Here is a 72,089-nt window from a genome sequence, read left to right as displayed (position 1 = left end):
ATTTTTCTCAGCATATTCCTGGGTAACAAATCGGTATTTGAACCATTGTTCTGCCCAATATCTTCGAATCCATTGGATTCGGGTCTTGCGCTGATTGTAATCCTCTTCAGGATCTGTCTTGTACAGTTCTGAGAGGTCATCTGGCAGATCTCTGGATGTTTCTCCACGACGCTTTCTGCCACCCTTCCTTACTGATTTCTCTGAAGCCATAAACTTTAACTTGAAAGGCTTCAACACGTTCAAAGGCTTCAAAGGTTTTCGCTTGCTGGACCAACAGGAACTGGCTTCGGGAGAATTTATGTGATGCTGTAAGAATTCTGCAAATGAATGGAGACTATGAGAACCAAAGGATTCTCCCACGGACATGTACCTGTGACAGCATTAAGGTGCGAGGGAAGGGGAAGAGGTCATATGCATTCTCAGAAGATTTTGAAGATAAATCAGTTTTGAAGACATTGACCTCATTGTGCGAAGACATTCACTCATAGATAAGGAGTTGGTTCCACATTTGTACGAATCCACAGATCAGTACAAGTGAGGAATCTAACTACTTTGTGAAGCACAAGTGAATATACTAGGCATGTTATGAGATGCAGTATGAGAGAGATCTAACTTGTGTGAATAGAAACTGCTTGTGGTAGAAAGTGACAAAGCCATAGGATCAACGGTGCTGTAAAAAGGAAGTTTTATTTACCACACTAAGAACTGCTAGACGGAGTGGAAGATGAGGCCGAGCAGTTCGATCTTCCGTGCCCTAACTTGGCGACGGAGGACACCTACGGCGACGGCGGAGAGGACGATGTCCGCGGTCAGCGTGAAGACGGCGTCGGAGAGGTTGCGGCAGCAAAACGCTTCGTCGCCGGCGTCGTCGAGGGCTAGCAGTGGCGCTAGGGTTTGTGCGAGAGTGAGAGAAGAGATACGACCACTTTGAAGTGTGTATTTATAGGTACAAGGGCGGCACTGCGTTATTACACAGGTGCCCCTGGCGATTCGCATCTGAGGAACACGTGGCCATTATGCGGAATTTTGGGGTTTGTTCCACGTCCCATGCATGCCTGGATTGTCGGGTGGTCGTTCCTACTTCTCCGGATTTCATGTGGAGGAATGAGCATTGAAAACGGACTTAATGGTTGTCTCTGTATCTTCTGCTGACAAGGACGCAGAGAAGACATTCGACAGTTTCAATAGAATGCATATGATTTGGAGAGATAGAATTTGAGATAGAAAGCATAGAGAGGTTAGGGTCCGATCACATTCACTTAGTTCAAAAGATTCAACACGAAGACATAGCTATAATTGAATGTTGTAGAGGACAGAACACTAGAATATATATATATATATATATATCTATATAATCAACATAGTGAAGATAATCATGAAGCTATGTTGAGATTGAAGCCAAACCAAATGTGAAGATATAGTAAATGTAACGCCATGAGTGAAACACTTCAAAATAGAACATTTGGTGGTGGCGTTACCCACCGTATAGGAAGTATTAGACCCAGACACGGCGCACAATTATCGTGGCGCTCCGAAGTCAAATTCCACATTAATGTATTCATACTTAGAATGTATGTCTTCATTGATTGAAGATATACTTTACTTCGTGTGTTGCACCTCTAAGTCATCAATATGCATAAGGGTTAGGATGTGTGCCTGATCACAGGACATTTGAGGATTCCAGGATATTTAGCTCACACCGTAACTTGCAAAATCTCTTCTCATCCAAGGGCTTGGTGAAGATATCTGCCAGTTGCTCTTCAGTGTTGACGTGTATGATATCAATGTCTTCCTTCACAACATGATCTCTGAGAAAGTGATGACGAATTTCAATGTGCTTTGTCTTCGAGTGCTGAACTGGGTTGTTGGCAATCTTGATGGCGCTTTCGTTGTCGCAGTAAAGTGGCACTTGCTTCAGATGAATGCCATAGTCCTTGAGTGTTTGCTTCATCCACAAAAGCTGAGCGCAGCAAGATCCAGCAGCAATGTATTCAGATTCAGCAGTGGAGAGAGATACATAGTTCTGCTTCTTTGAAGACCAACATACAAGTGATCGTCCCAGAAAGTGACATGTGCCTGATGTAGACTTGCGATCAACTTTGTCACCAGCATAATCAGCATCCGAGAATCCAACTAGATCAAACTCTGAGCCCTTTGGATACCATAATCCTAGAGTTGGGGTGTGAGCCAAATATCAAAGAATTCGCTTCACAGCTAAGTGATGCGACTCCTTTGGTGCCGCTTGAAATCGAGCACACATGTAAACACTAAGCATAATATCTGGCCTAGATGCACATAGATAAAGTAAAGAACCAATCATGGAGTGGTATACCTTTTGATCGAACTCTTTACCATTGTCGTCGGGACCCAGATGATGTTTGGCTGGCATTGGTGTTGTGAAGCCTTTGCAGTCTTGCATACCAAACTTCTTCATGCAATCTTTGAGATACTTCTCTTGAGATATGAAGATGCCGTTGCGTTGCTGTCGTATTTGAAGACCGAGGAAGAACTTCAGCTCCCCCATCATGGACATCTGATATTGCTCTTGCATCATATATCCAAACTCTTCACTGTACTTCTGATTGGTGCAGCCGAAGATAATGTCATCCACATATATTTGGCACACAAACAGTTCACCATCATATGTCTTCGTGAAGAGAGTGGGGTCTAGGGAACCAGGTATGAAGCCTTTGCTCTTCAGGAAGTATTTGAGTGTGTCATACCAGGCCCGAGGGGCTTGTTTGAGGCCATACAGTGCCTTGTTGAGCTTGTATACCATGTCAGGATGTTTTGGATCTTCAAAGCCAGGCGGTTGTGCAACATACACTTCTTCTTCAATCTTGCCATTGAGAAAAGCACTCTTCACATCCATTTGATATAGAAGTATGTTATGATGATTTGCATAGGCCAGCAGTATGCGTATGGCTTCAAGTCTAGCCACAGGAGCAAATGTTTCATCGAAGTCAATGCCTTCCACTTGAGTATATCCTTGAGCAACGAGACAAGCTTTGTTTCTGACAACTTGACCATGCTCATCTTGCTTGTTGCGGTATATCCATTTGGTGCCTATTATATTGTGCTTCCGTGGATCAGGACGCTTAACCCGTTCCCATACATTATTCAGCTCAAACTGTTGAAGCTCTTCTTGCATAGCTTGAATCCATTCAGGTTCCATGAAGGCTTCTTCAACTTTCTTGGGTTCTGTTATTGAGACGAATGCGAAGTGCCCACAGAAATTTGCTAGCTGAGTTGCCCTTGAAAGAGTGAGTGGACCAGGTGCATTGATGCTATCAATTATTCTTTCAATCTGCACTTCATTGGCAACGCGAGGATGTACAGGGCGAAGACTTTGCTCTTGCTGTTCATTGTCGTTGTTGGAAGGAATGTCTTCAGGCTGAGCATTGTCTTCATGTTGATCAGGTGCTGAAATGATAAGTTCTTCAGGATGAGCTTCAGAAGGTATAATTTCTCCAGTTCCCATTAGCTTGATTGATTCACTGGATGGAACTTCATCTAGCACATTTGGCAGTTGCTCTCTTTGTGAACCATTGGTCTCATCGAACCGCACATCCACTATTTCAACCACTTTGTAATGAAAGAGATTGAAGACTCTGTAGGAGTGTGAATCCTTTCCATATCCAAGCATAAAACCGTCATGTGCTTTTGGTGCAAACTTTGAGGTGTGATGTGGGTCCTTGATCCAGCACCTTGCACCAAATACTCTGAAGTAACTGACATTTGGCTTCTTGCCAGTAAGGAGCTCACAAGATGTCTTGTTCAGAAGCTTGTGAAGATAAACACAATTGATTGTATGGCATGCAGTATCAATGGCTTCAGGCCAGAATTTTCTTGGGGTATTGTATTCATCTAGCATCGTTCTGGCCATCTCAATTAGTGTTCTGTTCTTGCGTTCGACGACGCCATTCTGCTGTGGCGTGTACGGGGCTGAGAATTCATGTGTGATGCCCGAGGTATCAAGATATGTATCAAGACCAGTGTTCTTGAATTCAGTGCCATTGTCACTTCTGATGTGCTTTATCTTGGCGCCAAAATTGTTCATAGCTCGACTGGCGAAGCGTCTGAAGACATCCTGCACTTCAGTCTTGTAAAGGATTATGTGCACCCAAGTATATCTAGAATAATCATCAACAATAACGAAGCCATAGAGACAAGCAGTAGTAGTAAGAGTTGAGTAATGAGTGGGACCGAAAAGATCCATGTGAAGCAGTTCGAAGGGTCGAGTAGTGGTCATGATTGTCTTCGAGGGATGTTTGGCCCTCGTCATCTTCCCTGCTTCACAGGCACCGCATAAGTGATCTTTATTGAACTTGACGCCCTCGATGCCTACGACATGCTTCTTCTTCGCAAGGGTGTGGAGGTACCTCATGCCAGCATGCCCAAGCCTCCGATGCCAGAGCCAACATTCTGAAGCCTTTGCTAGAAGACACACTGCAAGCTGTGGCCCTGCTGAGAAATCTACCACGTACAAATCATCTTTTCGATACCCTTGAAACACTAGAGACTTGTCAGATTCCATTAGTACAAGGCAACGATATTTTCCAAATATTACGATCATGTTCAAATCGCAAAGCATTGAGACAGACATTAAGTTGAAGCCAAGGGATTCAACAAGCATGACTTTATCCATGTGTTGATCCCTTGAGATTGCAACTCTACCTAGACCCAATACCTTACTTTTACCAGTGTCAGCAAATGTGATGTGACTCTTGTCGGATGGACGTAAGGTTGAGTCCATAAGAAGACTTCTTTTGCTAGTCATGTGATTTGTACACCCACTATCAATAATCCATTCTGAAGACGCTGGTGTCGTACCCTACAGTGCAGTTAGGGGGATAGGCTTCACCAAGAGCATTGTGAAGCAAAAACATTTGACGAACCAGTGGGTTATGAAAGCTTAGGTCCAGATTAGGACTAATAGGGAGAGTAGCAAGCGATTCAGGTATGAAGTACATAGTAAGACCATTAGGGCATTTGATCTTGCGCCCTACAAGATGTTTAAGGTCCCCAGCAATAGCGTCAGACGATTTTGGTTTTCTGCTGGAGACCTTTCCCTGCAAAAGAGAGTTAAGCTTTCTTAGCCACCCACATCTTCAAGGGTGGCTTAGAAGCAATAAGTCTAAGTGCAGCATCTGAGAATTTTGGCTTTGGAGCCCTAGCAAACAGTTTTGCAGGCGGACAATAGTACTCATAAGAATAAGCAGAATAGTTCTTGGTCTTATGAACATGGCAGTTTGATGAACCGCTCTCATATTCATATGCCTGAGTATGGTTTCCCTGCAAAACATTTGCGTTAGTGCGACTCAGGTGAGTCCTCTGTCTGTATGGAGCCTTTGGTCTGAGGTTTGTCTTCTTCACGTGAGGTGTCATGATGACATTCACAGGAAGATTCTCCAGACACCTTTTCGGAACCCAGATCTTGTTCATAGGCGGTCCATTCCTGTAGTTAGTACCAATGTACCTGGCAAACACTTCACCATTCTGATTTTTAAACAGTATATAGTTTGCATCAAAGGATTCATCAATGATAATGGGGTTAGCACAAGTGAAGCCAGATAGATTGGATGGATTTGCTGAAGGTTCCTTTGCAGCAACCCACATGGTTTTGGGGTACTGCTCAGGTTTCCAGTACGAGCCATCAGCATTCATTTTCCTTACGAACCCAACACCCTCTTTCCTCGGGTTTCGGTTCAGAATATGCTTTTTGAGGACATCACATAGTGTCTGATGCCCTTTAAGACTTTTGTACATCCTTGTTTCAAGCAATGTCTTCAACCTAGCATTCTCATCAGCAATAGCGGTGGTATCCTCAGCAGAGGGGTTAGTTACCACATCAACAATTGAAGATATCACAACAGCAGTAGCAGTAGAACATTCAGCAACAGAAGTAGCATTATCACGCTCAATGCATTTAAGACATGGTGGTTCAAATCCTTCCTGAGCGGCACTGATCTGTTTGGCGTGAAGTGACTCGTTTTCCTTTTGAAGATCTTCATGAACCGCTCTCAATTTCTCAAGATCTTGCTTCCTTTGAAGATAATCATAGTAAAGCCTTTCATGAGTTGTTGAGAGAGCTTCATGACGACTTTCAAGTTCCTAACGTGAAGATTTTTTATGTCTTCAATTAAGGACTGAGATCGAGTCATTTCAGCGTCTAACAGGCCATCGCTTTTGTCTAACAGTTTTTGAATATGTTCCATAGCTTTCTGTTGTTCAGTTGCAATTTTAGCAAGTGTTTTGTAGCTGGGTTTTGGAACCACAATCAGAGTCATCTTCACTGGATGTTTGATAGTGAGTAGTGCGTGTGTTTACCTTGGCACCGCGTGCCATGAAGCAGTAGGTAGAACGGAGTAGTCCTTGTCATTTGCATCGAGGTTCGGTGTCGGTGTCATTGAATCATTGTCTTCAGTGTTGAAGATGGACTTGGCAACGTATGCTGTAGCCAGACTTGCGACGCCTGAATCGGACTCCTCCTCAGACTCCACCTCCGCCTCCTCAGAAGCAGACTCCTCCTCTGAATCCATTTCCTTGCCAACAAACGCACGTGCCTTGCCAGATGAGCTCTTCTTGTGTGATGAAGACTTTGAGGAAGACTTGGAAGAAGACTTTGAGTATTTCTTCTTCTTCTTGTCGTCAGAGTCATATTCCTTGCTCTTCTTCTTCTTTTTGTTCTCATTGTCCCACTGTGGACACTCAGAGATGAAGTGGCCAGTTTCTTGCACTTGTGACATGTTTTCTTCTTGTAGTCATGAGCAGAAGCTTCATCATTCCTTGAGCTTGATCGGGAAGACTTTCTGAAGCCTTTCTTCTTGGTGAATTTTTGGAACTTCTTCACAAGCATAGCAAGTTCCCTTCCAATGTCTTCAGGATCATCAGAACTGCTGTCAGATTCTTCTTCAGATGAGGAGACAGCTTTTGCCTTCAAGGCACGAGTTCGCCCATAGTTTGGACCGTAGATATCTCTTTTCTCAGAAAGCTGAAACTCATGTGTGTTGAGCCTCTCAAGTATGTCAGACGGATCGAGTGTCTTGAAATCAGGACGTTCTTGAATCATCAGGGCTAAGATGTCAAACGAACTATCAAGTGATCTCAGTAGTGTCTTGACGACTTCATGTTTGGTGATCTCAGTAGCGCCGAGGGCTTGAAGCTCATTTGTGATGTCAGTGAGTCGGTCAAATGTGTGCTGGACATTCTCATTGTCATTTCGCTTGAAGCGGTTGAAGAGGTTGCGAAGGACACTGATTCTCTGATCTCTCTGGGTTGAGACGCCTTCATTGACCTTGGAGAGCCAGTCCCAGACCAGCTTTATGTCTTCAAAGCACTCACACGGCCATACTGTCCTTTGGTCAGATGACCACAGATGATGTTCTTGGCAGTAGAGTCCAGTTGAACGAATTTCTTGACATCAGCAGCAGTGACACCTTCTCCAGCCTTGGGAACGCCGTTCGACGACATACCATAGGTCGACGTCAATGGCTTCAAGATGCATGCGCATCTTATTCTTCTAGTAGGGATATTCAGTTCCATCGAAGACGGGGCACGCAGCGCAGAGACTTTAATTATCCCTGCAGTCGACATAGCTAAAACTCCAGGTGGTTAAACCGAATCACACAGAACAAGGGAGCACCTTGCTCTGATACCAATTGAAAGTGCGTTATATCGACTAGAGGGGGGGGTGAATAGGCGATTTTTATGAAAGTCTTCAAAACGTGGAAGTTATGAAGACAAACGATAGAAATAAACCTATTACCCTGCAGCGGAAGGTAGACTACACTAGGCAAGCCATAGTCAAGTATTCAATAGAGTGAAAGCACAATGACTAATAGCAGCAATGTAGTAAGGATCAGGTAGGAAGATATTGTGAAGCCACACAGAACACGCAGTCACTCAGTGAAGACAAAAGATAGTGTGAACATACAATGACTTCACAAGGAGTAACAGTAAGTAAAGGGAAGGGAAGATGAAACCAGTGACTCGCTGAAGACAATGATTTGTTGGACCAGTTCCAGTTGCTGTGACAACTGTACGTCTGGTTAGGGCGGCTAGGTATTTAAACCTTAGGACACACAGTCCCGGACACCCAGTCCTGAACACGCAGCTCAGGACACCCAGTCCTCACCGTATTCCCCTTGAGCTAAGGTCACACAGACCTCGCCCAATCACTCTGGTAAGTCTTCAAGGTAGACTTCCAAACCTTCACAGACTTCGTTCACCGGCGATCCACAATGACTCTTGGATGCTCAGAACGCGACGCCTAACCGGCTGGAGGATTCACAGTCCTCAAGTGTAATAAGTCTTCAATCACACAGACAAGAAGACTTAAGTGATGCCCAATTCTCTCTGGCTCTGGGTGGTTAGGGCTTTATCCTCGCAAGGAATTCTCTCGAAGGCTTCAAGGTGGGTTGCTCTCAAACGACAAAAGCCGTACTCTCAATCTGAGCAGCCAACCGTTTATGGTTGTAGGGGGTGGGCTATTTATAGCCACTTGGCAACACGACCTGATTTGTCGGAAATGACCCTTGGTCACTAAGGAACTGACACGTGTTCCAACGGTCAGATTTCAAACTCACACGACAACTTTACTTGGGCTACAAGCAAAGCTGACTTGTCCGACTCTGGACAAGATTCGCTCTCAAAGTCTTCACTCGAAGACATAGGTTTTGGTTAGGCATCACTTCAGTCAATCTGACTGGTTCTCTTGGACCCCATTTAACAGTACGGTGGTTCCTATGACTCAACACAAAAGAAAAAGAACTACGAAAGATCTAAGTCTTCGAGTTCCATAGGCTTCATGTGGTGTCTTCTCTTGTCATAGTCTTCAATGTGAGTATCTTCATATACCACCTTTGACTTCAATGTCTTCATACATTTTTAGGGGTCATCTCTGGTAGGAAAACCGAATCAATGAGGGACTTCTACCTGTGTTCTCCTGCAATTCTCACAAACACATTAGTCCCTCAACTAGGTTTGTCGTCAATACTCCAAAACCAACTAGGGGTGGCACTAGATGCACTTACAGTATCGTTGCCATTGAGGATAACAAGATGGGTTTTTTTATCATATTGCATGAAACTATCCCTCTACATCATGTCATCTTGCTTAAGGCGTTAATCTGTTTTTAACTTAATACTCTAGATGAATGCTGGATAGCGGTTGATGAGTGGAGTAATAGTAGTAGATGCAGAATAGTTTCGGTCTACTTGTCTCGAACGTGATGCCTATATACATGATCATACCTAGATATTCTCATAACTATGCTCAATTCTGTCAATTGCTCAACAGTAATTTGTTCACCCACCGTAGAATACTTATGCTCTTGAGAGAAGCCACTAGTGAAACCTATGGCCCCCGGGACTCTTTCTCATCATATCAATCTCCAATACTTTATTATTGCTTTGCTTTTACTTTTTACTTTGCATCGCTATACCAAAAATACCAAAAATATTATTTATCATCTCTATCAGATCTCACTTTCGTAAGTGACCGTGAAGGGATTGACAACCCCTAAGCGCATTGGTTGCATTGAGCTATTGTTTTTGTGTAGGTACGAGGGACTCGAGTGTAGCCTCCTACTGGATTGATACCTTGGTTCTCAAAAACTGAGGGAAATACTTACGCTACTTTGCTGCATCATCCTCTCCTCTTCGGGGAAATCCAACGCAATGCTCAAGAGGTAGCAGCATGCAAGGGCAGTGGATACCCAAGAGGAGGCTGCTCACACCAAGGCCTCGTCACCACCTGCATCGCCGCAGCGTCACAACGGTGGACCGACCTCTTCTTCGGCGGAAGCAGCGCCAACATGTCGAGGGGAATCTTTCCCTTCTCGTCAGCTGAGAACCTTCGGATCGGCACCATTGAAGTTGCTACTAGTAGTAGAGCGGGGGAAGAAGAAGCAAGTGGAATGGGAAGAAGTGGGGGACGGGGGCTCCGCCCCCTTCCTCATTTATAGCAGGAGAAGGCCAACTAGCACCCCCCACAATCACAGGTAATGATGGTTTTCCTTGCATGTTACAGGGACTTGTCAAGTCGGGCAGTTGCCGAGGCAGCATGGGGAAGCGGAGATGCCCACGTCCAATCAACCGCCACATGTCAACCGAGGCCGCAGGCTTTTGGGGCCCGCGGCGCTCCGCGCTTGACCTCTAGCTTCGCGTCAAAGCGAAGCCCAAGCGCCTTGGGCCCGGGGGCTACTGTCGGCATTCTGGGAACGGGGGTCCCCAGACATGCCTGCCTGCGGCCCACGGCGTGGCTGAGCTAGCAGGTCTGTATGGCCCATCTTCATCGACGAGGTATTCAAGACCCTCGCGAGGCGGACGACGCAAGACCTCCTCAGGAGAGGCCTCGCCAGGCAGGCTCACGAGGGGCGAAGAGATCAAGGAAAGGCAAACCTCGCGAGGTCCTCGTGACGTGAGCCATGATAATCGAGACCAGGCGGGCGCGAGGCGGGTGCCAGCGCGCGCATCGTCCTTGCTTCCTCTTTGGTGCCAAGGGGGCAAGCGTAGACGCGGAGTACCGAGGCATCAAGCAAAGGTTTCTATTTTGGTGTAACGAGACCAAGACCAGCAGGATGGCAAGACGGAGGTCACCATGGAGCCCAAGATGGCATCACCACCAGAGCCTTTTGTAGGCGAAGACTACTTTTGTCAGGCTAAGCTGTACTAGCTGTCCCCTTTCAAATTGGCCATTGTTGGCTCCCTTCCCTCTCAATATTTGGGGACAGGACCAGGGCCTATATAAGTAGAACTAGCCACCACAATAGGGACGATGGAAAAAAGAGAGAAAAGGGAGAACTGATTCAGAGGCATCTCACCCACACAAGTTCGCCAAGCACAAGAACACCTCAACCTCAGGAGGCTGTTCTTCCCCTTGTGCTGTTCATCATCTTCCCAAGAGGCAATCCACCACCACGACACTGGAGTCGGGTATTACACCCAACGGTGGCCCGGACCAGTATAAATCTTGTGTCTTTGTTTTGCAAGTTCGTGGAGTTCATCCGCGAGATCTTAGCGAGCTAGGGCGTGGATTGATTGGGAGAAAACCTTCACCCGAACCCCAGTGTTTGAACCTCGAGGGTTTTGCCGGAACCCGTGCTCCAACAGAAAATTACATTAAGAATTATGCTAGGTAGCATTCCATATCAAAAATTATGTTTTTATCATTTACCTACTCGAGGACGAGCATGAATTAAGCTTGGGGATGCTTGATACGTCTCTAGTGTATCTATAATTTTTGATTGTTCCATGTTATTATATTATCTGTTTTGGATGTTTAATGGGCTTTAATATACCTTTTTATATTATTTTTGGGACTAACCTACTAACCAAAGGCTCAGTGCAAATTGCTATTTTTTTCCCTATTTCAGTGTTTCGCAGAAAAGGAATATCAAACGGAATGAAACCTTCAGGAGAGTTATTTTGGGAACAAACGTGATCCAAGAGACTTGGAGTGGATGTCAAGAAAGAAGCGAGGAGGCCACGAGGCAGGAGGGCGCGCCTAGGGAGGCAGGAGCGCCCCCCACCCTCGTGGGCCTCTCCAATGATGTGTGAGTAGTTTACCACAGACCTTCGGGTCCATAGTTATTAGCTAGATGGCTTCTTCTCTCTCTTTGGATCTCAATACAAAGTTCTCCTCGATTTTCTTGGAGATCTATTTGATGTAATTCTTTTTGCGGTGTGTTTGTCGAGATCTGATGAATTGTGGGTTTATGATCAAGATTATCTATGAACAATATTTGATTCTTCTCTGAAATCCTTTATGCATGATTTAATATCTTTGCAAGTCTCTTCGAATTATCAGTTTGGTTTGGCCTACTAGATTGATCTTTCTTGCAATGGGAGAAGTGCTTAGCTTTGGGTTCAATCTTGCGGTATCCTTTCCCAGTGACAGCAAGGGCAGCAAGGCACGTATTGTATTGTTGCCATCAAGGATAAAAAGATGGGGTTTATGTCATATTGCTTGAGTTTATCCCTCTACATCATGTCATCTTGCCTAATCCGTTACTCTGTTCTTATGAACTTAATACTCTAGATGCATGCTGGATAGCGGTTGATGTGTGGAGTAATAGTACTAGCTGCAGAATCGTTTCGGTCTACTTGTCGAGGACGTGATGCCTATATACATGATCATGCCTAGATATTCTCATAACTATGCGCTTTTCTATCGATTGCTCGACAGTAATTTGTTCACCCACCGTAGAATTTGCTATCTTGAGAGAAGCCACTAGTGAAACCTATGGACCCCGGGTCTATATTCCATCATATTATTTTCCTATCAACTTGCTATTTCTATCGTTGTTTATTTTGCAATCTTTATTTTCCAATCTATATAACAAAAATACCGAAAATATGTATCTTATTATCTCTATCAGATCTCACTTTCGTAAGTGACCGTGAAGGGATTGACAGCTCCTTTATCGCGTTGGTTGCGAGGTTCTTGTTTGCTTGTGCAGGTATGAGGGACTTGCGTGTAATCTCCTACTAGATTGATACCTTGGTTCTCAAAAACTGAGGGAAATACTTAAGCTACTTTGCTGCATCACCCTTTCCTCTTCAAGGGAAAACCAACGCATGCTCAAGAGGTAGCAGTATGATAAAAGAGACTTTGTTGCTAGAAAACACGGTAAAGAAAGAGAACCGTGGGTTCAAAAACCTATGCCCTTTCCACCTAAGTCAACTAAAAAGAAAGCGGATGAAGATTTGAACACTTTGCTGAAATGCTGAGGCCAGTCTTTTTGCGTACTCGCTTGACTGATATCCTAAAAATGCCTACTTATGCAAAGTACATGAAAGACACCATCACCAATAAGAGAAAAATACTGGAAGTTGAAATCTCCACCATGCTTGTTAATTATAGTTTTAAAGATGGAGTACCTAAAAAACATGGAGATCCGGGAATACCAACTATAACTTGCTCCATCAAAAAGAACTATGTGAAAAATGCTTTATGTGATTTAGGAGCTGGTGTTAGTGTTATGCCTTTCTCTTTATATAAAAGACTTGATTTGAATAAACTCATACCTACTGAAATATCTCTACAAATGGTTGACAAATCAACTGCCATACCTATCGGTATTTGTGATGATGTGCCCGTTGTTCTTGCTAATGTTACTATTTTGACTGACTTTGTTATACTTGAGATGCCCGAGGATGACAACATGTCAATTATCCTTGTTAGACCCTTCTTGAATACTGTCGGATCACAGGTTCTGGCAAACCCTTGAGGTTCGAACACTGGGGTGCACGTGAAGGTTTTCTCCCTATCAATCCATGCCCTAGCTCTCTAAGATCTCGCAGATGAACTGAACTAACTCACAACACAGAAAGGCACAAGATTTATACTGGTTCGGGCCACCGTTGTGGTGTAATATCCTACTCCAATGTGGTGGTGGTGGATTGCCTCTTGGGCTGATGAAGAACAGTACAAGGGGAAGAACAACCTCCTGAGGTTGAGGAGTTCTTGCGCTCTGTGAACTAGTGTGGGTGAGATGATCTTGGATCTGCTTAGGTCCCTCCTTTTTCGTCCCCCTTCACTATGGTGGCTAGTTCTACATATATAGGCCCTGGTCCTCTCCCCAAATATTGAGCGGGAAGGGAGCCAACAACAGCCAATTCGAAAGGGGACAGCTAGTACAAGTTATCCTGACAAAAGGTGGTCTTTGCCTGCCAAAGGCTCTGGTGATGAAGCCGTCTTGGGCTCCATGGTGACCTCCGTCCTGCTATCTTTCTAGTCTTGGTCTTGTTGCACCAATATGGAAACCTTTGCTTGATGCCTCGGTACTCCACGCCCGCGCTTGCCCCCTTGGCACCAAAGAGGAAACAAGGACACTGCGCGCTGGCGCCCGCCTGGTCTCGATCATCATGGATCATGTCACACGGACCTCACAAGGTTTGCCTTGCCTTGATCTCTCTGCCCCTCGTGAGCCTGCCTGGCAAGGCCGCTCCTGAGGAGGTTGTAACACCCTCGATGCGGCTATATCTCCCACGTGTCGAAGCACGATTTAGAGGCATAACCGCATTGAAAGCAATGTCGCAAGTGAGGTAATATTCACAACAACCCATGTAAATAAATGAAGGGGAAAGGTACATAGTTGGCTTACACTCGCCACATCACACAAATACATAAATAAATCATTACATTCACCCAATACACTCAAGGTCTGACTACGGAACCAAAATAAAGATCAACCCCCAAATGCGACAAAGTCCCCGATCGCCCCAACTGGGCACCACTACTGATCATCTGGAAAGACACACAGTAACGGCGAGAGTCTTCGTCAAACTCCCACTTGAGCTCGGTCATATCATCTGGAGCGGCATCATCGGTCCCTGCATCTAGTTTTAGAAGTAACCTGTGAGTCACGGGGACTCAGCAATCTCACACCCTCGCGATCAAGCCTATTTAAGCTTATAGGTAAGGTAAAGGTATGATGTGGAGCTGCAGCAAGCGACTAGCATATATGGTGGCTAACATATTCGCAAAAGAGAGTGAGAAGAGAAGGCAAAAGCACGGTCGAACAACTATGATCAAGAAGTGATCCTAGAACAACCTACCTCAAGCATTACTCCAACACCGTGTTCACTTCCCGGACTCCGCCGAGAAGAGACCATCACGGTTACACACACGGTTGGTGCATTTTAATTAAGTTAAGTTTCAGGTTATCTACAACCGAACATTAACAAATTCCCATCTGCCCATAACCGCGGGCATGACTTTCGAAAGTTCAAATACCTGCAGGGGAGTCCCAACTTAGCCCATCACAAGCTCTCACAGTCAATGAAGGATATTCCTTCTCCCAAGACAATCCAATCAGACTCGGCATCCCGGTTACAAGACTTCCTCGACAATGGTAAAACAAGTCCAGCAACACCGCCCGAATGTGCCGACCAATCCCGATAGGAGCTGCACATATCTCGTTCTCAGGGCACACTCAGATGAGACTAGCTACGAGTAAAACCAACCCTCAAGTTTCCCCGAGGTGGCCCCGCAGACAGCTCAGTCGGACCAACACTCAAAGGAGCACTAGCCTAGGGGGAGTTTAATAAAGATGACCCTTGGGCTCCGGAAACCCAAGGGAAAAAGAGGCTAGATGGCGAATGGTAAAACCAAAGTTGGGCATTGCTGGAGGAGTTTTATTAAAGGCGAACTGTCGAGGGGTTCCCATTATAACCCAACCGTGTAATTAATGCTAAATCCGGGAACATAACACCGATATGACGGAAACTAGGGCGGCAAGAGTGGAACAAAACACCAGGCATAAGGCCGAGCCTTCCACCCTTTACCAAGTATATAGGTGCATTAAGATAAAAAAGATAATATTGTGATATCCCAACAATAAACATGTTCCAACAAGGAAAGATCTCCAATCTTCACCTGCAACTAGCAACGCTATAAGAGGGGCTGAGCAAAGCGGTAACATAGCCAAACAACGGTTTGCTTGGACATGGTGGGTTAGAGGTTTGACATGGCAATTTGTAGTCATGATAAGCAAGTGGTAGGTATCGTAGCATAGGCATAGAAAAAGAGAAAGCATCTAGCATGCACACATTAATCATGGCAAAAATGACAAAAGGCCATTTGCTGAAACAGATCTGAAATAATCATCATATAGCCCTCTTCCAACAGCATTTCCGGTTAAGATGAGCTCAAATGAAAATGATGCAATGAAATGAAATGATGTACTCGTCGAGTCGAACATTTTGATATGCCACACGCACGAATCGGAGCTACGGATGCAGAGTTATGGCATGCCAAAGTATGCATAAAATTACTGGGAGAAGAGGGAAAAGTAAATTGGATCTAGGGTTTTTACAGATCTGGCGGTACTGTAGCAGTTACTGTAGCCGCCGGAGTCGCTCGAGTTCGCCGGAGTGAGGGGAGGTCGCCGGGGAATTACCGGCCAGGAGGAGGACGGTGAGGCGGCGCCGCGGTGGAGGGCCGGTGGTCGCCGCGGCCGGGCGCGGAAGCCGAAGCTGAGGCAGCGGGGCGCGGCGGGTCGCCGACGATGGTGGCGGTGGCCGGCGCGGGGCTCCGGGCGGCAGCGCAGGACCTGAGGCGGTGGGGCGGCGAGAGGAGGCGGGCGGCGCTCAGCGAGAGGGACGCGGCCCGGGCGGGGCGCTGGTAGGGCCGGTGCCGGGCCGGGCGGGCCGGCGCGGAGAGGCGGCGAAGTGGGGCTGTGGGCGCCACATGGAACGCCCTGGTTGGGGGCGGCGGTCTCGTCCGGCGCGGGCATACATGTCGCGCGTGGAGAGGAATCTTTCTAGGTTTTGGAAGGAGGGGATCCGGGATTTCGAGAGGGGATGCCTTTTTATAGGTAGGAGGAGCTAGGAGGCTCCAAATTGAGCACGGTTTTCGGCCACGCGATCATGATCGAACGCTCTAAGTGATGGGAGATGTTTTGGTGGGTTTTGGGCCACTTTGGGGGGTGTTGGGCTGCAACACACACAAGGCCTTTTCGGTCCCTCGGTTAACCGTTAGAGTATCAAACGAAGTCCAAATGGTACGAAACTTGACAAGCGGTCTACCGGTAGTAAACCAAGGCCGCATGACAAGTCTCGGTCCAATCCGAAAATGTTTAACGCCCACACATGAAAAGAGGTAGAAAGGGACACCGGAGGACATAGGAGCGCCGGAATGCAAAACGGACAACGGGGAAAAAGCTCGGATGCATGAGACGAACACGTATGCAAATGCAATGCACATGATAACATGATATGAGATGCATGACAAAGACAAAACACACGAAGGCAAAAAAACCTGACAACGAGGAAATATCATAACTTAGTGCCGGAAACAACAAGAGTTGGAATACAAATAAGGTAAATTACATCTGGGGTGTTACAACACTCCACCACTACGAAAGGATCTCGTCCCGAGATATAGGACTGTAAAACTCTGGGTACTCAGAACGGAGGTGATCCACGCGTTCCCAGGTGGCTTCATGGTCGGAATGATGTGACCACTTAACTTTGAGGAATTTGATTGACTTGTTGCGAGTCTTGCGCTTAGTTTCTTCAAGAATAGGAACTGGGTGCTCACGATAAGACAGGTCTTCTTGGAGTTCAATGTCTTCGAAGTTGACGGTGCGGTCAGGGGTCTTGAAGCACTTGCAGAGTTGATAGACGTGAAACACGTCGTGCACGTTTGCAAAGTTGGAGGGAAGCTGAAGTTGATAGGCGAGATCGCCTCTCTTGCTGACGATCTTGAAAGGACCAACGTATCTAGGGGCAAGCTTCCCTTTGATACCGAAGCGACGAGTACCTTTCATTGGAGAGACGCGGAGGTAGACATGGTCTCCGATCTCGAAAGCCAAGTCACGATGCTTACTATCATAGTAGCTCTTCTGGCGCGATTGCGCGGCTTTGAGACTATCACGAATGTCTTTGCACATCTCTTCTACCTCTGTGATCAAGTCATTACCAAGAAGTTGACGTTCACCAGTCTCTGACCAGTTAAGAGGAGTACGACACTTCCTGCCATAGAGAATTTCAAATGGGGCCTTGCCCGAACTCGCTTGAAAGCTATTGTTGTAGGAGAACTCGGCATATGGAAGACAATCTTCCCACTTCATGCCGAAAGAGATGACGCAAGCCCTGAGCATATCTTCAAGAATCTGATTTACTCGCTCGACTTGGCCACTAGTTTGCGGATGAAAAGCTGTGCTGAAACGGATGTTGGTGCCCATGGCCTTCTGAAAAGAACCCCAAAACTTGGAGGTGAAGATGCTGCCACGATCTGAAGATATCAACTGCGGAATGCCATGCAGAGAGACAATTCGGGAGGTATATAGCTCTGCCAGTTGAGCTACTGTGATAGATTCTTTGATAGGCAGAAAGTGAGCCAGTTTAGTGAGTTTGTCGATGACAATGAATATAGCATCATTGCCACTCTTGGACTTTGGAAATCCAGTCACGAAGTCCATCTCAATATGGTCAAACTTCCATTCTGGAATGGCAAGATGTTGGAGGAGACCAGCTGGTCGTTCATGTTCTGCCTTCACTCTTCTGCAGACGTCACATTCATTCATGAACTGAGCAATCTCGCGCTTCATTCGAGTCCACCAATACGACTGCTTGAGGTCATGGTACATCTTTGTACTTCTAGGGTGGATAGAGAGGAGTGAATTGTGAGCCTCGATCATAATGACTTTACGAAGGTCACCTTTAGGCACAACAATGCGATCCTCGAAGAATAGAGTATCCTTGTCATCAAGACGATAGCACTTGTACTTGGGTTGACTCTTGGCAATCCCAATCTTCACCTTCTTCACCATAGCATCAAGAAGTTGAGCCTCACGAATCTGATCTTCCAAAGTAGGACAGACTTGGAGGTTGGCGAGGAAACCGTGAGGAACAACTTGCAGATTGAGTTTGCGGAAAGCTTCACAAAGCTCGGGTAGGTAAGGCTTGAGAATCAAACTATTGCAGTAAGCCTTTCTGCTCAAAGCATCAACAATTACATTGGCCTTGCCCGGAGTATATTCGATACTCAGATTATACTCTTGAATCATTTCGACCCAACGAGTCTGCCTGAGGTTGAGGTTAGGCTGAGTGAAGATGTACTTGAGACTCTTGTGGTCAGTGAAGATGTCCACTTTTATTCCCAATAAGAGATGTCTCCAAGTCAAAAGAGCATGCACAACTGCCGCCAACTCGAGGTCATGAGTGGGGTAGTTCTTCTCGTTGGGCTTCAACTAGCGAGAGATATAGGCCACAACTTTCTTCTCTTGCATCAACACTGCACCAAGACCTTGAAGAGAAGCATCACAGAAGACCTCGAACGGTTTGGATTCATCAGGAGGAGTCAGAACTGGAGCAGTGACTAACTTCTCTTTCAGGGTGTTGAAAGCGATGTCACATTCAGGAGACCAAACGTACTTGACGTGCTTCTGGAGAAGGTTGGAAAGAGGCTTTGTGATCTTAGAGAAGTTCTCGATGAACCTTCGACAATAGCTTGAGAGACCAAGGAAGCTGCGGAGTTGCTTCACGTTCTGAGGTGGTTCCCAATTCACAATTGCAGACACCTTCTCAGGATTCACCGATATGCCCTTGGTAGAGATGATATGTCCAAAGGTAGAGAACCTCATTGAGCCAAAACTCGCACTTTGAAAACTTGGCATAGAACTGATGTTCTCTGAGTTGATCCAGCACCAAACGCAAGTGCTTGGCATGATCTTCCTTGTTCTTGGAAAAGACCAAAATGTCATCGAGGTAGACCAAGACGAAGTCATTTGCGTAGGCGTTGAAGATGAAATTGATCATGCGAGAGAATGTCGGAGGAGCGTTGACGAGGCCGAAGGACATGACAGTGTATTCATATGAACCATAGCTTGTTCTAAATGCTGTCTTAGGGATATCTTGCTCACGAATGCGAATCTGGTGATAGCCCATATAGAGATCAAGCTTGGAGAATACTTGAGCACCTTTGAGTTGTTCAAACAGCTCGTTATTGTTGGGAAGTGGGTACTTGTTCTTTATAGTTTTCTTGTTGAATGGACGATAGTCGATGCAGAGTCGGTCCGTTCCATCCTTCTTCTTCACAAAAGGAACTCCACAACCCCACGGAGAAGAACTAGGTCGGATGAGACCCATTCTCTCTTGAATATTGAGTTTCTTCTTCAGCTCCTTCAACTCTTCAGGTTCAAGCTTGTAAGGACATTTGCAAACAGGTTCCGTGCCCGGCTCAAGATCGATGACGAATTCAACTGGCCGGTGCGGAGGCATTCCTGGAAGATCTTCTGGAAAGACGTCTTGATATTCGCAAACGACTGGAATTTGAGAGATGGCATCCAGCTTGCCCTTCTCATTGAGAGAAAACAGACGGATGATATTATCCCGAGCGGCAAAGACGATTACATCCTCAGACGAATGAGTCAATTGAATCTGCCTGGCTGCATAGTCAAGCTGAGCCTTGTGCTTAGAAAGCCAGTCCATTCCGAGAATAAGATCAATATCCGAGTTACCAAGGACCATTGGAGAAGCCAGAAACTTGAAATCACCCATCATGATAGAAATATCCGGGACCATCATGCTAGAACTCAAGCGCTTAGCCGGAGAAACAACTTGCAATGCTTTAGGTAATGCCTTAGTGCCAAAGCTGTGCTACGATGCAAATGGGAATGACATGAAAGAATGCGATGCACCAGAGTCAAAAAGAACTTTTGCTGGAATATCGTTAACAGGAAGGTTACCCATGATGACATCTGACGAGTCCTCTACCTGAGATGCATTCATCAAGTTAACCTTGGCGTGCTTGGGGTTATGCTTGACCACTGCATTGCTAGCAGATCTCACAGGAGGAGGAGGAGGAAGGCGCCTCTGATTGAAGCATTTGTTAGCATAGTGACCCTTCTGTTGGCACTTGTTGCACGTGACCTCTGAAAGCGGACGGTGATACGGAGAACTTGATCTTGGAGCTTGAGACGAAGTCTTGTTCTGAAAGCCAGGGTTGGGTGGGTGGGAAGATCCATTGCCACCTTTGCTCTTCTGCTGATAAGGCTGACGGAATGGAGGAGGAGGCAGCCAATACTTTTGCTGCTTAGAACCCACTTGAGTTGAGGAAGAAGGAGTTGCATCTCTGACTCGCTTCTTGGAAGCATCACACTTGAGTTGAGCAGCCTCTTGTTTCAGTGCCATGTTGTAAAACTCATCGTACTTCTGAGGCTCAAAAAGGACGACATCTAGTTGAAGATATTCTCTAAGGCCACCCCTGAACTGATAAATCATCCTCTTCTCGTCAGGGACGTCTTGCTTAGCAAAATAGGCGAGCTTCTGAAACATGATGTTGTACTGGTAAACAGACAAGCTGCCTTGATTCAGGTTGCGGAATTCCTCACGCTTGCTTTCAACAACACTCTGAGGAATGTGATGAGCTCTGAAGTCTTGACGGAATTCATCCCAGGTAATCACAGGGCCTCCTCTGGAATCTTTGTACTGCTGAAACCATTCTGCAGCTTGCTCTTTGAGTTGGAAGGAGGCAAACTTGACAAAGTCCTCAGGCGTGACGTTACTGCACTCGAAATGCTTGCATATTTCCATGAGCCAATCATTAGCGTCTGAGGCCTCGACACAGTTGTTGAAGGTCTTTGGCTGGTTAGCAAGGAACTGGTTGAGTGTAGCAAACTGATTCTGATTTTTGCCATGGCCATGATTCCCTTGGTTGCGCTCTTGCAGAATTTGCATGATCAGCTTCGTGTTTGCATTGGTAGCGGCCATCACAGCTTGCCATGCCTCTGGAGGTGGAGGTGGTGGTGGCGGATCCTGATTCTGATTCTGAACCTTAGCGGGAGCCATACTGAAGAGGGTGACATCCGTTAGCATCTTGACAGACAAATATTCAAGATGAATCAACGGATGGAAATTGCAACATATAGTCTTCACATCCGAACAAAATGAACGAATGAATTCCAATTGAAATGGTCACATTTCCATAAATTGAGAAGCCACTTAGATAGAGGTAGAAGAAAAACAATAAGGTACAGGCAAGAACAAATACTTGGTGAGGATTACCCAATCACAAACCAAATATCCGTGGAAAAAGAACTAGAGCTACAAGAATTCCCACCTATGAAACTGCCGAACCTTTCGGTTATGCAATCAGGTGTTGGGGATACAGGGGAAGCATAATATCTCACACAAAGCTAGCAAATCCTACATCCAGCTGTATCCATCCTTCAACATATAACCAGGAAACCTTCAGAAATCATTTACCTCAACCTTCGAAAATCATCCGTTATACGAGTTGTGGCGATACTCCCGAACTCCCGACCCAGTACTGGGTGGCGTCGAGGTTATCTCACCAACAACTGCATAAAAGAGATTTTCGATGTCGGCGAAACTCAGGTATTCCAGGATCTCAATGATAAAATTGTGACGATAACACCACGGAGCTCAACTCCCCGGGACACTGTCACAACCCCTAAATGTCAGGAGGCACCAAGAACAATGTTCTCGTCACAAAACCATCGAAACGATTCCAAGATACCTGCGTGATCCTAAAAAAATTGAGTGAAATTTGAGAAGAGAAGAGTCAAAACTCTACGTCAGGATGCCTCACCAGAGCGACGAAGGGACTGAGGAGTAAAAACAATTCCTAACTCTCTGATATATATAATCCTAAATGACTCAAAACATTATTCTAGACTCAACAATGCCAGCGGTTCGATCAAGCAGGGGGCTCCTAAGGTCGGGGAAGGCTTTGCTACCAACTTGTAACGCCCTCGATGCGGCTATATCTCCCACATGTCGAAGCACGATTTAGAGGCATAACCGCATTGAAAGCAATGTCGCAAGTGAGGTAATCTTCACAACAACCCATGTAAATAAATAAAGGGGAAAGGTACATAGTTGGCTTACACTCGCCATGTCACACAAATACATAAATAAATCATTACATTCATCCAATACATTAAAGGTCCGACTACGGAAGCAAAATAAAGATCAACCCCCAAATGCGACAAAGTCCCCGATTTCCCCAACTGGGACCACTACCGAGCAAATGGGAAAGACACATAGTAACGGCGAGAGTCTTCGTCGAACTCCCACTTGAGCTCGGTCATATCATCTGGAACGGCATCATCGGTCCCTGCATCTGGTTTTGGAAGTAATCTGTGAGTCACAGGGACTCAGCAATCTCACACCCTCGCGATCAAGCCTATTTAAGCTTATAGGTAAGGTAAAGGCATGATGTGGAGCTGCAGCAAGCGACTAGCATATATGGTGGCTAACATATTCGCAAAAGAGAGCGAGAAGAGAAGGCAAAAGCACGGTCGAACGACTATGATCAAGAAGTGATCCTAGAACAACCTACGTCAAGCATTACTCCAACACCATGTTCACTTCCCGGACTCCGCCGAGAAGAGACCATCACAATTACACACGCGGTTGGTGCATTTTAATTAAGTTAAGTTTGAGGTTATCTACAACCGGACATTAACAAATTCCCATCTGCCCATAACCGCGGGCACGGCTTTCAAAAGTTCAAATCCCTGCAGGGGAGTCCCAACTTAGCCCATCACAAGCTCTCACGGTCAACGAAGGATATTCCTTCTCCCAAGACAATCCGATCAGACTCGGCATCCCGGTTACAAGACATCCTCGACAATGATAAAACAAGTCCAGTAACACCGCCCGAATGTGCCGACAAATCCCGATAGGAGCTGCAAATATCTCGTTCTCAGGGCACACTCAGATGAGACTAGCTATGAGTAAAACCAACCCTCAAGTTTCCCCGAAGTGGCCCCGCAGGCAGCTCAGTCGGACCAACACTCAGAGGAGCACTGGCCCAGGGGGGTTTAATAAAGATGACCCTTGGGCTCCGGAAACCCATGGAAAAAAGAGGCTAGGTGGCGAATGGTAAAACCAAAGTTGGGCATTGCTGGAGGATTTTTATTCAAGGCGAACTGTCAAGGGGTTCCCATTATAACCCAACCGTGTAAGGAACGCAAAATCCGGTAACATAACACCGATATGACGGAAACTAGGGCGGCAAGAGTGGAACAAAATACCAGGCATAAGGCCGAGACTTCCACCCTTTACCAAGTATATAGGTGCATTAAGATAAACAAGATAATATTGTGATATCCCAACAATAAACATGTTCCAACAAGGAACGATCTCCAATCTTCACCTGCAACTAGCAACGCTATAAGAGGGGCTGAGCAAAGCGGTAACATAGCCAAACAACGGTTTGCTAGGACATGGTGGGTTAGAGGTTTCACATGGCAATTTGGGAGGCATGATAAGCAAGTGGTAGGTATCGTAGCTTAGGCATAGCAAAAGAGTGAGCATCTAGCAAGCAAAGATAGAAGTGATTTCGAGGGTATGGTCATCTTTCCTGCAAAGTTCTCAGAGTTGCCTTGATCCTCGAAAGCAAACTCAACGGGCTCCTCGTTCACGTACTCGTCTCCCGGCTCTACCCAAACAAGAACAACAAGCAAAAGGGAACACAATGAACCACGTGCAATGCTCAAGCAACATGATGCAAACATGGTATGATATGTGGGATGCGATATGCGATGCATACGCATGATTTGCAAATGAATGAATGAACCTGGACTCAACATGGAAATCCAATAGTGCCACTGGGAAGATGAGTTGATTTTGGTCGAAATCGATATAAAGATCACCGGAATCGGATGCACGGTTTGGAAATGGCAAGCAAAACAAATATGGCACCGGTCTGCGATAATCAGCAAGTAGCCTTCTAAATGCATCAAGAACAACATGCTACAGCACTCCAACATGACAACAAAATACATGGCAGGGAGCCACTCATGATTCTTGACAAAATATGAACACTGAGCTACGGCTAAATCACTCATTAACAGGTTCAAACAAGCATGGCAAAAGTGCAAATGATAACAGGTTTCAGACTACATGCTAAAGGAATATATCATGGCAAAGCAATGCATGGCATGAAGCTACTCTAAGCATATAACAAAAGTACCTTAGTGACCATGAGCCAAAAGGGATCAGAAAATACAATTGCAAGCATGTGAACATAGCAAAAACATAAACAGATTCAGACTTGGTGAAAAACTGGAGCATGCAAAACAGTTAACAAGTAGGCATGTTTACGAGCTCGATGCACTCACTATGAGGAATTGCATGACAAGCTAAGCATACACCCAGCAAATAGACATGGCATAGAAGCTAGACATGGCAAGAACAAGAACATAGCATGCACGGATCAACAACAACATCCTCGGCAAAATCGCTAAACATGTTAACAATCTGCCAGGAACATTTTATAGCAAAAGTAGAGCTCGATTGACTCAAGCTAGGGTGCTCCATAATTGCAAACAAAGACATGGATGGATAGAGCACCACAATATTAACAAAACATTCTTACTGATCATCCTCAAAAGAGGCACGGATCACTAGGAAACAACATGAACATATGGCATAAAAACAATGACAGGGCAAGGACTTGGTGAAATTCTAAGTCCCTGAAATCAACATCATTGAGTAAGCTACTTTGCATGCTTGTGCTAGTCACCATGAAGATCACAAAAATACATGGCATACACCCCTGTAAATATGGCATGGCATATAACAAAACACATGTAGAGCTCAGGATCATAGTATGCACACATTAATCATGGCAAAAATGAGAAAAGGCCATTTGCTGAAATAGATCTGAAATAATCATCACATAGCCCTCTTCCAACAGCATTTCCCGCATCAAGATGAGCTCAAATGAAAATGATGCAATGAGATGAAATGATGTACTCGTCGAAAGGAACATTTTGGTATGCTACACCCACGAATCGGAGCTACGGATACAGAGTTATGGCATGCCAAAGTATGCATAAAATTACTCGGAGAAGAGGGAAAAGTCAACCGGATCTAGGGTTTTTTTTCAGATCTGGCGGTACTGTAGCAGTTACTGTAGCCGCCGGAGTCGCTCGAGTTCGCCGGAGTGAGGGGAGGTCGCCGAGGACTTGCCGGCCGGGAGGAGGACGGCGAGGCGGCGCCGCGGTGGAGGGCCGGTGGTCGCCGCGGCCGGGCAGCGCGGCCGGGCGCAGAAGCCGGAGCTGAGGCGGCGGGGCACGGGGGTCGCCGGCGATGGCCGGCGCGGGGCTCTGGGCGGCAGCGCGTGAGCTGAGGCGGCGGGGCGGCGAGAGGAGGCGGGCGGCGCTCAGCGAGAGGGACGCGCCCCGGGCGGGGCGCGGGGAGGGCCGGTGCCGGGCCGGGCGGGCCGGCGCGGACAAGGCGGCGAAGTGGGGATGTGGGGGCCACGTTGCACGCCCTGGTTGGCGGCGGCGGTCTTATCCGGCGCAGGCGGACGTGTCCGCGCGCGGAGAGGAATCTTTCTAGGGTTTGGAAGGAGGGGATCCGGGATTTCGAGAGGGGATGCCTTTTATAGGTAGGAGGAGCTAGGAGGCTCCAAGTTGAGCACGGATTTTGGCCACGCGATCGTGATCGAACACTCTAGACGATGGGAGAGGTTTTGGTGGGTTTTGGCCCACTTGGGGGGGGGGGGGTTGGGCTGCTACACACACGAGGCCTTTTCGGTCCCTCGGTTAACCGTTGGAGTATCAAATGAAGTCCAAATGGTACGAAACTTGATAGGCGGTCTACCGGTAGTAAACCAAGGCCGCATGACAAGTCTCGGTCCAATCCAGAAATGTTCAACACCCACACACGGAAAGAGGTAGAAAGGGACACCGGAGGACATAGGAGCGCCGGAATGCAAAATGGACAACGGGGAAAAAGCTCGGATGCATGAGACGAACACGTATGAAAATGCAATGCACATGATAACATGATATGAGATGCATGACAAAGACAAAACACATGAAGGCAAAAAAACCCGACAACGAGGAAATATCATAACTTAGTGCCGGAAACGGCAAGAGTCGGAATACAAATAAGGTAAATTACATCCGGGGTGTTACAGAGGTCTTGCATCGCCCACCTCATGAGGGTCTTGAATACCTTGTTGATGAAGATGGGCCGTACAGACCTGCCAACCCAGCCACGCCATGGGCCGTAGGCAGGCAAGTCTGGGGCCCCCGTTCCTAGGACGCCGACAGTAGCCCCCAGGCCCAAGGCACGCTCAGGCTTGGCTTGTGAAGAAGCCAAAGGGTCATGCGCGAAGCGCTGCGGGCCCCCAAAGCCTGCGGCCTCGATTGGCGCATGCCGGTTGATTGGACGTGGGCGTCTTCGCTTCCCCATGCTGCCTCGGCAACTGCCCGTCTTGACAAGTCCCTATGACATGCAAGGAAAGCCATCATTACCTGTGATCATGGGGGTGCTGGTTGGCCTTCTCCTGCTATAAACGGGGAGGGGGCAGGGCCCCTGTCGCCCATCTCTTCCCATTTCGCTCGCTTCTTCTTCCTCTGCCCCACCACCGACTCCAATGGCGCCATCGAAGAGGTTCTCCGCCACGGAGAAAAGAAGGCCCCTCGCGAAGGGCCCGGCTCCCCGGTGCCTAAACGGGAACGTGGCCGCCCCCTCAAGCACACCACGACTCCTGCCGTGGCCCCCTGCTCCCGGGGTGGCGCCGCTGCGCGTGGCGGCGGTCAATCCAGTCGTGGCAGCCCCGTCGATGAGGGGAGACGTGCCATGGTCGCACGGCCTCCACGTCCATGCTTCCACTCGGTAGAGGTGCTGCCGGAGTTCGTTGTCTGGTCGGTGGATCCGGCCGGCAACTGGCTCCAGCTTCCGCGCTTCTTCGTCAACGAACTGCCGGCCCCTTGTCCAGGCAGGCTCTGGCTGTAGGCGGACGGTTGCTGTAGCAGGGCCTCCTGGGTCGCGGTTGAAGTCTCCACCATGGGCAACATTGCTCTAGCTCGCGGTTGGCAAACGTTCACCCGCGTGCGCGGCCTGGGCAAGCGGTGCACCCTCCACTTCAGGTACGACGGTGATGCGACCCTCAACGTGAGGGCGTTTGGGGAAGACGGTCGCCGCACCGGGTGCTACCCCGAGACGAATGACGGCGAGGAGGTGCTCGGCCTCGGCGATGGCCGCGATGAGGGTGAGCCCACCGGCCGCGCCTCATCCAGCTACAGTGGCTCTCCTCTTGGCGAAAGCTCCAGCAGTGGCGGCTACGACCAGCTGCCGCGCCCGCTTCGAAGGTGGTAGCGGGTCATCTCATCGCCATGCCTTCATGAAGCGCGAGGAGGGGTTCAGCTGAGCTCGGGACATCGCTGGAGGCCTGCCCCCGTGGTTCTTTGCAAAGCCACTTCTGTTTTGTTCCTCTTTTCTTTCCTGCATCAAAATGAAACCAGTATGGGCCCGGAGGGGCGTGTATCGAACTGTGATTCCTCAATCATTACGCTATGCTTGTTATTTCTATGCTGTGTCGTTATTTCGTGCGGAGATATCTTAGCCTGGCGCGTTCAGGGCAGCCTCTTCTTCACGAGGCATTTGTCTCCCCGTGCCCGTCTTGGCTTAGTGGTTGCTCAGGAATTGCCAAAAACTTGTTAGGAAGCTCGCTAGGAGACTCATCGTTCACCCGAGCCTTGACCCAGCGCTTCATATCGCGGTACCCGAGGGGCACGGATTAGGAGAGATGTGCCGGTGGCGGGCTCGAACAAGGGTGCCTCGTGAGAAGGAAGACCGAAGGCAGAGAGAAGGACCAACTCAGGAAAAAGAAACCCTCACGAAGGCACCGGCTAGCCCCGTCGAGAGGTATGCGAGAGAGAGAGAGAGAGAGAGAGAGAGAGAGCACAAGCGAACTAGATTTAGAAAAGGTGGCAAAAGGCGACGAAACCAAATCAACAAGGGTCACCGGAAGCAAACTTCGATTAAGAGAAGGTGAGCGAACTACGGAAAGCAAATGAAAAGCCGTGTCCGGCACCTAGTCTAGTCTTCGACATCTTCTCACCAGAACGGAGCTAAGTGCTGCCACTAGGCGTGGGAGGGAGCCCCCGAGGCCCGAGGGCGGCTCTTCGGGGACTCCGGGGCATGTACAACCCCACTCATTATTACGTGAGAATGTCACGGGCGGCGATTCTTGTAAGTGCATCTACTGCCCCTTAGTGATTTTGTTGTATTGAAGAATTATAGGTTAAGGGACTGATGCGTTTGTGAGTTTACACAGGTCTATAAGTCTATGAGGAGTTTGATACTTATAGTGAAAGTCGACCCCTAAAAATGAAGTTCTTTGACTGAAGACTTTAGATTTCTGAAGACTTTCTGAAGACTTTGAAAGTGAAGAAATTGGTGTGAACTTGAAGACTTGGTATTCATTCGATGAACATGGAGCATGAAGACTTTTGTTTTCGTAGTTTCATTTTCTCTTTCTTGAGTCATAGGAAACACCATACTGTTAAAGGAGGTCGAGGAAATACTAAGGAAAATCATCAAGTGAGGAAAACCCAAACCCATCCTCCGAGGACTTTGAGTGAAAATCATCAAGTGAGGAAAACCCAAACCCAAACACCTACAAACCCAAAGTGATTGAGCATCACTAAAGAGATTGATCCTGCGTGGATCTGACGCCTGTTACCTTTGAAGACCGTGCATCTTCCAGACGGTTAGGCGTCATGGTCTAGAGCATCCAAGAGGAAATTGTGGATCGCCGAGTTACTGAGTCTATGAAGGTTTGGAAGTCACCTGAAGACTTACCACGAGTGATTGGGCGGGGTCTGTGTGACCTTAGCTCAAGGGGAATAAGGCGAGGACTAATTGTCCTGAGCTGTGTGTTCAGGACTGGGTGTCCGGGACTGTGTGTCCTCAGGTTTAAATACCTAGCCGCCCTAACCATACGTACAACTGTCACAGCAGTTGGAACTGGTCTACCAAATCATTGTCTTCACCAAGCTACCTGGTTCCATTTCCTCAACCCTTCCATTTCCTCCTTTCTGTGTTGTGTGCTTGTTCGTATCTATTTGAAGACTTTGAATGGAGAGTTTCTCTATTTCCTCAGTTCAATTTTTTCAGCCTGTTTGTCTTATCCTGTGTTTACCCTTTCTGTACTCTGTGCTTATTTTCATTTCATCATGAAGACCATGCTCATGCATTGTTATGTTTACTTCTGAGTACTTATTCAGCTGCAAGTAGTTCATCACTCGGGAATATCCTCACCTTGAAATTTCTTAGTGAAGAATTCATAAAAATCGCCTATTCACCCCCTGCTAGTCGATATAATGCACTTTTAATTGGTATCAGAGCAAGGTACTCCCTTGTTCTGTGTGATTTTGGTTTAACCACCTAGAGTTTTAGTTATGTCGACCGCAGGTATGATCAAGGATTCTGCTGGGTGCCCTACCTTTGATGGGATGGACTACCCCTACTGGAAGAATAAGATGCGCATGCATCTTGAGGCAATTGATAACAATCTCTGGTATGTTGTGGAGAATGGTGTTCCCTCTGTCACTCCCACCATCAATGCTGCCGATGTGAAGAGATTCAAGCAACTCGACTGTCAAGCGAAGAATGTCATATGTGGACATCTGAGCAAAGGGCAGTATGGCAGAGTGAGTGCTTTGGAGACAACAAAGCTTATCTGGGACAGGCTATCCAAGGTCAATGAGGGACTCTCAACACAGCGTGACTCTTGAGTTGACGTTCTTCGAAATCTCTTCAACCGCTTCAAAAGACTTGACAATGAAAATGTTCAGCAAACCTTCGATTGCCTCACTGACATCTCAAATGAGCTTCAAGCACTTGGTGCCGCTGATATCACCGACCATGAGGTGGTGAAGAAATTGCTGAGATCGCTTGATTCCTCATTTGATACCTTGGCATTGATGATACAAGAACGTGGAGACTATAAGTCACTTGATCCCGCTGATATCCTCGAGAGACTAAACACTCATGAGTTCCAGCTTGCTGAGAAGAGAGATCTCTATGGACCGAGTTATGGTAGATCACGGGCTCTGAAGGCCAAGGAAGTATCTGAATCTGATGGTGAAGATTCTGACATTAGCCTTGGTGACCCTGAAGAACTGAGCCAGGAGCTAGCAATGCTCGTGAGGAAGTTCCAAAAGTTCTGAAGACGTGGTCATTTTGGTAAATCCTCAAGAGGTGGTGACTTGAGATCAAATTCATCATCCCATGATTACAAGAAGAGACTCTGCTATAAATGCAAAAAGCTGGACACTACATTCAAGATTGTCCTCAGTGGGAAAAGGAATCGAAGAAGAAGAAGAAGTACAAGGATTACAGTTCTGATGATTCAAAGAAGAAGAAGAAATCTTCAAAGTCCTCGTCATCAAGACCCTCAAGGTCCTCATCTCACAAGAAGAGAAGCTCCAAGAAGGCTCAAGCATTCATTGGCAAGGAAATGGACTCTGAGGCTGAATCTAAGGAAAATGAGGAAGAGGAGGAATCTGAGGAGTTAGACTCTAGTGTGGCGAGCCTAGCGCTCGCAACTGCGTTTGTCAGCAAGTCTATCTTCAACTCTGAAGAAATGGACCTCCCCAACACTACTGATGACGACGACGAGGACTACGCTCCCACCTATTGCTTCATGGCAAAAGGCTCAAAGGTACTCAAATATCCCTCCCCTGAATCTAGTGAGGATGAATCTAATGAAAACCTCAAACCCAGCTATTCTAAACTTGGTAAGATTGCTGTGAAACTGCAAAAGGCTCTTGAAAAGGTTGAAAATATTCTAGATAAAAGCGATGATATGTTGGGCGAGGAAATGGATCGCACTAAAATCTTGACTGAAAATCTTCAGAGACTTCAGTCCAAGTTTGACAATCTTCAGGGTCATCATAACACTCTCCTATCTGATCATGAGAAGCTTTCTTATGAATTTCTTCAAAGAAAGCAAGATCATGAGCAGTTAAGAGTGAGTTATGAAGATCTTCAGAAGGAGCATGATTCATTACTTTCTCAACAGATCAGCGCTACTCAGGATGAATTTGTTCCTCCATTTCTAAAGTGCATTGAATGTGAAACTGCTAATTCTTCACCCGAATGCTCAAATACTTCCATTGCTACAAATTCCTCAACTACATTCGCTATCACTAATTCCTCATTTGAGGACAATGCTAGTATCACTGATGATGCAGGGCTGAAGGAATTGTATATGACAGGCATGTACAAAAGCCTCAAAGGGCATCATGCTCTTTGTGATGTGCTTAAAAAGTAGATCCTCAACAGGAACCCTAGGAAAGAGGGTATTGCCTTTGAGAGGAAACTCAATGCTGATGGGACCAACTGGAAACCTGAGAAGTATCCCAAAACCACATGGGTTGCTGCAAAGGGACCTTTAGTGGATCCATCTACTTTATCTGGCTTTACATGTGAATCTTCATATTCTTCTGATGAGTCATTTGACTCCAACTATAAACTGTTCAAAAATAAGAACGGTGAAGTATTTGCTAGATATGTTGGCACTAACTGCAGGAACGGTCCTCCTATGAAGAAAATCTAGGTTCCCAAAAGGTTCCTTAAAAATCTTCAGGTGAATGTCATCATGACACCACCTGTGAAGAATAGTAACCCCAGATCAAATTCTTCATATGGACCAAATTCTTCATATGGATCCAAGTCCTCATACGGACCAAACTTCTCACATGGATCAAATTCATCAAAAGGATCAAAGACCTCATATGAACATCATCGTGCTAACATGTCTGTTTCGCAGGGAAGAACTAAGGATTATGGATATGTGCATTATTCTTCAAATCATTATGTTCATAAGTCCTCGAAGAATTTCTCTGCTTACTCTTATGCTTACCCTAACCCCTCTTATGTGAAACGAAGTGGATTGGCATCTATGCCACCCTTCTCTTATGGAGCTCGTAGAATGATGAACTCTTTGCCACCCCTTCAGATGTGGGTAGTGAAGAAAAAGAACTAATCTCTTATGCAGGGTCAGGTCTCCAGACGAACTTAATCGTCTAAAGAATTTGCTGGAGACCTCAATTTGCTTGAAAGGACGAAAGCTAATCATGAAGAAATGAATTCTCATTTCTCACGTCCTCATACTGCTTTATCTGTTCTATTGCTTGATGAAATTGATTTGATGAAATTGATACCATATTCTTCACTGATGAAGTATATGAGTTCGTAATTTGCACTGATTCATCTGCATGATGATCAACCCAAAGCCACTGAGTGGGTCCTCGATAGTGGATGTACAAATCACATGACTGGTGACAGGAGCCTATTGAAGGACTCGGCTTTATCTCCATCACAACTGAAGCATATCACCTATGCTGACAAAGGCAAAAGCAAGGTATTGGGTCTAGGTAATGTTGCAATCTCAAAGGATCGACACATGGACAAACTCATGCTTGTCGAGTCCTTAGGGTTCAACCTCATGTCTGTCTCAATGCTTTGTGATCTTGATATGGTTGGTGTCTTTGGCAAGTATCGTTTTGTTGTGATCATGGAAGCTGACAATTCGAAAGTCTTCGAAGGCTTTAGGAGAGGAGATTTGTATATTGTTGATTTCTCTACAGGACCACAACCTGCTACATGTCTACTTGCAAAAGCTTCAGAAGGCTGGCTATGGCATCGACGACTTCGTCATGCTGGCATGAGGAATCTGCACACGCTCGTGAAGAAGAATCATGTCATTGGCATTGAAAATGTCAAATTCCTCAAGGATCACTTATGCGGAGCCTGTGAAGCTGGAAAGATGACCAAGGCCAAGCATCCAGCAAAGAATATCATGAATACTACTCGACCATTTGAATTGCTTCACATGGATCTCTTTGGCCCTACTCACTATGCCACATTACTAATGTTGCATCTTTATTTGGCTTTATCATTGTTGATGATTATTCTCGATATACGGGTCCATATTATCACTTACAAAACTGAAGTGCAGGAAGTCTTCAAACGATTTTCCTCGAGGGCTTCAACCAACTTTGGTGTGAAGATCAAGCACATCAGAACTGATAATGGAACTGAGTTCAAGAACACTAGCCTTGATGACTATCTTGATGAACTTGGTATTACTCATGAGAAATCTGCTCCTTATACTCCTCAGCAAAATGGAGTCATGGAGCGCAAGAACATGACTCTTGTTGAGATGGCCCGCACTATGCTTGATGAGTACAAGACGCCTCCTCGCTTCTGGCCTGAGGAAATTGATACTGCGTTTCACATCATCAACGGGGTATATCTTCACAAATTTTTCAAGAAGATAGCATATGAACTTCTCACTGACAAGAAACCCAATGTGAGTTATTTCAAAGTCTTCGGTGCTAAATGTTGGATTAGAGATCCTCATCATAGTTCTAAATTTGCACCAAAAGAACATGAAAGTTTTATGCTTGGTTATGGTAAGGACTCGCACACCTACAGAGTCTTCAACACCTGTCATCACAAGGTTGTTAAAACTGTAGATGTGCGGTTCGATGAGACTAATGGCTCGCAAAGAGAGCACCTACCTCCTATGACAGATGAAATACCTCCTGAGGAATCTATTAAGTTCAAGGCTATTGAGGATGTCATTCCTACTGAAGAATCTGTTGAAGAAGTCATTCCAGAACATGAAAAACGTCATGCTGATGCACCTGAAGAAAATGGTGCTAAAGAAAATACTGATCAAATTCCTCAACGACAACCCGCTCACCCTCGCGTTGCAAATGAAGTGCAAATTGAGAAAATCATCAGCAACATCAACATTCCAGGTCCTCTCACACGCTCAAGAGCTTCACATTTATCTAACTTTTGTGGGCACTTTGCTTTCGTCTCTATCACAGAGCCCACTAAGGTCAATGAAGCATTTCTGGAGCCTGAGTGGCTTCAAGCTATGCAAGAGGAAATACATCAATTCATGCTCAACAACATCTGGAAACTGGTCAAACATCCAGATCCTCGCAAGCACAATATCATCAGCACAAAGTGGATCTACCGTAACAAGCAAGATGAAAATGGCCTTGTGGTGAGGAATAAGGCACGACTTGTAGCTCAAGGCTACACACAGGTTGAAGGAATTGATTTTGATGAAACTTTTGCACCTATTGCTAGACTTGAAGCTATTCACATATTACTTGCTTATGCTAACCATCATGATATGATCTTATATCAAATGGATGTGAAAAGTGCATTCCTCAATGGTAAGCTTGAGGAAGAAGTATATGTTGCTCAACCCCCAGGTTTTGAAGATATAAAGCATCCTGACAAAGTCTTCAGACTCAATAAAGCCCTCTATGGCCTCAAGCAGGCCCCATGGGAGTGGTATGATACTTTGAAGGATTTCCTCATGAAGAAAGGCTTCGAACCCGGTTCACTTAACCCAACTCTTTTCACTAAATCTTATGATGGTGAATTGTTTGTGTGCCAAATATATGTTGATGATATTATCTTTGGCTGTGCTGACCAACATTATACTGATGAATTTGGTTATATGATGAGGGAGGAATATGAAATGTCTATGATGGGAGAATTGAAATTCTTCTTAGGTCTTCAAATTCGTCAACAACGCAATGGAATATTCATATCTCAGGAGAAATACCTCAAGGATGTAGTGAGGAAATTCGGCATGCAAGATTGCAAAGGTATCAAAATCCCTATGCCCACAAATGGTCATCTATGCACTGATGAAAATGGTATTGACTTCGATCAAAAGGTATACCGCTCCATGATTGGTTCTTTATTGTACCTATGTGTATCTAGGCCAGACATAATGCTTAGTGTTTGCATGTGTGCCCGATTTCAAGCTACACCAAAGGAATCACACCATAAGGCTGTGAAGCATATTCTTTGATATCTAGCTCACACACCAACACTTGGATTGTGGTACCCCAAGGGCTCGGCTTTTGATCTCATTGGATTTTTAGACTCTGAATATGCTGGTGATCATGTGGACCACAAGTCAACATCTGGCACATGCCAATTCCTCGGACGATCCTTTGTCTGTTGGTCCTGGAAGAAACAGAACCGCGTATCACTGTCTAGCTAGCCGATATCTTCACTAAGCCCTTGGATGAGAAGAGATTTAGCAAGTTGCGGTGTGAGCTAAATATCCTAGAATCTTCGAATGTTCTTTGAAAAGGACACTCATCCTAACACTTATGCAAAATTGATAACTTACATGTGCAACACATGAAGAAACATTTTTCTTCAATCAATGAAGAATAACACTCTAAGTGTGAAGAAATTAACGAAGAATTTGATTCTTAGAACCCTACTACAATTGTACGCGGTGTCTGAAATCATCATTCTTATACGGTGGGTCACGCCACCACAAAATGTTGAAAATCTTCAATTGAGTTTTTCCTCAGTTCTTTGAAATTCCCTAGTTGTTTTTCAACTTGCATTGTCTTCACCATTTTCGTCGTTTTTCTTCATTGGCTATATATATATATATGTGAGTTTGTGTCCTCTACATCATTCACTTATAGCTATTTCTTCATATTGTATTTTCTGCTAAGTGAATGTGATCGGACACTTCCCCCTCTATGCTATACTCAACCCATCTATTCACAAATTCTTCATGTGCGTTCTATTTGAAACTCGTTCAAAATCTTCACTGTGTCCTTGTCAGCTGAAGAATTTGCGAATGAAACTTTTAACATATCATATCTAAATTTTCGGCTTTGCCGCTCAAACCGTTTCACCCACGACAACACTTATCTATTCACCCAAGATCCCACACGATCTCCACTTCTCAGTACATGGGTGACACATGTCAAGCGAATGAGAAGGGTCAGGGGCATGTTCGTCCAAATTTCTTTGGGCGAACAGTTTTTTCACCATGGCTATAAATACCCCTTCCCTTCCTCACTTCACTTTTACTCCACTCGTTCTCACTCCAGCTCAAGCTTCTCAAACCCTAACACCGCCGCTACTTCATCATCACCGGTGAGGAAGAGCTTCACTGCCTCTACCTCGTCGCCATCGTACTTGCGCCGACTGCGGATTTCTTCACTCCACCGCCGCCGTAGCTGTCTTCCTCTGCCAAGTTAGGGCGTGGAAGATCTGAACTGACGAACTTCACACCTAAACCTCTCAGTTCGTCATGTTCTTCGTCCGGGGTAATTAAAAGTTACTTTTACTACCCTCCTTGATTCGACAAATTTCTACAAAATCTTCAAAGGTGTTTATTCTTCGAATTCGTCACACACTGAACACCTCACATGTCATCTATTCTTGATTCATTTCTCTAAGCTATATTTTTCTTCAAGATTCCTCAATTGTGTGGATTTTTGATCTATACAACTCTGGAACCTAAGACAAAGAACGCTTAGTGAAATTCTTCAAGACTCATCTGGTCAAATTCCTCAAACTTGTTCTTTTTGAAAAACCTCTGAGAACACATATGACATCTCCATATTCCTCGCAACTATACTCTGTTCACAGGTACTCATGTCAGCTGCCGAATCACTAGGTTCTCATCAACTTAACTCATTTGTAGCGTTCCTCGAAGAAAAGTTGCATACATCTTCAGAGAATTCCATTGTTCAAATTCCTCATCTGAAGAAAATGGCTGATGGAAAGAAGCCACAGAAAGGAGGAAAGAGGCTTGAGGTCAACACAGCGTTTGAAATCCCTGATGATATTTATGCTGGGTACTGCACACCCCCTGAGGAGGATAAAAATCAGCGCAATGTGCGCATTCAAAAGATTGAGAGGAGATGGGCAAGAGAGTGGAGGGAGTACATGTATGTTACTCCCAAGTACATGAAGAAATTCGCTCCCAATCCTCCATGCCCAAGACCTCCATTGGCACCTGTCCAAGAAGTAGATCCCAGCAGCCTCAAGGGCGGTGAGGATTATACTGATGAATGGGCCAAGCGCCAGGCCAAGCTAGCCAAAGTAGCTATGGAAGCAGTGAGGAAATTTAATGAAGATTCTGCTGTTGCTGCTGCCACTGCTGAGGCCTCTGCAAGCAAGCCAAAGAAGGCCATGCCAAAGAAGCATGATCATAAGCCAAGTGCTTCACCCTCAATGCCCTCACGGCCAAGTTCCTCAGCAATGCCCTCACGGCCAGACTCTTTAATGCCCTCATGGCCAACTCCTCATTCTGCTCCCAATTCCTCAGCTCCTCCGCCAAAGTCCTCAGCTGCTGTGACCAAATCCTCAACACCTGCGCATCTTGCCGCGTGCCAAAGAACAACAGGCATCTCTATTGCCTCAGGACCTTCTGCTAGTTCCTCAGCTGCACCAAATTCCTCAATAGGCCCCTCTCTGCTGAAGAAAAAGGCCACTGCTGGACGAGGTTCTCGCCCAAGTCCTCACAAGAGGCAAGTCGCCTTCCAAGTACCGTCTAATGAAGACGAAGCTGATGATGATGAACTTGCAGAAATCATCAGACATAGGCAAGTCAGGGCCGCTAGAGCCAAGGGCACAACTGTGCCGCTGCTTTTGGATCCAAAGTTGGTCCTTGAGTACATTGATCTATGGCACAAGGACCCCAATACTCCTATGCCTGATTTCAAGCTGACTCCTGGCCAAATTCATATCTTGACTCACTTCATTTAGGAAGAAAAATGAAAGTTTGAGAAGGCCAGGCAGATGAGGAAAGTGCAGTACAAGAAGGAGCATTTCCTGAAGAAGAACGTTGTCTCTATGACAACTAAAGAACTTGTCACAATTCAATCAGAGATCAAGAAACTCAATGATGAATTTGACACATATTGTGCTGACTGGCATGGAGCCAAAGTCAGGTTTGTGAAATTGACTGAAAAGTTCACTTCCACTGTTGCTGCCCCAACGCAACAAGAAATTCCTCAGGCTGAAGCATCTGCTCAGCCTACTGAAGAAAATACCGGCACCGCTGATGACACTCAGGTGGCTGAAGAAAATGCTAATTCCAGGGCTGATGACTGCATTCCAGCCACTGAAGAAACTACCAGGGCAACCACTAGTGTTGTGCCCGAAGAAAGTGAAGACGTCAGGGCAACTGCATCAGGTGCGCCTGAAGAAAGTCAACCAAATTCCTCTGCTCCTCCTGTGCCTACACCAACTCCAATCCTTCCATCTGCATCAGATGTGAAGAAGACCAAGGCTGTAGAGCGTGCAGCAGTGAAGAAAAGGAAGGCATCAACTTCATCAGATTCTTCAGCCCCGAAGAAGATGAAGCCATTGACTAGCTCATTTGAAAACCCAATTGATGTTTTTCCTATCTCAACCATGCCATCAAAGGACCTTGTTCCTTTTGATGAAGACTATGTGATTCCAAGTGAATCCGATGAAGAGAATCCTTCTGCTGCTTCGTCAGAGCAGTTGGATGAAGAAATTGAAGTGGATGAAAACCCTTCAACCCCAATTATCTCATCGTCCATGCCTCAGTTCACTGCTGAAGAGGCCGTCGTTGAAGAAATGGATGAAGAAGTCGATGTGGACATTGGATGCACCACGCCAGTGCTGAATGATGACTTTTGGGAAAGTCAGCACCCCAATTCTCCTTTGTTCACTCCTCTGTAACAAATTCCTCAGTCCCTAGTGACTACTGAAGTTCAAATGGGATCGGAAGAACCTCGTGCAACTCCGTCCATCCATGAATAAATTCCAGCCACTAGTGTTGATGAAAATGTAAATGAAGAATTGAAGTCCCAGGCTACCACTGAAGAAGTACCTGAAATTCCTCATCCTGTGGAACCTGAGATCGAGATCCCTGAGGTTGTGATGCAATTGACTAACACTCCTCACCCCAAGCCAAAGGATCCCTTCTCGAAGAAACAAAAATTCAAGGCTGATGACTTCTTTGGCGAGCATGTATTCTTCACTGACTACAACCCTTATGACTTTGCTCGTCTAAGGAGGAAGCATTTCTGGACTGCAAGCTAGGCCAACTTTTATTCTTCACTACTTTTCAACAAGGACAAAATCTTCTACCATGAGCATATTCCTCATGTGGACATGGAATCATTGCCTTGTTTCTCTCCTGTGCTCGGTGTGCTTCATGACGCAGGCCTCCTCAACTTTTGCTCTGACATTGTTGATTGGAATGAAGAGCTCATTCTTCAGTTCTATGCGACGCTGCACATTACCGGTGATCCTGAAGACATCAACACCTGGGTCTTGGACTGGATGACCGATAATACTTATTATAAGGCACCAGCCTCTGAATTGCTTCATGCCCTGTCCATCAGTCCACCCAGTGAAGGAGCTCGCTGCCTGTACCAAGAACCTGAACTCATTGCTCATTACATGCAAGTGTTAATGAAGCCTCTAAAGCCCGGTCAAGCCCCAAGGACCAAATTCCTCGTAAAGGACTTACTCTATGTGCCCAGAACATTCTATCGCATTCTGACGAGGACAATGAGTTCCATCAAAGGCAACGACTGATCTGATGAGGAAATTGTTGGCATCATAAAGAATCTTCTATTCAGCATCATTCATAGCATTCCTATCAATTATTATGATTTCTTCATGAGGACTCTGGCAAATGTTGCACTCTCTCCATTTGAGTTGAAGCCTTATGCTCCTTGGATTATGAGATTCCTCAGAACAAGGTCTTCTCAACTATCAGGCTGATTTTCAGAATCACCTCAGCTACCTGCCCTCGATTGAAGTCCTCAAGCAGACTTATACCTCAGCTGATGAAAGGGCAAGGCACCTCTGGTCATTGATGAAGGCATTCGTCCATTGGATGGTCAGTTTCACAAAGCTGCATCTTACTCCACCAATGATGACTCTGCCACTCATGATTCTGCTGCCAATGCACCCAAGTCTACTCCTCAAGCCACAGCTCCACGTGTGATGACTGACTGTGAGCTGCTTCTTAGTCTTCACCAGAAGGTGGGTCAAAACCATAAATGGGTTAAGTGTTAGTTCGGTTCTATTCTTCACAACATGACTGCTACTCATAATGCAGTGAAGAAAAACCATTACTACCTCCATGAAGTTTTCGGTCGCACCTGGGCTGTCCTACCACATCTGTATGGTGAAGAAGATCTGAAGAAAATGGGTCTCAAGGTAGATTTTGACTGGTCTGCACCTCCAGTGAAGAAATTCAAGAAGGTCAAGGTTCCTTCTTTGGTGACCAGCTCATATTCTTCATCGCATGAAACCGACGAGTATGAAGACTTGGACGACACTACGGCAGGCCCTACAACCACAAACGACCCCAACAACGCTGGCGCTCCTCCATGAACTTGATATTCTCCAGGGGCGTTAGTCCTCATTTTCAACCTTTTGGTCATTAGATGACAAAGGGGGAGAAATTTGAGTTAATCTTCAAGCGGGTCTACCTATATGGGCGTTTTTCTCTAAGTTACAACTCTCATTCTTTTGAAGACTTTGCTGGATCGAGTTGTAATCTTAAACTCTATGGTGGCCTGATACTTTTGCTGTGTTTTTCTGCATGCTTATTCCTCATTAATGTTAATGCACGCATGCTGAATTACATCAGTCACCATATTTCATCATGCATTTCAAATTCTTCATATTATATGTTAAATGCATGTATGAATTACAAGATATACGGGGAGATCTCCATGATACTGCTCTTCAAAGTGTGCATTGCTTCAAAAGCAAATTCCTCACTATGCACATCTTCAGGGGGAGTTCTTCTATATATTGCAATCAAATTCCTCAATTCCAGTATTTACACTTCATATGTTTATCCCCGCTGAAAACTTAACCTATATTGTCATCAATCACCAAAAAGGGGGAGATTGTAAGTGCATCTAGTGCCCCTTAGTGATTTTGGTGTATTGAAGACTTATAGGTTAAGGGACTGATGCGTTTGTGAGTATACACAGGTCTATAAGTCTATGAGGAGTTTGATATTTACAGTGAAAGTCGACTGTCGGTGTCAAAACCGGCGAATCTCGGGTAGGGGGTCCCGAACTGTGCGTCTAGGATCGATGGTAACAGGAGGCAGGGGACACGAAGTTTTACCCAGGTTCGGGCCCTCTTGATGGAGGTAAAACCCTACGTCCTGCTTGATTAATATTGATGATATGGGTAGTACAAGAGTTGATCTACCACGAGATCAAGGAGGCTAAACCCTAGAAGCTAGCCTATGGTCTGATTGTATGCATATATTGTATCTCTATCGACTAGCCTGGCCTCGGTTTATATAATGCACCGGAGGCCTAGGATAACAAGAGTCCTAGCCGAATACGCCGGTGGGGAGAAGTCCTTGTCTTGATCGCCAAGTCTTGTGGAATCTTCCTTGTATGCGGTAGCCGTCCGAACTGGCCCATGACTATACGGCCACGGGGGTCCTCGGCCCAATCTAATAGATCGGGAGACAACGTGGTGAGTACCCCCTAGTCCAGGACACCGTCAGTAGCCCCCTGAACCGGTCTTCAAGTTAGGGACGCTCCTCGATTCTTCCGAACTGTTCTTCATCTTCGGTTGCCGGTCTTGAAAACTGGTTCAACAAATCTTCTTTATCTTCGATCTTGAGGATCACCGAAATGCATTCGACGAGTTTACACGTCGGGTATCCAAGGAGCCCCTTTAAGTTTCCGGCCTTTATCAATGCCTTGTTTATTTTTATGCCACACCTCAGGTTTGAAGTTGTTCCCGGGAGGCAGGGTCCTCTTGCGTCCGAGCTCCAACGCCGGACTGCATTCGAGGTAGCTTTTGCAGCCGAGCACCAACGCCGGACCGCTTCCCAGCTCTAGCGTCGTAATGTATCCGAGCTCCAACGCCGGACTATGTATCCGAGCTCCAACGCCGGACTGTATATCCGAGCTCCAACGCCGAAATATATCCGAGCTCCAACGCCGGACTGTGTCCAGGCTCCAATGCCGGACTATATCCGAGGTGTCATATCACCTTGGTTCAAAAAAGTTGAAGGAGTTTAGCCGAGCTTAATGCCGGAAATGTCCTCTATGGAGCCAGCCACTAGCGCCCGAGCTTTATGCCGGACTGCTTCCGAGGTGGTGCACCACCCCGACTATGGGCCAATTTTTTGTCAATATTTTTAATTGGTGCAATTTATTCTCTGCCGAGATATATAGCCAGTAGCCCTTAAGGTGTGTATCGGTCTAAAACCCGAGATGCACATGAAGGATGACATAAGACCGCTGATCCCAGTAGCCGTTGAGACTCAGGTTGATTTGCAAAATCGGCCTGAGGATCAAGTCCTAGCTCGGCAGAATACTTCGGGACACAAAAGCGGCGTGCTCAGTCCTCAAGACTCAGGTTGGGTGCGGCCGACCAACCTGAGGATCAAAATCTCCTCGGAAACTATATTGCACATAAAATTTTCTGCATTGGACAAGCAATGCAGTAGCCCCCGAGACACTGGTCGGGTGGCAACACCAGATCAGGGGATCGATGTGCCCCTTTAATATTTGTAAATAATAAGCCCGAAGCCCAGTAGCCCCCGAGCCTTAATGCGGCACGGGTGGCCGAATTAAGGATCAATATCCATAGTAAAATCACAAATTATGTGTAATGACTCTATGTATCCAAGTACTTTACGTCATTAATGCTCGGATCCGCATTGTACAAAACTTTGTTGACCGACCATCGGCTTCCACCTCCTTGGCCAGTAGCTGAGGAGTGTTTGTCCTACTTTATAAAGCCTTTATGAGGGCAAAGATTTACGACAAACAAGGAAATCTGGCCACACGGTTTTATAAACAAAGGTACACAGAGAGATATGTTATATTACTGTTTAACAGAAGAAATGTATTCCAAAGAAAATAGTCCCGCTATCGGTTCCTTTCTTTGGGTTTTCATGCTAAGCATGATCATGAAACCTCAGCTCGAATGTAAGAGCAAAATATCGAGGATTTAGTTTGGGAGGCCAGTTAATAGCCCCCGGTAGTGTTCGGCGACAGTCGAGGTCAAGCCGCAAACACTTCGGCTAATGTTATGAATGGTCCGTCATAGTCATCTGATCGCTGACCAGTTTACGCTTATTGTGACAGTCAGTTTTCGGCTTTCTCCACTAAGGTGCTTAACCATGTGAGCTAGAAGCACAATCGCAGTGGTTCTCCCTTTGAATGCCTAGCCGAACAAAACGGAACGTAGGAAGCAAGTGCAGGAGCCGGGCAACCCAACTATTGACCGAAGACACAATTCAAAACCGATGCATATATAGCAATATCTGAGAATGTTTTTGCCGAATCCCTAAAGGTGTCCGGTGTTGCACTGTGAGACTAATGCTGGAAAAGCACAAATAGTTTAAAAGTGCCAAAAAGCTTGGAAAACCAAGAAACGTCAGTAAAAACATGACGTCTGAACAAGATCAAGTGTTCGGTGCCAATCCGAAAATTGGTCTTAGAAAAAAGAAGTGCTTCTGTCGTCCTTTAACATGACACATCCTATCTCAAGACTTCGAGCGGGTCAGCCTACGGCTTCAACCTCCTATCCCGAGGGCGGAGTACTTCTCATTAGGCCAGTTTAGCAAACTAAACTCTAGCGGCTTTGAGAGAGAAATTAGGCTCCCCGGCTAGTGACCGCACACTCGCGTCGAAAAAAGGAGTGATAAATAATAATAATAGAACTTTGCAACGACTGATAAGAAGAACACTTATTATAAAACGGCTCAAATAAACTTAAGAGCCCCCAAGTGACTTGGGTAGAAGAATGATTGCATGTACCGAAGTACTTATATCATATCTATGTTGAACCGAACTTTAAACGCGTCTTAACCGACCGTCGGCTTCTCCCTCTTCGGTTAAGGACCGAAAAGTGTTATGTACTCCATCGGTCGAGAATATAGACGGTGTTTCCAATAACCAGGCAATCAGGCCATAAGGCTGTAACAGACAAAGCGCGCTCAGGGAACTTATGCTATATTACTGCGAAGAGTAAGAAGCATCTTCGAAGAAAATAGTACCCCCACTGATACCTTTCTTCGGTGCTCATTGTTATTATGAGACTTGTGCAATAGATTTTTTGTACTCATGAGTTCCGTGGTGTGCCGACCATCATTGAATAACTATAAGAGCGCTAGCTTTCGGCTTCACCCAGTCTGAGGTCCGGCTCGGGTGACCCGATCGTGACAATCGCAGAGGTGCTCCCTTTACTCCCTAGCCGAACAATCGGGAACGTAGGGGTAAACACAGGAGCGAGGCAACCCAGCTTGCAAATCGCTTAAGTCAATGTGGTGCATATTGTGGCGTAATACACGAACAAGGAACGAAGCCGTACAAGTATAATCATATGCAACAGGAAACGCTTCATAAAGGAAGCCCCCAAGTAAACGGGGTATTTGAATTTATGCATCACAAACAAAGTTTGGACAAGGAAATTTTTTAGAAGCAACTTTTTTCCAAAAAAGTATAATGCTTGGTCGAACCGAACGCGAGTTAGAAATTAAAGCTTTGAGCATGAAAGCGACTTAGCTGGTTAATGTGTTCGGTATTGATGACGCGGTCCGAGCTTGATGCGGGGCAAGGTTCCATCCCTCAAGCCGGTCCCGAGGTGGCGGAGCGGAGAGCTTGACACGCCGAAGTGGTGACATAGCACGATCAATGCAGACCGGCAGAGTGACGCCGAAGTCCCCGGATCATTTTCCTGTGCACAAAAAATAGTGCAAACCGGAGATAATAGTAATAATGATAATTAAAAAAAATCGTTGCATAATAAATAATTTATGCAAAGTGAGTAATAAAAGAAATATGGCCTGGCGCTGAAGTCAAGTCGATGCAGGGCGTCAGCGTGATGCGGTAAAGGCGTGGCAAAGCCTGAATTCGTAGGTCGGTCCAAGCTCCGAGTGCGGCGTTCGCCGGACTATGTACGGAAACTGACCGAACCACCATGCGACTGTCGTTAATGCAGCCACCATTTGATAGACCTGTGTACATATGACGGACAAATCAGAGTAATAATTCCTTGGGAAAAATGAACCCAAACAAGCAAAAAATACTGGGATTAATAGCACCTGGTTCATTTGTTGTAGAAATCCGAAGGAAGGTGATTCCTAAAATTGGGACCCATTCCGCACACCCATTGCCTGATGGGCGATAAAACAACGGCATGGTAATGCAGGTAAAGGTTGACTCGCCAAGGCAAAGCCCTCGGCCCAGCTAACGTGACGGAGCTGGTCGGCTAGTGACACCGAAGTGTCCGGAGTAGGTTGATGAAGAGATGGCGAAGCCCCTGGTCCAGCCGAGATGTCGAAGTCTCGATGTCAGCCGATGAGTCGAAGTAGGTCGGCGTGATGGACACCAGTTTGAAGAAGCAATAGTGCGGCCCTGTCGATGCAGGTCGTGACGTGGTCGATGCCGGCTTGATGAAGCGACCGTGCGGCGATGCCGGTATGCCCGCTCCGCGTAATCCGTGGGGCGGCGATGTTGGTGATGATTTATCCTTCGCGATGCCGGGCTCTTGTTCGGCTTGCCGAGATGATGATCCGAAGAAGTTGAGCTCGGCTCAACAAAGTGACGCCGTGTCTAGCGCAGGTCGGCAGCCGTGGAGTAATATTGCCGGACTGGTTTGACACCAGCATGATGTTGAAGATCATGTTCAAAAGATCTTACAGTTAGTGGGATGTGTTCGGGAACAAAACACAATACCCCATACAAAACTTCCTTCAAAAGGGATGTCCGAAATCCTGTTCATAAAAAAGATGAACTCGGGTCGGATTCGTTTTCGCGCAGAAAACAGATCCGAAAAGTGATGCACTAATCGGAAGGTTCCCGGAGTTTGGACGGTCGGATCGAGCCAAAATTTTGAGAGGTGGTAGATATAGGAATTCTGCAGCCGATCAACGGTTGGATCTTCCAAAGGAGGTCCGAGCTAGAAGCTGGACACCACGCCCTAAACTCATCCAAATTCCTGTCCAGATTTGACAGGGCTCCGGTATATCGTGGATTGCCAGAGATTCCTCCATCGGAACTCGACGAAATTTTCCAGGGTTGTTGTAGACTCAATTCCGCACAATTCCACCAAAGAGATCGTCAAAGCAATACTCGAGGAGGTGGTGGTGGCAGATACGAGTTCGCTGTCCAGAAAAATAGCACGGTCGCTTGAGGGCAATGTTGACGTTGAGCCCCCGAGCTCCATAGATGATTCCTCCGTGATCTTGATAGAGATCGGAGTTGATGTTTGATGAAGGCCCTCGTCCGGACATGGTGATCCGAACACGGGGTCCAATTCTTGGTCGAACCAAGGTGACCAATCGAGCTGGTGACGAAGATGCCGAAGTCGCAGTTGATCTGCAGGCGAGCCATCGATCCTTTTGTCGATCACACAGCGGAACCCTCAATGAAAGCACCAATGTCGGTGTCAAAACCGGAGAATCTTGGGTAGGGGGTCCCGAATTGTGCGTCTAGGATCGATGGTAACAGGAGGCAGGGGACACGAAGTTTTACCCAGGTTCGGGCCCTCTTGATGGAGGTAAAACCCTACGTCCTGCTTGATTAATATTGATGATATGGGTAGTACAAGAGTTGATCTACCACGAGATCAAGGAGGCTAAACCCTAAAAGCTAGCCTATGGTCTGATTGTATGTATATATTGTATCTCTATCGACTAGCCTGGCCTCGGTTTATATAATGCACCGGAGGCCTAGGATAACAAGAGTCCTAGCCGAATACGCCGGTGGGGAGAAGTCCTTGTCTTGATCGCCAAGTCTTGTGGATTCTTCCTTGTATGCGGTAGCCATCCGAACTGGCCCATGAGTATACGGCCACGGGGGTCCTCGGCCCAATCTAATAGATCGAGAGACGATGTGGTGAGTACCCCCTAGTCCAGGACACCGTCATCGACCCCTAAAAATGAAGTTATTCGACTGAAGACTTTGGATTTCTGAAGACTTTGAAAGTGAAGAAATTGGTGTGACCTTGAAGACTTGATATTCATTCGAGGAACATGGAGCATGAAGATTTTTGTTTTCGTAGTTTCATTTTCTCTTTCTTGAGTCATAGGAAACACCGTACTGTTAAAGAGGGTCAAGGAAATACTATGGAAAAATTTCCATGTGATGCTAAACTCAAAATCCTACACCTACCAATCCCTTCGAGTGAATCCATTGGAAATCTCATACAGTTCAGTCATATTCTTCAGTGACAGAGACGAAGTTCTTCTGGTCTCTAAGGAATTTGTTCTGACTGAGGAGTTCTGAATTCGCCAGTGCGGATTGCCTACACCGTGAGGAACATGATAGCCCTGAGGAATTTGATACTCAAAATTCCGACCGTTGTTGTGCTATGCGCCAGCTATCCCAAAATATCTACCCACCTAACGGTCATATCATTGAAGGGCATTTATGTCTTATCATGTTGGGCTGCTCCCTAGGCTATAAATAGCCGCCCCCTACAACCACTAGCTGGTTGGCTGCTCCGAGAGAAACTGACACTTGTCATTTGAGAGCATCCCATCCTCCAAGGACTTTGAGTGAAACTCATCAAGTGAGGAAAACCCAAACCCAAACACCTACAAACCCAAAGTGATTGAGCATCACTGAAGAGATTGATCATGCGTGGATCCGACGCCTGTTACCTTTGAAAACTGTGCATCTTCCAGACGGTTAGGCGTCATGGTCTAGAGCATCCAAGAGGAAATTGTGGATCGCCGGGTGACCGAGTCTGTGAAGGTTTGGAAGTCACCTGAAGACTTACCACGAGTGATTTGGCGCGGTTTGTGTGACCTTAGCTCAAGGGGAATACGGTGAGGACTAAGTGTCCCGAGCTGCGTGTTCAGGACTGGGTGTCCGGGACTGTGTGTCCTCAGGTTTAAATACCTAGCCGCCCTAACCAGACGTACAACTGTCACAGCAGTTGGAACTGGTCTACCAAATCATTGTCTTCACCAAGCTACCTGGTTCCATTTCCTCAACCCTTCCATTTCCTCATTTCTGTGTTGTGTGCTTGTTCATATCTGTTTGAAGACTTTGACTGAAGACTTTCTCTATTTCCTCAGTTCAATTTCTTCAGCATGTTTGTCTTATCATGTGTTATCCCGTGTTTACGCTTTCTGTACTCTGTGCTTGTTTTCATTTCATCATGAAGACCATGCTCATGCACTGTTATGTTTACTTCTGAGTACTTATTCCACTGCAAGTAGTTCTTCACTCAGGAATTTCCTCATGCTGAAATTCCTCAGTGAAGAATTCATGAAAATCGGCTATTCACCCCCCTCTAGTCGATATAACGCACTTTCAATTCTTCACAGGCACCGGTCCTTCTTCACAGGCACTAGGCTTTTCTTTACAGACATCAGGCCTTCTTCACAGGCACTGGGCCTTTCTTAATAGGCACCGGGCCTTCTTCACAGGCTCTGGGCCTTTCTTCACAGGCACTGGGCCTTGCTTCATGGGTAGAACTTCCGGAGGTGCTGATGTTCCAGGTGTTCTGGACGGGCACCCCCTCCTGCATCTCCAGGCGCGTGGAGCCAGGCCTGGAGATATTGATGACCCTGAACGGGCCCTCCCACATGGGTGAGAGCTTGTACAACCCCTCCCTGGAGAGGACCCACCTCAGGACGAGGTCGCCTACCTAAAGCGTCTTGGAGCGGATGTTGCGGCAGCGGTACCGCCGCAGCGCCTGCTGGTACCTTGCCGCCCTCAGTTCAGCTTGACGGCATCGTTCCTCCCCGAGTACAAGGTCCATCCCCCGCATGGCGTCCTACTGCGTTTCATCAAACGCCAGGACCCGTGCAGAGCGATGCTTGACCTCGTGAGGGTGGACTGCTTCGGCTCCGTAGACAAGGAAGAATGTGGTCTCGCCCGTCGGCTTCACGGCGGTGTTGCGGATGGACCACAACATGGACTGGAGCTTGTCGTGTCAGCCCCTGCTGCAGGCCTCGAGCTTCTTCTTAAAGGTCCTGGTCTTGAGGCCTCTCAGGACCTCTGCGTTGGCGCGTTCAGCCTGGCCATTGCTCCTAGGGTGTGCCACCGAAGCGTAGCAGATCTGCATTCCAAGGTTAGCATAGTATGTTTTGAAGAGGTTACTGGTGAACTGCGAGCCATTGTTGGTGATGATGCGGTTGGGGACCCCGAAACGGCTCACGAGGCCCTTGGTGAATTTAACCGCGAAACCGGCTAGGATGGTGCGGACGGCTTCCACTTCCGCCCACTTGGTGAACTTGTCAATGGCGACGTAGAGGTAGGGGTATCCCCATGGAGCTCGAGGGAATGGGCCCAAGATATCCAGCTCCCAGACCATGAACGACCACGTGAGCGGTATAGTCTGGAGGCCCTGAGTGGGCTGATGGATCTGCTTGGCGTGGAACCGGCAAGCTTCGCAGGACTTCACCACCCCAGCTCCGTTGTTGAGCGTCGTGCGCCAGTAGAATCCACTGCGGAACACCTTGCTGACGAGAGTCTGTGACGATGAGTGGTGTCTGTAGTCCCCACCGTGTATGTTAATCAGCAACTCCTTCCCCTGGTCCCTGGAAATGCAATGCAACGAAACATCATTTGGTCGCTTCCTGTACAACTCACCGTCCTGGATACAGTACGCCGTGGCTTGCCGGGCTACGCGCTCTGCGTCCTCCTCCTTCCCTGGTAGTGCCCCTTGCATCAGATATTCCTTGAATTCCTTGGTCCAACATCCCTCTTGAGGCTCGAGCGCCAAGAGCAAGCGAGCCCCTGAAGTTGGGGCACAAGCTGGGGCTCCCGTGGCTGGCGGTTGTGGGAGCTCCTCCCGAGGTCATTTCGTGCTTGAAAGTGGTGGCGTCGCTGATGGCTTGAAGAGCCGCTCCTCGAAGATGCCAGGCTCTTGGGGCTGCCGCTTGGATGCCCTCCTGGCGATGTCGTCGGCTTCCTTGTTGGTGCCACAGGGCACATGCTGCACCTCCATGCCTAGGAACTGCTTTTCCATCTTACATACTTCCGCGAGGTACGCCTCCATGTGCTCGTCCTTTGTCTCATACACTTTGTTGGAGAAGTTGCTGAGGAGCTGTGAATCGCCCCTAACAGTGAGGCTCTTCACCCCTAGAGCTACCGCGGCCTTCAGGCCAGCTATGAGGCCTTCGTATTCCGCGATGTTGTTGGAGACCTTCTCGCCCTGCTGAAAGCAGAGCTGCACATTGTAATAGAGCTTGTCCTGTGTGGTTGAGATGGGCACTGCTCCAACCCCCGTGCCCTGGTGCGCGAAGGCACCATCGAAATACATGACCCATCCGTCTGGCGCCTCACTTCCTGGCGAGGTGGACTGGTCCTTGCCTGCTTCCAGTGCCGGGGCATCCATCCATTCCGCCACGAAGTCAGCGAGTGCGGCTCCCTTGATGACCCTAGTGGTGCTGAACTCCAACTGGAATGCCTATAGCTCGATGTTCCACTCAGCGACCCTTCCAACAGAGTTGGGGCTCCTGAGCACCCTCTCCAACGGGTAGGCCGAGACGACCTTGATGGGGTGGCCCTGGAAGTAGTGTCGTAACTTGCGCGAGGCCACCAGGAGCATGAGCAGGAGCTTCTGAGGCATGGGATAACGTGCCCTTGTGTCCGGTAGCACCGTGCTGACGAAGTACACCGGGTGCTCGACGAGGACCGTCGTGTTGGTGAGGCTCGGATCTTGCGCAAGCTGGGGTGCCTCCTGAGGTGGTGGGACCTCTAGCGCCTGGTCGCTTGCAGGGATCTCTACGGTGTCATCCTACCGAGATTGGTCTTCTGTTGCTGCCGCTATGGCTCTTACTGCGCCTTCCTGATCTTTTGTCGTCTCAGCTGGCGACGTAGCTTGGCGCGGCGCACTCTTGGCCTGGTGCTCCTCCCGAACCACCACTAGCGCAGCGCTGGCAGAGTATGGGGTGGTGGCAAGATAGAGTACCAGGGGCTCGAGAGGCCGTGGCGCCACCAATACCGGTGGGCTGGTCAAGTATCTCTTTGGGTCTTGGAAGGCCTGGTCATCCTTTGGAGTCCACTCGAACGGGCCCTTTTTCTTCATCAGCCTAAAAAAGGGTAAGGCATGCTCTCCCAACTTGGATACGAAGCGCCCCAATGCAGTCACCCGACCAACCAGCTTTTGCATTTCCTTGAGGGTCTGTGGCGGGCTCATGCCTTCAATGACCTTGATCTTCTCCGGGTTCGCCTCGATCCCTTTGTGCGACACGAGGAATCGCAGCAGCTTGCCGGAAGGAACACTGGACACACACTTCTCCGGGTTAAGCCGCAGGTTTACCTGGCGCATGCTCTCGAAGGTCTCCTCCAGGTCTTGGATCAAGGTTTTTGCCTCCCGAGATTTCACCACAATCTCATCGACATAGGCCTCCGTGTTCCTCCCGAGCTGCCACCCTAAAGCGATGTGCATTGGCCGCTGAAAGGTCGCACCCGCATTGCGCAATCCGAAGGGCATACAGGTGTAGCAGTACACCCCACATAGGGTCAGGAAGGTTGTCTTCTCTACATCTTCCACCGCCATCTTGATTTGGTGATACCCGGAGTACGCATCCAGGAAGCACAGTAGGTCGTACACAGAGGTGGATTCGACGATCTGGTCGATGCGCGGGAGAGGGAACGGATCTTGAGGGGACGCCTTATTGAGGTTAGTGAAGTCGACACACATTCGCTCCTTCCCCCCTTTGTTCGGCACCACGACTGGGTTTGCCAGCCATTCGGGGTACCTGACCTCACGAACGGCACCCACCGCCTCCAACTTGCGGGTCTCTTGAATGATGAAGGGCTGCTTCTCCATGGACTGCCGCCTTCCTCGCTGCTTCACTGGGCGCACATTGGGGCACACCCTCAGGTGGTGCTGAATCACCTCTCTCGGGACCCCCACCAGCTGATTGGGCTCCCATGTGAATATGTCCTTGTTCCCGCGCAAGAACTTCACCAATGCTTCCTCTTGGCTGGGGTTAAGACCGGCACCTATGGTGAAGGTGGCTCCTGAGGAGTCGTCCTTGTCGACCGGCACCTGCTTTGTCTCTGCCTTGTCTTGGGTGAACAACTGCTTCTTCTTGGTCGGTGCGGCCTCCTTGGCCTCGGGGGCACCGGTGCCGACGGGCTGTGCCGCCACAGCGGTCTTGAAGGAAAGTTTGAGCGCCGTCACGGCCTCCTTAGGCCCCCCTTGATGGTGAGGACACCCTTGCTTCCTCGCATTTTCATGATATTGTAGGCTGGATGAGTCGCCGCCATGAATTGGGCCAGGGCTGGGTACCCGATGGTGGCGTTCTACGGGAGGCCGATACGGGCGATGTCGAAGTCGACCAGCTCCGTGCGGTAGTTGTCGCGCGTGCCAAAGGTGACGGGAAGGTGGATCTGCCCAAGGGAGCGGGCATCGCCACCACCAACTCCTGAGAAAGGCTTGCTGAGGCTGAATCGTCCGAGCGGCACGTGAAGCAGGCTGAAGACCTCCATGGAGAGCAACTTGAGGCCTGCGCCGCCATCGATGAGGGTCTTGGTGACGGCCACATTGTAGATGGTGGGAGTGCAGAGCATCGGAAGCATGCCCGAGCCGGTGGTGGTGACGAGGTGGTCTTCTAAGCTGAAGGTGAGGCCGGCCTCGTGCGTGATGTCTACTACACAACCTTCTTCTTATAGACGTTGTTGGGCCTCCAAGTGCAGAGGTTTGTAGGACAGTAGAAAATTTCCCTCAAGTGGATGACCTAAGGTTTATCAATCCGTAGGACGCATAGGATGAAGATGGTCTCTCTCAAGCAACCCTGCAACCAAATAACAAAGAGTCTCTTGTGTCCCCGACACACCCAATACAATGGTAAATTGTATAGGTGCACTAGTTCGGCGAAGAGATGGTGATACAAGTGGTATATGGATAGTAGATAAAGGTATTTGTAATCTGAAATTATAAAAACAGCAAGGTAACAAGTGATAAAAGTGAGCGTAAACGGTATTGCAATGCTAGGAAACAAGGCCTAGGGTTCATATTTTCACTAGTGTAAGTCCTCTCAACAATAATAGCATAATTGGATCACATAACTATCCCTCAACATGCAACAAAGAGTCACTCCAAAGTCACTAATAGCGGAGAACAAACGAAGAAATTATGGTAGGGTACGAAACCACCTCAAAGTTATTCTTTCCAATCAATCCGTTGGGCTATTCCTATAGGTGTCACAAACAGCCCTACAGTTCATACTAGAATAACACCTTAAGTTACAAATCAACCAAAACCCTAATGTCACCTAGATACTCCAATGTCACCTCAAGTATCCGTGGGTATGACGATATGCATCACACAATCTCAGATTCATCTATTCAACCAACACAAAGGACCTCAAAGAGTGCCCCAAAGTTCTACCAGAGAATCACGACGAAAACGTGTGCCAACCCCAATGCATAGGTTCATGGGCAGAACCCGCAAGTTGGTCACCAAAACATACATCAAGTGAATCACGTGATATCCCATTGTCACCACAGATATCCACGACAAGACATACATCAAGTGTTCTCAAATCTTTAAAGACTCATTCCGATAAGATTAATTCAAAGGGGAAACTCAATTCATTACAAGAGAGTAGAGGGGGGAAGAAGCATCATAGGATCCAAATATAATAGCAAAGCTCGCGATACATCAAGATCGTATCATCTCAAGAACACGAGAGAGAGAGAGATCAAACACATAGCTACTGGTACATACCCTCAGCTCCGAGGGAGAACTACTCCCTCCTCGTCATGGAGAGCACCGGGATGATGAAGATGGCCACCGGAGAAGGATTGCCCCCTCCGGCAGGGTGCCAGAACGGGTCTAGATTGGTTTTCGGTGCCTACGGAGGCTTCTGGCGGCGGAACTCCCGATCTATTGTCCGTTCTGGAAGTTTTAGGTTACGTAGGTATATATGGGTGCAGGAGGTACGTCGGAGGAGCTACGGGGGCCCCACGAGGCAGGGGGCGCGCCCTAGGGGGGCGCGGCCCCCACCCTCGTGAGCACCTCCCATATCTCCTGACGTGGAGTCCAAGTCTATCCGGTGGCTTTCGTTCCAAAAATAACTTCTCCAGTTGATTTCGTTCCATTTTGACTCCGTTTGATATTCCTTTTCTTCGAAACACTGAAATAGGCATAAAACAGCAAATCTGGGCTGGGCCTCCGGTTAATAGGTTAGTCCCAAAAATAATATAAAAGTGGAAAATAAAGCCCAATATTGCCCAAAACAGTAGATAATATAGCATGGAGCAATCAAAAATTATAGATACGTTGGAGACGTATCAAGCATCCCCAAGCTTAATTCCTGCTTGTCCTCGAGTAGGTAAATGATAAGAAAAGATAATTTTTGATGTGGAATGCTAGTTGGCATAATTTCAATGTAATTCTTCTTAGTTGTGGTATGAATATTCAGACCATAAGATTCAAGACAAAAGTCCATATTAACATAAAAATAATAATACTTCAAGCATACCAACTAAGCAATTATGTCTTCTCAAAATAAGATGGCCAAAGAAAGCTATCCCTACAAAATCATATAGTCTGGTTATGCTCTATATTCACCATGTGGAATATTTAAATCTTGCACAACCCCGATGACAAGCCAAGCAATTGTTTCATACTTTTGATGTTCTCAAAATTTTTCAATCTTCACGCAATACATGAGCGTGAGCCATGGACATAGCACTATAGGTGGAATAGAGTGGTGGTTGTGGAGAAGACAAAGAGGGAGAAGATAGTCTCACATCGAGTAGGCGTATCAACGAGCTATGGAGATGCCCATCAATAGATATCAATGTGAGTGAGTAGGGATTGCCATGCAACAGATGCACTAGAGCTATAAATTTATGAAAGCTCAAAAGAAACTAAGTGGGTGTGCATCCAACTCGCTTGCTCACAAAGATCTAGGGCATTTTGAGGAAGCCCATAATTGGAATACACAAGCCAAGTTCTATAATGAAAGATTCCCACTAGTATATGAAAGTGACAACATAGGAGACTCTCTATCATGAAGATCATGGTGCTACATTGAAGCACAAGTGTGGTAAAAGGATAGTAGCATTATCCCCCCCTTTTTTTGGCCTTCCCTTTTTTTGGCCTTTCTTTTTTATGGCCTTTCTCTTTTTTGGGGACAGTGCTCTATTGAATGATGATCATCACACTTCTATTTATTTACAACTCAATGATACAACTCGATACTAGAACAAAGTATGACTCTATATGAATGCCTCCGGCGGTGTACCGGGATATGCAATGACTCATGAGTGACATGTATGAAAGAATTATGAATGGTGGCTTTGCCACAAATACGATGTCAACTACATGATCATGCTAAGCAATATGACAATGATGGAGCATGTCATAATAAACGGAACGGTGGAAAGTTGCATGGCAATATATCTCGGAATGGCTATGGAAATGCCATAATAGGTAGGTATGGTGGCTGTTTTGAGGAAGGTATATGGTGGGTTTATGGTACCGGCAAAAGTTGCGCGGTACTGGAGAGGCTAGCAATGGTGGAAGGGTGAGAGTGCGTATAATCCATGGACTCAACATTAGTCATAAAGAACTCATATATTTATTGCAAAAATGTATTAGTTATCGAAACAAAGTACTACGCGCACGCTCCTAGGGGGATAGATTGGTAGGAAAAGACCATTGCTCGTCCCCGACCGCCACTCATAAGGAAGGCAATCTATAAATAAATCATTCTCCGACTTCATCACATAACGGTTCACCATACGTGCATGCTACGGGAATCACAAACTTCAACACAAGTATTTCTCAAATTCACAACTACTCAACTAGCATGACTCTAATATTACCATCCTCATATCTCAAAACAATCATCAAGTATCAAACTTCTCTTAGTATTCAACACACTCATAAGAGAATTTTATTATTCTTGAATACCTAGCATATTAGGATTTTAAGCAAATTACCATGCTATTTAAGACTCTCAAAATAATCTAAGTGAAGCATGAGAGTTCATCTATTTCTTCAAAATAAAACTACCACCATGCCCTAAAAGATATAAGTGAAGCACTAGAGGAAATGACAAACTACTCCAAAAGATATAAGTGAAGATCAATGAGTAGTCGAATAATTATGCAACTATGTGAAGACTCTCTAAGATTTAAGAATTTCAGATCTTTGGTATTTTATTCAAACAGCAAGCAAAGCAAAATAAAATGAAATCTAAGAATAACAAACATCATGTGAAGAAGCAAAAACTTAGGATCAACCGGTACTAACTGATAGTTGTTGAAGAAGAAAGGTGGGATGCCAACCGGGGCATCCCCAAGCTTAGATGCTTGAGACTTATTGAAATATTATCTTGGGGTGCCTTGGGCATCCCCAAGCTTGAGCTTTTGTGTCTCCTTAATTCCTCTCATATCACGGTCTCCCTAAATCACAAAAGCTTCATCCACACAAAACTCAACAAGGACTCGTGAGATAAGTTAGTATAAACCATTGCCAACACCTTATTATACTCTACTGTAGGAAATCACTAAAATTATTATTCAACATTGCATATTAAATGCCTCTGCATATTTAACAGTCCTATCCTCAAATAGAATCATTAAAGAAGCAAACATATGCAAACAATGCAAACATAACAGCAATCTGCCTAAACAGGATAGTCTGTAAAGAATGCTGCAACATCCATACTTCCCTAACTCCAAAAATTATGAAAGAAAATTCCAACTGTATTAAATTTATCAGAGCTTAATATTCAAAAGGTTTCAACATTTTATCGCATTCTGACTTTTCTTGGGAATTATTGCAACAGCGGTAAACTTTCTGTTTTCAAACAGCAACATGTATACTTGTAACATAGGCATAGTAAAGGCTATCAATGCCACTTATATTGAAATAAAAGATGCAAGACAATGTTCTAAATAACAGAAAGCAAATCCTAACAAAATAAATTGACGCTCCAAGCAAAACACATATCATGTGGAGAATAAAAATATAGCTCCAAGTAAAGTTACCGATGAATGAAGACGAAAGAGGGGATGCCATCCGGGGCATCCCCAAGCTTAGGCTCTCGGTTATCCTTGAATATTACCTTGGGGTGCCTTGGGCATCCCCAAGCTTAGGCTCTTGCCACTCCTTATTCCATAGTCCATCGAATCCTTACCCAAAACTTGAAAACTTCACAACACAAAACTTAACAGAAAACTCGTAAGCTCCGTTAGTATAAGAAAGTAAATCACCACTTCAAGGTATTGTAATGAACTCATTATTTATTTATATTGGTGTTAAACATACTGTATTCCAACTTCTCTATGGTTTATAAACTCTTTTACTAGCCTTAGATTCATCAAAATAAGTAAACAACACATGAAAAACAGAATCTGTGAAAAACAGAACAGTCTGTAGTAATATGGATCAAACGTATACTTCTGGAACTCATAAAATTCTCAAATAAATTGATGGACCTTATTAATTTATCTATTAATCATCTGAAAAAATAATTAACTAAATATCACTCCCAAAATAAAAATGGCAGCAATTCTCGTGAGTGCTAAAGTTTCTGTTTTTTACAGCATGATCACAAAGACTTTCCCCAAGTCTTCCCAAAGGTTCTACTTGGCACAAACACTAATTAAAAGCATATAACCACATATAAACAGAGGCTAGATGAATTATTTATTACTAAACAGGAAAAAATCCAAGGAATAAGAATAAAATTGGGTTGCCTCCCAACAAGCGCTATCGTTTAATGCCCCTAGCTAGGCATGATGATTTCAACGATGCTCACATAAAAGATAAGAATTGTAACATAAAAAGAGCATCATGAAGAATATGACTAGCACATTTAAGTCTAACATACTTACTATGCATAGGAATTTTGTGAGCAAACAACTTGGGGGAACAAGAATCAACTTGCATAGGACGGTAAAACAAGCATAACTTCAAAACTTTAAGCACATAGAGAGGAAACTTGATATTATTGCAATTCCTACAAGCATATATTCCTCCCTCATAATAATTTTCAGTAGCATCATGAATGAATTCAACAATATAACCAGCACCTAAAGCATTCTTTTCATGATCTACAAGCATAGAAAATTTATTACTCTCCACATAAGCAAATTTCTTCTCATGAATAATAGTGGGAGCAAACTCAACAAAATAACTATCATGTGATTGAAAATTAAGATCAAGATGGCAAGTTTCATGGTTATCATTATTCTTTAAAGAATACGTCTCGTCACAATAATCATCATAGATAGGAGGCATGCTTTCATCATAATAAATTTGCTCATCAAAGCTTGGGGGACAAAAAAATATCATCTTCATCAAACATAGCTTCCCCAAGCTTGTGGCTTTGCATATCATTAGCATCATGGATATTCAAGGAATTCATACTAACAACATTGCAATCATGCTCATCATTCAAATATTTAGTGCCAAACATTTTATAGATTTCTTCTTCTAGCACTTGAGCACAATTTTCCTTTCCATCATTAAGGGAGTCCTAGATTAGGGGGTGTTCGGGTAGCCGGACTATACCTTCAGCCGGACTCCTGGACTATGAAGATACAAGATTGAAGACTTCGTCCTGTGTCCGGATGGGACTTTCCTTGGCATGGAAGGAAAGCTTGGCGATGCGGATATTCAAGATCTCCTACCATTGTAACCGACTCTATGTAACCCTAACCCTATCCGGTGTCTATATAAAACGGAGGGTTGTAGTCCGTAGGCGATCAACTCCATATACAACAATCATACCATAGGCTAGCTTCTAGGGTTTAGCCTCCTTGATCTTGTGGTAGATCTACTCTTGTACTACCCATATCATCAATATTAATCAAGAAGGACGTAGGGTTTTACCTCCATCAAGAGGGCCCGAACCTGGGTAAAACATCGTGTTCCCTGCCTCCTGTTACCATCCGGCCTAGACGCACAGTTCGGGACCCCCTACCCGAGATCCGCCGGTTTTGACACCGACATTGGTGATTTCATTGAGAGTTCCTCTGTGTCGTCGCCTTTAGGCCCGATGGCTCCTTTGATCATCAACAACGATGCGGTCCAGGGTGAGACTTTGCTCCCCAGACAGGTCTTCGCTCTGCGGGCCAATTCGCTCGGCCACCTGGAGCAGATCGAAAGCTACGCCCCTGGCCATCAAGTCAGGTTTGGAAGATTAAACTACACGGCTGACATCCGCGGAGACTTGATCTTCGACGGGCTCGAGCCACGGCCAAGCGCGCCGCACTATCTCGAGGGGCATGATCTAGCTCTGCCCCCGGACAGTGTCCTGGAGGCCGCACACACATCGGTTCTGACCCCTAACTCGGAGCCTATTGCGCCAATCGAGGATGAGCGGTTGGACGTCACCTTGGGGGCTGCGATCCCAAAAGAGATCGAGCCGAACGCTAGCCCCGCACTCTGCATGACCCGTGACTCCGAGGATCCGGACTCCTCCCCGGACTCCGAACCCCCCGCGCCCCTGCCAATCGAATCCGATTGGGCACCGATAATGGAGTTCACCGCCGCAGACATCTTTCAGCATTCGCCTTTTGGCGACATCCTGAATTCTCTTAAGTCTCTCTCTTTATCAGGAGAGCCCTGGCCGGACTACGGTCAGAGAGGGTGGGATACGGACGATGAGGAAATTTAAAGCCCACCCACCACCCACTTTGTAGCCACTGTCGACGATCTAACCGACATGCTTGACTTCAGCTCCGAAGACATCGACAGCATGGAGGACGATGTAGGAGACGAACAGGAACCAGCACCTGTAGGGCGCTGGAAGGCCACCTCGTCATATGACATATATATGGTGGATACTCCAAAAGATGGAGATGGCGATGGAACAGTGGGGGATGACGCCCCCAAGAAACATCCAAAGCGCCAGTGTCAGCGGCTCCGCTCTAAATCCCGCCAAAGCAAAAACGGTGATTCCGGCACGGGAGATAATACTACCCCGGATAGCGCTGAAGAACACCCACCTCAGCAAGATTCGGCACAGGAAGATGGAGAAGCCAGCCCTCATGAGAGAGCGGCAGACCGAGAGGTCGAGGATGATAACTATACGCCTCCCTCCGAAGACGAGGCAAGCCTCGATGACGACGAATTCGTCATACCATCAGACCCCACCGAACAAGAGCGTTTTAAACGCAGGCTTTTAGCCACGGCAAGCAGCCTCAAGAAAAAGCAGCAACAGCTTAGAGCTGCCCAAGATTTTCTAGCTGACAGATGGACTGAAGTCCTTGCGGCCAAAGAGTATGAACTCGAACGCCCCTCCAAGAGTTACCCGAAGCACAGGCCGCTACCCCGATTAGAGGAGGAAGCACCTACATCACCAGCGCATGACATGGCAGACCGTCCACCTCGCGGCCGCGACAGAGAGGCCTCTCGGCCCTCCACTCAAGCCATGCCCCGACGCCACTCAACTAAGGCACGGGAAAATGCGCCCGACCTACGAGACATACTGGAGGATAAGGCAAGACAAACAAGATCGATCTATGGATCGCGCAGGCGCCCTACGACATGTGACAATGATCTTCACTTCGGATACAACAAATCCGGCCGGGCCAAACACAACAGACATAGCTCTTCCGAGCTGCGTCGTGATATAGCCCAGTACAGAGGCGCCGCACACCCGCTATGCTTCACGAATGAAGTAATAGATCATAAAATCCCCAAGGGTTTCAAACTCGTAAACATCGAATCATACAATGGCACAACAGATCCGGCGGTATGGATCGAGGATTATCTCCTTCACATCCACATGGCACGCGGCGATGATCTACACGCCATCAAATACCTCCCGCTCAAACTTAAAGGACCGGCCCGGCATTGGCTTAACAGCTTGCCAGCAGACTCAATCGGTTCTTGGGAGGACCTGGAAGCCGCATTCCTCGACAACTTCCAAGGCACTTACGTGCGACCGCCGGATGCCGACGACTTAAGCCACATAATTCAGCAGCCAGAGGAATCGGCCAGACAATTCTAGACACGGTTCCTAACAAAGAAAAACCAGATAGTCGACTGTCCGGACACAGAGGCCCTAGCAGCCTTCAAGCATAACATCCGTGACGAGTGGCTTGCCCGGCACCTGGGATAGGAAAAGCCGAAATCCATGGCAGCCCTCACGACACTCATGACCCGCTTTTGCGCGGGAGAAGATAGCTGGCTAGCTCACAGTAACAACTTATCAAAGAACCCTGGTAATTCGGATACCAAGGACAAAAGTGGCAGGACACGTCGGAATAAGCAAAAACGCCGCGTTAACAGTGACAACAATGAAGACACGGCAGTCAATGCCGGATTCAAAGGCTATAAATCCGGTCAGCGGAAAAATCCATTCAAAAAGAATACTCAGGGCCCATCCAGTTTGGACCGAATACTCGATCGCTTGTGCCAGATACATGGCACCCCCGAAAGGCCAGCCAATCACACTAACAGGGATTGTTGGGTGTTCAAGCAGGCAGGCAAGTTAAGGGGCGAAAACAGAGACAAGGGGCTGCACAGCGACGACGAGGAGCCCAAGCCGCCGAACAACAATGGACAGAAGGGCTTTCTCCCACAAGTGCGGATGGTGAACATGATATACGCAACCCACATTCCCAAGCGGGAGCGGAAGCATGCGCTACGGGACGTATACGCGATGGAGCCAGTTGCCCCAAAGTTCAACCCATGGTCCTCCTGCCCGATCACTTTTGATCGAAGGTACCATCCCACTAGCATCCGTCATGGCGGCTTCGCCGCATTGGTTCTCGACCCAATCATCGACGGATTTCATCTCACAAGAGTCCTCATGGACGGCGGCAGTAGCCTGAACCTGCTTTATCAGGATACAGTGCGGAAAATGGGCATAGATCCCTCAAGGATTAAGCCCACAAGAACGACCTTTAAAGGCGTTATACCATGTGTAGAAGCCAACTGTACAGGCTCAGTAACACTTGACGTGGTCTTCCGATCCCCGGACAATTTCCGAAGCGAAGAGTTAATCTTCGATATAGTCCCGTTTCGCAGTGGCTATCACGCCCTGCTCGGACAAACCGCATTCGCAAAGTTCAATGCGGTGCCGCACTATGAATATCTCAAGCTCAAGTTGCCAGGCCCTCGAGGAGTAATTACGGTCAACGGAAACACCGAACGCTCCCTCCGTACGGAGGAGCATACGGCGGCTCTCGCAGCGGAGGTACAAAGTAGCCTTCTCAGGCAATTCTCCAGTTCGGCAATTAAAAAGCGAGACACTGCCAAGAGCGCCCGGAGTAACCCACAGCAGGACCGCCTGGCACACTCTGAGCAAGCATAGCAATGCGGCCCCAACCCCAGCTTTCGCGACATAGCGAAACCAGTACCTCGCGTACATAACTACGCCCTTGAAATACCATGGGCACAGGGGAAGGGGCACAATAACGGCACGCCCAAAATACGGCTTAAAACGTACTAGGGGCTGCCGGATTCTTTTTTTAATTTTTTCTTACTTTCAGGACTCCATACTTCGGATGACCTGTTTGGCAATTCGACTGCCGCACAAACGATGCAAGATCCAGGGAAGCAGACAAGCCATGCCGCATTATGGAACTCCCAGGTGGTCTCTGTTACGAGTGGTATACCTGTTTTAAATACAATTCCGCGGCCTGCCCCTGGTTAGGACATACTGAATAGTCCAATATCTTTTGCTTGCCGTGCTATTTGTATCATTCGGCTTTGATAAATAGCCTCTCTATAAACAATGCTTAGCTTCTTGTCTATTTTTTGCATTATCTTCTTTTCACATTTATGTTTATTAAATGACATGATTGCACCCGTACACCATGGTACGGCAAACACGCCAGGGGCTTCAGTACCCCTCATAATGGTGTGAGAAGTCCGTACACTTTCACAAGTGCGGCACCCCGAACTTATAGCACTATATGCATCGGCTCCGAATCATGATTTGGGTCAATAGTTGGGTTTGCCCAGCTCCTATGTTTGGTGCCTTACGTTCCGCTCTATCGGCTAAGGTAGCACTAGGAGAACCACTGCGATTGTGCCCCGGTTCAGCTTGGTTAAGCACCTCAGTGGAGAAAGCTAAAACTGACTGTCATGATGTGGCAAGAGACCGGTCGCTGTTTGAGAGGTTTTTCAAGTCCCTAAAGGCTTATGCCGCTTCGAGCGAGGAGCTGGCTTTGCCCGGCCAAGGCGTGGATAGCGCCCCGAACTCGGTCTTTCGAACTAGGGGCTTCGCCGAAATTTAAAATTATAGAGTTCTATGGCTAAGTGAGAGTGTTCAAGCATTATAGTCCGATTTCCTGGTTCGTTGTGCTGAGCGCCTCCCTCGAAGGACCCAACTATGGGAAAAAGAGCGCTCAGGTTTATCCCGAACACCCTAGCACTAGTGGCACGGGGGCAGAAGCCGACGACTGGCCATCTCTCAATTTTTGATAAACGGCCGCACAGAAAGTAATATTTTAAATTCAATAAGCATTGCTTAGCGCATATGAACAAGTTTTCAGCGCACAGGATAAACACGAGCGAGTTCATTCAAATATCACATCCTTGGTACATTCATCCGCCACAAGGCGGGCACCTGCAAGAACATCCTTGTAGTAGTTATCGGGCTTGCGATGCTCCTTCCCCGGCGGTGGCCCGTCCTTCACAAGCTTCTCACCGTCCAGCTTACCCCAGTGCACCTTTGCACGGGCAAGGGCCCGACGGGCACCTTCGATGCAGACGGAGCGCTTGATGACCTCAAGCCTCGGACAGGCCTCCACCAGCCACCGCACCAGCACGAAATAGCTCCCAGGCAGGGCCTCTCCGGACCACAGCCGAACTATGAAGCCCTTCATGGCCTGCTCGGCCGCCTTGTGGAGCTCGACCAGCTGTTTCAGCTGGTCGCTCAAGGGCACAGGGTGTCCGGCCTTAGAATACTAAGACCAGAACACCTTCTCCGTCGAGCTACCCTCTTCAGCTCGGTAGAATGCGGCGGCGTCGGGTACGCTGCGGGGAAGATCTGCGAATGCCCCTAGAGAGCTCCGGATTCGGGTAAGTAACAGGTAGTTCACTTTTATATTTCTGCTTTGCATAAAGAATGCCTTACCCGCTGCTATCTTCCTCATCTCCTCCAACTCTTGGAGGGCCTTTTGGGCTTCGGCCTTGGCAGACTTGGCAGCCTCTAGGGCCGTTGCAAGCTCGGATGCTTGCGCCTTCGACTCTAGCTCCAAACTCTCATGTTTTTTCATGAGAGCCTGAAGCTCTTGCTGCACCTCGCCGACCTGAGCCCCAAGTCTGTCTCACTCGGTGTGCTTCGCGGCCGTTTTCTTTTCGGCCTCAGACAGCGCCTGCTTAAGGGTCGCCACCTCAGTCGTGGCCCCTACAATAAGCAGTACAATCCTGTTACTCTTTTTGCAATCAAGCCTTTTTATAGGCACTTTTTTTGTAAGGTATTTCTTACCTTCTTCCTCCTCGAGCCTCCGCTTGGCAAGGCCGAGCTCTTGCTCGGTCCGCTCGAGGTCCTGCTTCAGGACACCCACCTCCGCAGTCAGTGCGGCGGTGGATAGCAGCAAAGCCTGCATACGCATATTGACTCTTTTTTGTTAGACTCCTGCGATATTTAATAGATCCTCTATTCAGCTTTTCTTTCCGAACGCCAAACAAAGCATCAGGGGCTACTGTCTATGCGGTAATATTTTTACATATTTTTACTTACCTTGAAGCCTGTTAGAAGGCTAGCGCAAGCTTCAGTCAGTCCGCTCTTGGCGGACTGAACCTTCTAGATCACCGTACTCATAATAGTACGGTGCCCCTCGTCGATGGAGGCATCGTCAAGCACCTCCAGCAGATTGTCCGGCACCTCTGGTTGGACGGAGGCCGCCGGCTCAGAAGGCTTGCTCCTCTTGGAAGGAGTTTGCCTACCGCGGTCCGGAATTGTGGAAGATTCCGGCGCGGTGTCCGGCAAAAAGCCTTACTGAGAGCCCTGGGGAGCCTTATCCCCTTCACCCCTGGAGTCCGGGAGGTTGCCCTGCGGCTCCTCCGGGACCACCTCCTCCTGCCCTAGAGCTTGTCGCGACGCCACTTCAGCGTCGTCTGCAGTGCGGGGGGAGACAGCGGGCGGAACTGAGTTCACGTCCGATGAGTCCAGGGAGCCGCCCGACGATTCGTCGAATTCGGCCCGGGGCGGACTGCATAATTACATTCGACATTAGGGAAAGCTGTGCAACAAAGGAACATCATGAGTTATTCTGATACCCGAACTTACGATTTTGCCGGATGCTTGGCCCTGTTTGGCCACTCCTCTTTGCCCTCTTCGGCGTTGGGGGCGTAGTCCGGCGGATGGGTCTTCCTTTTCCTAGACCCCTCGGCCTCCCCCGTTGGGGCGGCCTTCCTCTTCTCTCCTCCCTCCGCTGGGGGTGAGAGTTTTCTTCTTCCTCCTCCTCGTTTTCGCGGGAGGAGGGCGTCTCGGACTCGTCAGATGACGAGTCCGACACCACCATGTGGCGGGCACTCTTTCGAGTCCCCGTGGTCTTCTTCTTCTTGGCCTTCTTCTCCGGCACCACATAAGGTGCCGGAATCAGTAGTTTCGCTAGTAGAGCTGGGGCTGGGTCTTCGGGCAGCGGAGTCGGACAGTTAATCGGTCCGGATATCGCCCGCCAAGCCTGTCAAAGGTAAGGGAGTTTAGATCCCGCATAGAGTCAAACTATGAAAAAAGTTTAACATCCTGTAAAAGGTGTAGATGGCATACCTCGCTAGCGTGACGCTGCGAGCTGTATCCGCGGTCCTCGGAAGCGGATGCGGGAGCCTCGGCGCCCTTGAATAGCATCTTCCAGGCGTCTTCGTACGTCGTGTCGAAGAGCCTGCTGAGGGTTTGATGCTGTGCCGGGTCGAACTCCCACAGATTAAAATCCCGTTGTTGGCACGAGAGGATCCGGCGGATGAGCATAACCTGGATTACATTAACAAGCCGGACTGGCTTGTTCACCAGGGACTGGATGCATGTTTGCAATCCGGTCACCTCTTTTTCGTCACCCCACGACAGGCCCATCTCTTTCCAGGACATAAGCCGCGTGGGGGGTCCGGATCGGAACTCGGGGGCTGCGGTCCATTTTGGATCGCGCGGCTCGGTGATATAAAACCACCCGGATTGGCATCCCTTTAGGGTCTCCACGAAAGAGCCCTCGAACCATAGGACGTTGGCCATCTTGCCCACCATGGCGCCTCCGCACTCCGCCTGGCTACCGCACACCACCTTGGGCTTGACGTTGAAGGTCTTGAGCCAGAGGCCGAAATGAGGGCGGACACGGAGAAAAGCCTCGCACACGACGATAAATGCCGAGATGTTGAGGATGAAGTTCGGAGCCAGATCGTGGAAATCCAGGCCGTAGTAGAACATGAGCCCCCGGACAAATGGGTGGAGTGGAAAACCCAGTCCGCGGAGGAAGTGGGGGAGAAATACTACCCTCTCATGGGGCCTTGGGGTGGGGAGAAGCTGCCCCTCTTCGGGAAGCCGGTGCGCGATGTCCTTGGACAGTTATCCGGCCTTCCTTAGCATCTTGACTTTGCCCTCCGTGACGGAGGAGACCATCCACTTGCCTCCCGCTCCGGACATTGCTGGAGAAGGTTGAGGTGGGAAGTGCAGGCTTGGGCGCTGGAGCTCGAGTGCGCAGGAGATGGATAGGCAAAGGAGGAAGAAGGCGTAGGTAAAAAGGTGGATCCTTATCCCCTTATATGGGCGGATGCGGTTGTGCGTCCCCACCTGCCTAGTAAAACTCGCTTGCCTCCCAAGCGCCGTGATAAGTGGAGCGGTTGGGTTACCCACATCCGTATTGATGAGAATCCCGTAAAAGGGGGGGTACACAATCTTTGCTTTGACAAGACGTGCCAAGGAAACCGCCTCGCAAAACACGCTGAGGTGGAAAAGTGAAAACGATTCGAGTGAAGGACTTGGCTGTAGTGTGATGACGCACTACGGAATACGTCAGCAGATTTGATTTGTGTTAATATTATTCTCTCTATGGCAATATGTGGAAGCTTACTTTGCAGAGCCGGACACTACTCTTGGTGTTTACAATGTTCTATGAAGGACTTGGAGGAGGAACCTGCCTTGCAATGTCGAAGACAATTTGCACGCCCGACTCGTCGTCATTGAAGCCTGGTTCAGGGGCTACTGAGGGAGTCCTGGATTAAGGGGTGTTCGGGTAGCCAGACTATACCTTCAGCCGGACTCCTGGACTATGAAGATACAAGATTGAAGACTTCGTCCCGTGTCCGGATGGGACTTTCCTTGGTGTGGAAGGCAAGCTTGGCGATGCGGATATTCAAGATCTCCTACCATTGTAACCGACTCTATGTAACCCTAACCCTATCCGGTGTCTATATAAACCAGAGGGTTGTAGTCCGTAGGCGATCAACTCCATATACAACAATCATACCATAGGCTAGCTTCTAGGGTTTAGCCTCCTTGATCTCGTGGTAGATCTACTCTTGTACTACCCATATCATCAATATTAATCAAGCAGGACGTAGGGTTTTACCTCCATCAAGAGGGCCCGAACCTGGGTAAAACATCGTGTTCCCTGCTTCCTGTTACCATCCGGCCTAGACGCACAGTTCGGGACCCCCTACCCGAGATCCGCCGGTTTTGACACCGACAATCATACTCACGAAAGATATTAAAAAGATGAAGCGTATGAGACAAACTAAATTCCATTTTTTTATAGTTTTCTTTTATAAACTAAACTAGTGATAAAACAAGAAACTAAAAGACTTGATTGCAAGATCTAAAGATATACCTTCAAGAACTCACCTCCCCGGCAACGGCGCCAGAAAAGAGCTTGATGTCTACTACACAACCTACTTATTGTAGACGTTGTTGGGCCTCCAAGTGCAGAGGTTTGTAGGACAGTAGCAAATTTCCCTCAAGTGGATGACCTAAGGTTTATCAATCCGTAGGAGGCGTAGGATGAAGATGGTCTGTCTCAAGCAACCCTGCAACCAAATAACAAAGAGTCTCTTGTGTCCCCAACACACCCAATACAATGGTAAATTGTATAGATGCACTAGTTCGGCGAAGAGATGGTGATACAAGTGTTATATGGATAGTAGATAAAGGTATTTGTAATCTGAAATTATAAAAACAGCAAGGTAACAAGTGATAAAAGTGAGCGTAAACGGTATTGCAATGCTAGGAAACAAGGACTAGGGTTCATACTTTCACTAGTGTAAGTCCTCTCAACAATAATAGCATAATTGGATCACATAACTATCCCTCAACATGCAACAAAGAGTCACTCCAAAGTCACTAATAGCGGAGAACAAACGAAGAGATTATGGTAGGGTACGAAACCACCTCAAAGTTATTCTTTCCAATCAATCCGTTGGGCTATTCCTATAGGTGTCACAAACAGCCCTAGAGTTCGTACTAGAATAACACCTTAAGATACAAATCAACCAAAACCCTAATGTCACCTAGATACTCCAATGTCACCTCAAGTATCCGTGGGTATGACGATATGCATCACATAATGTCAGATTCATCTATTCAACCAACACAAAGGACCTCAAAGAGTGCCCCAAAGTTCTACCAGAGAATCACGACGAAAACGTGTGCCAACCCCTATGCATAGGTTCATGGGAGGAACCCCAAAGTTGGTCACCAAAACATACGTCAAGTGAATCACGTGATATCCCATTGTCACCACAGATATCCACGGCAAGAAATACATCAAGTGTTCTCAAATCTTTAAAGACTCAATCCGATAAGATTACTTCAAATGGGAAACTCAATTCATTACAAGAGAGTAAGCGGGGAAGAAGCATCATAGGATCCAAATATAATAGCAAAGCTCGCGATACATCAAGATCGTATCATCTCAAGAACACGAGAGGGAGAGAGAGAGATCAAACACATAGCTACTGGTACATACCCTCAGCCCCGAGGGAGAACTACTCCCTCCTCGTCATGGAGAGCACCGGGATGATGAAGATGGCCACCGGAGAAGGATTACCCCCTCCGGCAGGGTGCCTGAACGGGTCTAGATTGGTTTTCGGTGCCTACGGACGCTTCCGGCAGCGGAACTCCCAATCTATTATCCGTTCTGGAAGTTTTAGGTTACGTAGGTATATATGGGCGCAGGAGGTACGTCGGAGGTGCTACGGGGGCCCCATGAGGCAGGGGGCGCGCCCTAGGGGGGGCCTCCCCCCACCCTCGTGAGCTCCTCCTGTATCTCCTGACCTGGAGTCCAAGTCTATCCGGTGGCTTTCGTTCCAAAAATAACATCTCCAGTTTATTTCGTTTCGTTTTGACTCCGTTTGATATTCCTTTTCTTCGAAACACTGAAATAGGCATAAAACAGCAAATCTGGGCTAGGCCTCTGGTTAATAGGTTAGTCCCAAAAATAATATAAAAGTGGAAAATAAAGCCCAATATTGCCCAAAACAGTAGATAATATAGCATGGAGCAATCAAAAATTATAGATACGTTGGAGACGTATCAGTGCGCGGCCCAGCCCGGTGGAGCCCCCGAGCGCGTGGAAGTAGCGCTGATCTTGCGGGGGAACGGCTTGATGTGGCGCTCTGAAGGCAGTGCCTACGAGCTGTCTAGCAAGGCCGCGACCGCGTGGTGCGCCGGTGCAGCATAGCACGCAGTGAAGAGGTCGCGGAGCTCCTCCCAATACGCCACCGTGGATCCGGGAAGGCTGAGCAGCCAGGCGCGCGGCTCGCCGGCGAGGGCCATGGGAAGCCCGTTGGCCATGACCTTGTCGTCTCCCCCGGCTTCGAGAACGGCCTCCTCGTACGCTAGCAGGAAAGCTGACGGGTCCGCCGCGCCGTCATAGCACGGCGGCATCTCCGGCTTGAACTTGGGCAGCCACTACACCCGCCACAGGGCGGGGGCCAGGGCTCGGAGCCCCCTGGCCCCGTCGTCAACGCTGGCCGTCGGAGTCGGCGGCAGGGCGCCTGCCATGTGGGCGGAGCGCGGTGTGGACGGAGCGCGGATCGACAAAAGAGAAGCTATGGCGCAACCCTACCTGGCGTGCCAAATGTTGGATCACGGGTTCCGAAAAACCCTTGAGGTTCGAACACTGGGGTGCATGCGAAGGTTTTCTCCCTATCAATCCACGCCCTAGCTGTCTAAGATCTTGTAGATGAACTCAACTAACTCACAACGCAGAAAGGCACAAGATTTATATTGGTTTGGGCCACCGTTGTGGTTTAATACCCTACTCCAGTGTGGTGGTGGTGGATTGCCTCTTGGGCTGATGAAGTACAGTACAAGGGGAAGAACAGCCTCCTGAGGTTGAGGAGTTCTTGTGCTCGGTGAACTAGTGTGGGTGAGGTGATCTTGGATCAGCTCAGGTCCCTCCTTTTTCATCTCCCTTGACTGTGGTGGCTAGTTCTGCTTATATAGGCCCTGGTCCTCTCCCCAATATTGAGCGGGAAGGGAGCCAACAAGGGCCAATTCGAAAGGGGACAGCTAGTACAAGTTATCCTGACAAAAGGTGGTCTTCTGTGACGCCCCGAGACCGATGCGCCATGTGTCTTCCAGTTTTTCGCTGTTGTTGTCTTGTCCTTCGCTTGTGTGTTGCATCTTGCCATGTCATCATCCGCATTGCATCATCATGTTTTCAAAACTTGCATCCGTCCCGGTCTCCCGTTCCTTCCGTTGTCCGTTCTGAGCCCAGACACACTTGCACGCGCCCGCGGCACGTCTAGAATATTATTTTATGAGTGGCTAGAAAATGTTCTCGGAATGGGATGAAGGTTGGCGTGCGGTGTTGTTATGTTGTCAGTAGACCGCCTGCCAAGTTTCATCGCATTTGGAGTTAGTTTGACACCCCAACGGATAACTATAGCGCCAATATAGCCGGTCTATCGACGGACATTTCCGGTCTCCGGAAACGGTTGCCAGGTTGCATTCCTCCTCTTTCTTCTCAGTCTAACCACACACTTGACCTCGTTCGCCTAACTCCTCCTTGCACATTGCATCGACCCCCCTCGAGTGCACATCCGGAGCTGTCCCGAACCCGACCCGAGCAGTCGTCACCGTTGGATTCGAATCATCCTGTAACATCTATAAAGTATCATCATTTTCTCATTGGAGTCTCCTAACCTTTTATTCTCGATCATCGAATTATGATTGAAGGGATCCATTAGGCCCTAACCTAATCCACCAGCGTATATAACGGGGCAACCCTAAAAATTAGGAGAGTTGTCCCATCCTCCACTTGTCGCTGCCGCCACTTCAAATCCTCTCGGGATCCCCTCACTCAATCTTCCTCAATCCCATCGCCCAGCCAATCCATCGAGCGCCTCCTCCTCCCTGTTCGAGCGCCTGCTTGTGTCTTGTTTGCTATTCTTCCTGTTCCTGTTACGAGACGACCTCGGCTCAAGCTGACCCCACACCGAAAGTCGTCAAGCAGTCTCGGGATCCATCAATCAGTGAGGAGGAAACCAAAACCTGTTGGAGTTCCCCGCCATCACCTCGCCTAGATCCGGGGGTTCATACCCTCCTATAGTAGAGATGTAAGTCGCAAAGGCTACTTGCCTACCGAGGGGGGAGAAATACCTAGTATCAAATTCACAAAGCAGCACATTTAGTAGTTGACATCTTTCTTTCTCGTTTTCATCGGAAAGGAGAGTTTTCACGTTAAGCAAGAAGAGCTACGAGTTGGAGGGCTATTTCACCGACCGTCACTTCTCCTTTGTATCCGCTGAAGACGCAAGTAGCCCAACGACAGGCTTGTGTGGAGTTGAATGACAACACGCAGAGGTCTTTTGGCGAAACTGGGGGCTCTTTGTCTAAAGGAAGAGCAAAGTCAACAGGCCAATCCCAGTTTCAGAATTGGAAGAAGCAGTAGGAGGTTCACCATCAGAAAGGCATGGGACAACAAACTCTCTTAAAGCTTTCTTCGAATAAGTCTTTCGCTTGACTTGGCTCAACGGCTTTAGTTCAGTAAATGCTTTCGTATGAAGCTTGAGTCAAGTCTAGTCTCATGCAGTGAAGATCGTCAAGCAATCATTGCTCGTCTCTCCGAAACCTATTGATAAGGAACGCGTTCAAGTGTATGGAATAATCAAACCTTTCACGTATTT

This window comes from Triticum urartu, chromosome 6 (assembly GCF_003073215.2).
Source record: "Triticum urartu cultivar G1812 chromosome 6, Tu2.1, whole genome shotgun sequence".
NCBI lineage: Eukaryota > Viridiplantae > Streptophyta > Magnoliopsida > Poales > Poaceae > Triticum > Triticum urartu.
Note: the sequence above shows the minus strand (reverse complement) of the source record.